A 70,843-nucleotide genomic window follows, 5' to 3' on the forward strand; every position below is an offset into this window, starting at 1 on the left:
TGGCCAATCACAGCCTGAAGTTCCCTAGGCCATTAGTCCTTGACTACCCCTTAGGCTTTACCAGTTCTTTCCTTCTACTTCCATCCAGACCAGGATGCCTACACTGGCTTTTTCCAGCACTTAACTGGTCTCTTGCAATAGGGAGCTGGAGCCCAGGGAGCCCTATTAGAGTAGTTTCCACCATTCTGTGAGGCCCTCACCCCCAGCTTTAAAATAAGCCCCAGACATTCTATTTCCTCATCTACAGAACTAACAAGGAAAGCCTGTTTCTACTATATTTTTAAAAAACCCATGCTTTTCCTCTGATGCTTTTGTTCTATAGCAATAGAAATGGTAATTTTCAGTAAGCACAAAGTCTAGAGAAAGGTAAATTTTAAAATAATCTTATTTTCCAGTTGACACCTATAAATACAAAACAGTACAAGAGTTCTGATAATGTACGTATTATATACTATTATATATATACACATACTTATTTAAAATGTCTTTAAATGAATACATTGGATTGAGAAGGAAAAAATTTAGCTTTCATGCAACCCCTTTAATTAGGTCAAGAAGGTTTCATGTTATTTGAGGATAAGTGAATGGTAGGACTTTTTTAAATTCCCCAGTTTGTTAGAGGTCAAGAATACTGAAACTGAAACCCAATTAAACATTTAAGTAAGTGCAGAAAAATAATCCTGGAAGCACATTGTCAAACTATTTTCAAAGCCAAGAATGTGTAAAGACGGAACAAAAGATTTAGAAACATCCCAACAAAAGCCAGGAGGACATACACAGAGACAGAAAGTCTGGCAATACACAATGAAGAAGCATGTGTTGCTTTCCATTTTAAGTATGTAGCCTGGTTTTAATCATTTTCCAGAAATATTTCCAAATTAGGAAGGGAAAAAATATACTAACAAGATTAAACTCTTAACTTTATTCTGTTTGAGATCAGCCCTGACTTAACAGCTCAGATACTCATGGACTATCAGACCCAAGACTGTGCCATAAATCCTACATATACAGACTTAGTCATGTGTCTCTACCTCCAACCCCCAACATTTGCTTTTATATAATGGGGGACTTTCTGCCTTTTGTATTGATGCCAACTTGAAAAACAGCCCAAACACACCTATGATAACCTTTAAACCTTCCTTTTCTGATGAAAAATAAGAAGCATACAGATCTTGTAGTGTACTAAAACTTTCCAAGGATTTACAGGGCTCGTGTCAATTAAAGTCATGGTAGAGATGTCATTAAGAATTGAAACTCTGGTCAAGTTTTCGGTTAGGCACCAAGAAGACTGCTTCATTTGACAACTTCAAGGTGTGAAAAAAAAAAAAAGAAGACTGCTTCAAAGACAGTCCCCCGATAAGAGGGGCTATACCCTTGCATAGCCCAAGATCCACATATATTAACTACATGTGAAGAGAGACCACCAGTACCCGGGTGACAAATAACTTGAGAATTCAGACATGAAGATGAAATTTGAAAGTCAAAACAGACATTATATGGGACTTAAATCAAAGAATAACTCTATAGTATCTCTGCTAGAATGTTTTAGAAAAGGATAGGTTATAAAACAGATTTGACTCCTAAATGCTACCAGCAGGGGCTATGAATATCATGGGCTAACCCATGAAAGGCTGGAGAAAAGGGAAACAGGAGGAGGAAGACAATGAATGAGTGAACAAGAATCAAAGGAAGACACAGGCATGCACTGGGGGGCAGGGACAAACCGCTAAGAATCGCAAGTGACTTCAGCTGCTGGTTTTCAGCTCTACTCACTAAAGTCCATCTGGGAAGGGCTTGTTTAATGCAGATGAAAAACCATTATTCTAAAAAAGAAAAATGCATAGTAAATTTTATTTCTGTATCTATCAAAAGCCTTATACATCAATAAGGGCCTTAACATGTAAAAAGGAAATCTCCATTTGCAAAGTTAAATATATGAAAATATAAAAAGCCAGACTGAATTATCAAAAAGAATTTTTTTATTTTTAGCTCTAAGTACAATTAGTTTCCCTGATTATAACCCATAATCAGTGTCACCTAAAATACAGGATGGTCTGTACAGAAGTGAACAACCCCAGTATCTCTCTATATTCATTAGGACCACTCAGAAAAAGCAGAGCTGAGCTTGTTAAATTATCGTCTGTTTTAGAAACTCTTATCATTTGAAGGAAATAAGAGGAAGATTTAGGTAGCAGAATACTTATATAATAACTTAAAAAGTTAAAAGCTTGTAGTGATAAAATAATCTTGTGCACCCTTCTCAGGAATTTTACACAAATGGCCTTTTTTGCAGATCCCAAGTCTAGGAAAAGACGACTGATCATCGCAACACTCAGACTCAGTTCATTTGCCATATGGTTGGTCATGGTGCATTTCTGGTGTATAAGTTAACAGAACAATCATGACCCAGAGGTGAAGCAAAGCCTAAAGAAAGAAAAAACAATTTATGGATTAGCCAATAAATCAATCTTTACCAAAGGCCCACTGTGTAATGAACTAAGGGCAGGAACTTCGTCTTATTTGTCTCCGTGTCCCTTATGGCACTGGTCCCCAACCTTTTTGGCACTAGTTTCATGGAAGACAACTTTTCCATGGGAGTTGGGGGGCTGCGGGGAGCTCAGGCAGTGATGCAAGTGATGGGATGCTGCTGTAAATACAGATGAAGCTTTGCTGATTCGCCTGCAGTTCACCTCTGGCTATGCAGCCCAGTTCCTAAGTTTCATGGAAGACAATTTTTTCCGTGGGGGTGAGGGCAGTGGCAGGGAGGGGGATGGCAGAGCTCTGCGGCCCAGCCCCTAACAAGCCACAGACCAGTACAGGTCCATGGCCCAAGGTTTGGGGACCATAGCCCTAAGGGATACACTGTGTCTGAAACATGAATTCAATTGAGAGGATTAAAGTCAAGAACTCATAACACACACATGTACACACAAATAACCGTTCAGGTGATCATAATGCAGAGTGGATAGCACAATTGAACCTGCTAGATATACACAAAGTTGGCTGGAAAGCCTTAGAACAGAGTCATGGTTGGTGTTTTGAAAGAGTTTAGCCAAGGTTTGGAGAAGAAGAGAAGGGATAATGTTCCTGACAGGAATAATGTGTCAGGGTTCAGAGTTTGATTTTAGGGTCCAGTACATGATCCACAGTGATAAATTTCCACTAATTCCCTTATGGTATACTGAAATGATATAAGATTCCATCACTAAATGCCTAACCACTTTGTAGGGTGCAAAAAATCACATATCGTGTGACAGATGGTGCCTGCATTACTCATAATCACAAACACCTGGGAAATCATGCCTCTGTTGATATTCCTTTATGTTCTCCCCATCTTTCCCTTCTTAAAAACTTTTTATTTAAAGGAGTAACTCTTCCCTCTAGTGGATCACAGAGAAATTTCTTTTTCAGTAGGCTTCTATTTCTTTTTAAGAAAACAGCCCATCTGAAGTCAACCCAACTACTTTTAGACATACCCACTCAGAATAGCTAATGAGCTTTTCAGGCACACAGGACACATGGAATGGCATCCCAAACTATTGCAACCATTTTATTAGAGCTAAGAAATCTGGAACAAAGTAAATCAACCTAGAGATCCTTTTAGCAAATAAAGCAAAACACATAAAAATAATTAAAGCAACTTTATATTATCAAGATAAAAATAAAATCAATTGTATGTTTATCATTAGAGAGACTTAAAAATGGAGGTAACTATTAAACTACACTAAAGTTAATTTTATTTGTAGTTAAAGCCTTTGAGTAATTTATATTCTACACATAATGAATTGTCAAAAGTTATAACTTACTTTAAGAAAAAAAATCTTAATTACTGAAAGAGTTCTACTCTTTCAAAATTAATTGCTAAAAATATCAGTAGGATCAGCAGTGGAAAAAAACTTAGTTAAAATCAAGTGTAGCATTTATTTTTTCAAACATGTTTACTTACCATATATATAATTACAAAAACTCGTGCTACAGGGTATCTTCGAAGAAAAATTCCCAGACGAATACTGTGCAATGAGGGTAGAGGAGAGAAGAGAGTTACACTTAAAATGAATCTTCCTGGGGTAATATCTAGTAGTATTTTTTAAAATTTCACTCACTTAAATTATTTATGTGGCTACCATAGAAGAATGATTTTTATAGTAGACTGTTAAATGATTACTTGAGAAATAACTATATAGAAATGTCATAAAAGTAAACAAATACTTTTATCTTTATTTGGGGCTTGGTTTGGCACAAGGTATTTCTCTTAATTCTATGGCCACAATTGTAGGAGGCAAACTCTAAATCATTTTTCTTTTAGGAACCAAAGAAGTTACAAAAGATGAGGTAGGTGTCAACCATGTGAATGAGGGAAAAAAGAGTCTGGTTGGCACTAACTGCAAATAGCTAATCTGGGAGCTTTTGCATAGATACGGTACATGCTTCTAAAAGGTACAAAGCTATAGAACCTCAAGTAAACACCTGAGAAAGTATGGAAGCAATATGATGTCTAGACCTTATTTCTTACACCTCCTTGCAACATTTTTTACCTATCAAGATGGATACATGTACAGGCAAATACACCTTTTTGGTTCTTTCATTGCCACTAGTACAATGACTTGCATATAGCTTCTCTAAAAATTATGTAGTTGAATATATGAATAATTGAAACAGAGGTGCTTAATTTGGAGATAATGACTACGGCACTATAGTCCCATGGCTTCAGGAATCTTACTATATCATTCTCCTTATTTTTAACACCATTGCTCAATTCTGATACAAAAAGGCAAGAAAAGATTATTATGCAAACAATTCATTAAAATTGTTTAATTATAAACACGAAAAGGAAAAAGGGTGTAGTAGATTATTTAGACATGAACTTTATCGAGGCTATATGTAAACTGTTAAAACATTTGGTAAGGTGGATGTCTGCTAGTACAAAAAGTTTATATATAACTCTGCATAACAAATTGTGTTATATAACATATATTTATTAAAATGAGTTTTGTCAGTTATATATAGCAGCATCTTTTATTTAATCACATAATAAAGTACTAGGATAAAACATTCAGATGGATACTTTTACATGAGATAGAGGCTTTCTCAATGAAATGTAATGACAGTTTTTTTTTTGTTTTTTTTTTAATAGAGTTTATTATAGAAAGAAGAGAAACGGTTAGGGTTAATCATTTTCAATAAAACGTAGGCACTGGTAGAACTCATGAGGCAATTCCATGGCACTGAAATATCACAAAAGGAATAGAAGTAAATGTCACTTTAAATACCAGCTCTGCCTAACGGGACTCACAATGACCTAAGCTACTGGAAAATGTTATAAAAACAGCTGATGGGGCCAGGCTCAGTGGCTCATGCCTGTAATTCTAGCACTCTGGGAGACCAAGGTGGGAGGATCACTCAAGGTCAGGAGTTCAAGACCAGCCCGAGCAAGAGTGAGACGTCCATCTCTACTAAAAATAGAAAGAAATTAGCCGGACAAAAAATATATATTTAAAAAATTAGGGCCGGGCGCTGTGGCTCACGCCTGTAATCCTAGCTCTTGGGAGGCCGAGGCGGGCGGATTGCTCAAGGTCAGGAGTTCGAAACCAGCCTGAGCAAGAGCGAGACCCCGTCTCTACTATAAATAGAAAGAAATTAATTGGCCAACTGATATATATATAAAAAATTAGCCGGGCATGGTGGCGCATGCCTGTAGTCCCAGCTACCCGGGAGGCTGAGGCAGAAGGATCACTCGAGCCCAGGAGTTTGAGGTTGCTGTGAGCTAGGCTGACACCACGGCACTCTAACTCCGGCAACACAGTGAAACTCTGTCTCAAAAAAAAAAAAAAAAAAAATTAGCTGGGCATGGTGGTACATGCCTGTAGTCCCAGCTACTCGGGAGGCTGAGGCAGGAGGATTGCTTGAGACCAGGAGTTTGAGGTTGCTGTGAGCTAGGCTGACACCACGGCACTCTAACTCCGGCAACACAGTGAAACTCTGTCTCAAAAAAAAAAAAAAAATAGCTGATGGTCCATCCTTCAACCTCACTGGCACTACTTACCTAAATTGGTCAATTGAACTAGCAGCTTTGCGAACTTTTCCATACATTCCTGCCAGATTAGTTTCTGTGTCATTAAAAAGAACAGGAACATTTCGCAGACGTGTACCTGTTTAAGTAAGAACGTAAATTAATGTACTGACACCAAAAATTAACTTTCTAAGAAAATTATAGCTGGAAATACATTACACTTGGAAGAAATTCTCAAGGCCAACTTTCTACACATCACACCAAAGTAGATGAAACCATAAAGAAATGATGGATAAATATGATTATATAAAATGTTTAAGCTTCCATATCTATAAAAAGAAAAATTTTTATACTAAGAATATGAATTTAGCAAAAATTAAAGAGTTTACAAATACCAAGTGTTGGTTAGAGTCAGTATTATTTGGCCCTTTGCTCCTGTGCTAGCTAGCAGGATAGAGGCCCAGCAGCCTCTCTGCAAGGCTGAAGACTCCCAAATTTGTACTCCAGCCCAGATCCCCCCACCCCCACCAGACTCATCCAATTCCTATTCACTTTTACCTGGATGGCTAACGGGCACCTCAAACAGCACGCCCAACATGATTTTCATTTCCTGCTCTTGTTGCCAACCTGCCTCTCCTGCCATTTTTCCCCGTCTCAGGACATAACATCTCCATATCCTTCCATCTGCTCAGGCCAAAAACCTTTACTCTTTTGTCTCAAACTCCATATCTAATCTGCCAGCAAAGTCTGTCAGCTCACCTTTAAAATAAATCCTCAATCCACCCCCACAATCCCACTGATGTGGACAACCACCTTTCATGGATTAATGCAAGGGCTCCCCCTTCTCCCTGCCTGGTCTCCCTGCCTCAGCTCCCAGCCCTTTGTGGTCTGTTCTCCACACAGTAGCCACAGGCATCCTTATTAAAATGCAAATCAGATCAGTTACCCCTCTCAAGACCCTTCATGGCTTCCTACCTCATTCAGAGTACAAGTCCTCACACAGGCCCAAACAGCCTCCTCCAAGCTCTCTGGATTCCTCTCACACTAGTCTCTCCTCCACTCAGTCCACTCCAGCTGCACTGGCCTCCTTTCTGTTCCTGAAACAGCCAGAACACGCCTGCCTCAGGGCCTTTGTGCAGGCTCTGCTCTGTCTGGAACAATTTTCCTCTGGGCCTCCTCACTGTTCACTGCCTTACCTCCTCAGGACTTTAATAATGAGATCTTCCTTGACCACCCTATTTAAATTATAATCTCATCACCAAACCTGACACCTAGTAATTCTTTAAAAATGTATATTTTTTAAATTTTTAAAAAGAATTTAAAGCCAAAGCACTGAGAGATTTGCTGAATGACTTCTTATAGACTTTATGAAGTTCTAAGATTAAAAATTTGATCTGTTGATGCTTATACTATAACATTATTTTTGATTATGTATTTTAGGAATCTATAGATCTACCAAAATCATAGAATATGAATATACTTATATGAACTATATATTAGCTTTAATACTCATACTTATTTATTGGAAGATTATTCTAGCAAATCTTGCTTAAAGTTTCCTGAGAGTTTCTTGCTACAGAATTACTTGCCTTGTCAGCATCATCTTGTTAAGTATCGTACACATTTTAAGGTGATTATTAATCCTCAGGCCTCCTTTCTCCAAGCTTAATACCAGGGAGGGATATTAATTAGTCCACTACCGAGGTCACCAGTGATAATATTAAACGGCCCAAGTCTCACATTAGAAAAAATTGGGTCCTTCATTGGATAAAGTTTCTTTCTTTTCAAATAAAAACAGTCTTTCTGTAATTTTTCAAAATTAGGTGTGAATGAAATGTTCTTTTCAGATTCTCTTTTTTCTGGTTTACCTTCACCATTGTCAATTCCAGCCATGTTAATAGAAGATCCATTACTACTACTTCCAGAGGCAGAGTTCATCTGCTGTTCAAGACGCTCCAGCTGAAAGACGAGGGAGTTCTTTTCTGTGCTGAGACTCTCCAGCATGGTTTGCTTCTGGATGAGAGTCTCCGTCAGCTGATGGAGTCGATTTTCTAACTCAGACTGACTGCTATTGCTTATCGTTTTATTGGTAAGCTGAAAGGCAAAGAGTTCATAAAATTATCACATAAAATGAAAGTCAAACTATAGAAATCATACTACTGTATTTTTATAGCAAACTGTGGCATTAATTGATTTATCAAAACTTGAGAATGACTCTTTCACTGTCCACAGAAGTGATTTTCAAAAATATTAGTGGGATCACAAAATCAATTTGGTGGGTCAAAATCAATATTTAAAAACAGTAACAGAATAGAATGGGTCATATTCTGATATTCATATAACACACAGTATGTGACAGTACTATCTTGGTTTGGTTTTGTACATGTAAGAGCCTGTGAGTATTGAGACATGACATAAACTGTTTTTTACTGGAACATCAGGGTCAAAAATATTTCAAAGCACAGGTTTACAGGACCCCGTTCAAACTTCTCAATCAGGATTCAAAAACCTCCATAATTTAACAGTTGTGCTACAATGCTGAGACCACAGTCTTAAGTTTTCACCTCTGCTCTACAATTTTCTAGCTATCTGACTTTGGACAAATTGCTACACTCTTCTAAATCTGTTTCCTCCTCTATAATCGTGGATAACAGCACCTGTTGTCCAAGGTATTTAGGGTGTTAAATGAGAGCACTATTTTACCACCACTATTTTTCTAGTGGAATCTAGCTGACAGCTGGTACTTAACAAACTTCTTTTGTTTCATCTTCTATTAATACTTGGTCTTGGCCGGGCACGGTGGCTCACACCTGTAATCCTAGCACTCTGGGAGGCTGAGGCGGGCGGATCACTCAAGGTCAGGAGTTCGAAAGGAGCCTGAGCAAGAGTGAGAACCGTCTCTACTAAAAATAGAAAGAAATTAATTGGCCAACTAAGAATATATGGAAAAAATTAGCCGGGCATGGTGGTGCATGCCTGTAGTCCCAGCTATTTGGGAGGCTGAGGCAGAAGGATCGCTTGAGCCCAGGAGTTTGAGGTTGCTGTGAGCTAGGCTGACGCCACGGCACTCACTCTAACCTGGGCAACAAAGGGAGACTCTGTCGCAAAAAAAAAAAAAAAAACTTGGTCTGTGTCTTGTCTGTCACCACCTTCCTCCACTCCCATCCATCCTCTGCTTTTCTGGTCACATTTTCCATGTTCAGAAACTCAGTCCTCTTTTCTCATCTAGGCTCCACCTGCCTTCAACACCTTTTTGTTGGAATCCTCTCCCACCCATCCAGACCATGATGATTTCAGCCTTATTTTGGCCATTTTGGTATTTATCAGTCACTCTGATAACACCATTTTATGGGGGTCAATTCTGCCTCCTCAACAAACAGTAAGTGAATCTATTTACGTCAATACAGTTTTGAAAAAAGGCTAATAGTCTAAGTTTAAAACCCCAGCTCTGTCATTTTCTAGCTACAATCTTGAGAAAGCTACCAAATCTAAACCTCAGTTTCCTTGCTCTTAGGATGTTATGTTTTCTTGAATGAAGTAACTTATAAAACATTTAACATGGTACGTGCCACATGGTAAGCTCTTAAAAAATTAGCTTCCTCTCTTCTGAATCCCTTATGGCACTCGCCATGAATTAAGCACAGGATTAGGTCCACAATAAATAACTACCAAATGGAATTATATTGAGTATAAACTAAAACTAAGGTCTATTATTAAAAAAAGAATGCTCAATTTTAAGATTGTACTGTGATCTCCCATCAACCTACTTCAGTATTTTTAGTCAAGGTGAAATTTACAGGCCAAAAGTGGTGGCTCACACCTGTAGTCTCAGCTACTCAGGAGACTGAGATAGGAAGATCACTTGACCCAAGGAGCTTAAGGCTACAGTGACTTGTGAGTGCGCCACTGCACTCCATCCTAGGTGACATGGCAAGATTCTGTCTCTTTTTTTTTTTTTTTTTTTTTTGAGACAGAGTCTCCCTTTGTTGCCCAGGCTAGAGTGAGTGCCGTGGCGTCAGCCTAGCTCACAGCAACCTCAAACTCCTGGGCTCAAGTGATCCTTCTACCTCAGCCTCCCGGGTAGCTGGGACTACAGGCATGCGCCACCATGCCCGGCTAATTTTTTTATATATATATATATCAGTTGGCCAATTAATTTCTTTCTATTTATAGTAGAGACGGGGTCTCGCTCTTACTCAGGCTGGTTTTGAACTCCTGACCTTGAGCAATCCGCCCGCCTCGGCCTCCCAAGAGCTAGGATTACAGGCGTGAGCCACCGCGCCCGGCGAAAACAGCGAGTTTTGATAAATGTCTAACTATATAACTATCACCAGATCAAAACAAAAAATATTTCCATCACCTCAACCACTGTTCTGATTTTTATCAGCAGAATTCATAATATTTTTGCCTCAAATTTCCTATAAACGGAAGGACACAGTATGAATACTTTTGTGTATGACGTTTTAACAAAAGATTCATCCATGATGTGTGGTTTTTTTTTAATGACAAGTGGTTGATAATTTGTCCATTTACCATTGATGGACATTTGGGTTATTTCCAGTTTGAGCTACTTATAAACAAACATGTTAGAAATATTAATGTATAAATCTTTTTGTGGATATATGTTTTCATTTATATGGAGTTAATATCCAGGGTCATGAGTTACATGTTAACCTTATCAGAAACAGCCAGTTTTCCAAAGTGGGTGTGCTGCTGTACACTTCTACCAGCAGGGTCGGAGAGTTCCAGTTATGCCACATCCTCACCAATACTTGGCATTGCCAATCTTTTTAATTCTGGCCATTTTAGTGTGTAGTGGTGTGTATCATACTGATGATTTTGAGTACCTATTCATGTGCTTATTTGACCATTCATATGCCTCAGAGATACCTTGGAGACACTATGGGTTCAGTTCCAGACCACTGCAATAAAGTCAATATCTCAATAAAGTGAGGCACACAAAATTTTTGTTTTCTTAGTGTATATGAAAGTTATGTTTACACTATACTGTAGTCTATTAAATATGCATTAGCATTATATCTAAAAAACCAGTGTACATATTTTAAATAAAAAATACTTTCATGCTAAAAATTGCTAGCAATTATCTGAGCCTTCAGTGAGTTGTAATCTTTTTACATGAGTAGGTTCTTGTGTTGATGTTGATAGCTGGTGACTGATTAGGGTGGTGGCTGTTGAAGGTGGGGGTGACTGTGGCAATTTCTTACAATAAGACAACGATGAGGTTTGCCACGTCGACTTAGTCTTTCTTTCATGAAAGATTTCCCTGTAGCATGCCATGCTGTTTGATAGCATTTTAACCACAGAACTTTCAAAATTGGAATTAATCCTCTCAAACCCTTCTGATGCTTTATCAACTAAGTTTAAGTAATACTCGAAATCCTCTGCTGTCATTTCAACAATGTTCACAGCATCTTCACAGGAGTAGGTTCCACCTCAAACAAACAAAAAAACCCCCGCCACTTTCTTTGCTCATCTATAAGAAGCAATTCCTTATCTGTATAAGTTTTATCATGAGGTTGCAGCAATGCAATCACATCTTCAGGCTTCACTTCTAATTCCAGTTCTTTTGCTATTTCTACCACATCTGCAGTTACTTCCTCCACTGAAGACTTGAATCACTCAAAGTGATCCATGAGGGCTGGAATCAACTTCTAAACTCCTGCCAAGATTAATATTTTACCCTCCCATAAATCACAAATGTCCTTAATGGCATCTAGAATGGTGAATCCTTTTCAGAAGGTTTTCAATTTAGTTTGCCCAGATCCATTAGAGGAATCACTATCTATGGCAGCTAAGCCTTACAAAATGTATTTCTTAAACTATAAGACTTGAAAGTCAAAATTATGTCTTGCTTTTTGGGTTGCAGAATGATGCTGTGTTAGCAGTCAGCAGTCATGAAAACAACACTCATCTACTTGCACAGCTCCATCAGAGCTCCTGGGTGACCAGGTGCATTGTCTGTGAGCAGTAATTTTGGACAGAATCTTTTTTCTAGGCAGTAGGTCTCAACAGTTGGCTTAAAATATTCAGTAAACTATACTGTAAACAGATGTTCTGTCACCCAGGCTTTGTTCTCCCCTTTATAGAGCATAGGCAGAGTAGACTTAGCATCATTTTTAAGGCCCTAGGATTTTCAGAATAGTAAATAAACATTGGCTTCAACTTAAAGTCACCAGCTGTGTTAATCCCTAATCACAGTCAGCCTGTCCTTTGAAGCTTTGAAGTCAGGCTTTGACCTCTCCTCTCTAGCCAGGAAAGTCCTAGATGGCCTCTTCTTTTAATAGAAGGCTGTCTTGTCTACATGGACAATCTGTTGTTTAGTGTAGCCACCTTCATCAATGATCTTAGCTAGATCTTCTGGATAACATGCTGCAACTTCTCCATCAGCACTTGCTGTTCCACCTTGCACATTTATGTTATAGAGATGGCATCTTTCCTTAAACCTCATAAACCAACCTCTGTTGGCTTCCAACTTTTCTTGTGCAACTTCTTCACTTCTCTCAGCCTTCAGAGAATTGAAGAGAGTTAGGGCCTTGCTCTGGATTAGGCTTTGGCTTGAGGGAATGTTATAGCTGGTTTGATCCTCTATCCAGATCACTCAAACTGTCTCTTAAGCAGAAATAAGGCTGTTTTGCTTTCTTATTTATGTGTTCACTGGAGTAGCACTTTTAATTTTCTTCAAGAACTTTTCATTTGCACTCACTTGGTTAACTGTTTGGCAGGAGAGGCCTAGCTTTTGGCCTATCTTGGCTTTCAATACTGCCTTCCTCCTTAAACTTACTCATTTCTAGCTTTTGATTTAAAGTGAGAGGCATGCCACTCTTCCTTTCCTTTGAACACTTAGAGACCATTATAGGGTTATTAAGTGGCCTAATTTCAATATTGTTGTGTCTCAAAGAATAGAGAGGCCTGAGCAAAGGAAGCAAGATGTGGGAAAGGCCAGTTGCTAGAGCATTCAGAACATATGACATTTATCCATTAAGTTCGCTGTCTTATGTGGGCACAGTTCACGGCACCCTAAAACAATTACAATAGTTACATAAAAGACCACTGATCACAGACCACCATAACAGATATAATAATAATGAAACAGTGTGAAATATTGCAAGAATTACCAAAATGTGACACAGAGACATGAGGTGAGCACGTGCTGTTGGAAAAATGGTATCGATAGACTTGCTTGATGTAGGGTTGACATAAAACTTCAATTTGTAAAAAATGTAGTATCTGCAAAGTGCAATAAAGCAAAGCACAATATACAATGAGGTATGGCAGTATCTTTTTTTGGAAAGTCTTTTGCCCATTTAAAATAGTGTACATCTTTTTATTATTAATAAGTGCTCCTATCCTGATTATAAATCCTTTGTCAGACACATGTTTGTAAGTATCATCTCTCAGTCTGTGGCTTACTTCATTTCTGCAATGTCTTTTGATGAGCAGAAAATTTTAATTTTGATGAATTCTAATTTATCATTTTCTTCTTCTATGGTTAGAAGTGCTTTTTGTGTCATCTGTAAGAAATCTTTCTTCCTCTAAACTGCAAAAAGATTCTCCTAGAAGCTCTATAGCTTACGCCTAGCTCCATCCCCAATTATTTTTTTTAACTTTACAAGTCTAATTAGGGTAAGGATAAAGGTTCATTTTTTTCCATATGTTTTTATCTACTCCCATGCAATAGTTTTTAAAGAATGAAAGAATATTCAAACTGGTAACCAAATTTTTTTTAACATGTTGTTCTTCTAGGAGGCCTAAAAGTAGTAAGATAAGCAGAAGCAGAATTCTTTACTGTTCATTCAGATAAATCTTAACTCACTGGGTGATTTTTAAAAATATGTGTTAAGATGCTTATCTCTTTTTAAATTGTACAAGTCAACTTCACTCCATCAGACAAAGGTTTTTCTGTTCTAGTTAGATGAAAAATCTTTAAGAGAAATCTTCTTATGGTTAATTCTTGAATAATAAAAGTAGCACAATATTTAAAACCTAGTCGGTATTCAGTAAGTATTTAGTAAATATAGAAATGTTTAAGGATTAAACCAATTGGTGGTTTTTGCTCCTCCTTTTCTTTGACTTTCTGCTACCAAGTCATGTTAACATTTATAAGTATTTCATAATGTAAACAAAGGAAAGAGAGGGAGCACTCCAATCAGCAGTTCCCAACTCATAAAAAATTAAGACAAAATACTCCAAAACATTTGAAATTATGGACTACTTTTTAGTCTGAGAACTGAAAAGACCAAAATTATTTGACTTTTCATGGTTCAAACTTTAGCTAACTAAAAAATTAATAAATCTTTATGTAAATTATTTGTAAATCTGGGTAGTGGGCACATAGGAACCATCATTTTCTGTATGTTTTACATTTTCAGGATTAAAAAAAGGTTTTAGAGACTTTATGGAAGACCTGTCAATTGTTAATAGGATGATTTATCATTGGATTTTTCTTAGGAAAAAGAAACCACAATTATGAAACTGGCAATCAGCACAACCACATTGAAATCAGAAGATATGAAATTTGAGGGTGATTCTCATCTCCTTAGTGACTTTGGTTACCAAAATACTTCTATAAAAAGCAAGTCATAGAATAGAGCAAGTATAGACTCAAACGGCATTAGATGAAAATTCTATACCAGGTTGAAAATAACTTATCTCATCACTGAAACACCAGAACTCAAGTGAAAACATGGGAAAAGGTCTTCCTATATCCTTTTATAAACATATAGCTTTACAATGGTATCTTTTCCCAAGTTGTGCATGCTGATTCATACCTGATTCCTGAGTTTTTGAATTTCTTCTTCTCGATCTTTAATTCTGCTTTGTAATGTGTTCTTTGTTCGATACAGATCTTCTTCTATATAGTGGAATTCCTACAAAGTGAGGCATAAATAAACAAAAGCTAAATCAATGTCCCCTCTTCCTCCTCAGTACCTAAAACAGTGGCTGGCACACAGCAGGCACTAAATCAGTATGTGCTGAGTATATACTGAATGAATAAATGAACAAACATGAATGAGTCTGATGAAAAGTTAACACTTCAGTATGATGTTGTAAACACAATTATTTGTAAACACAAATAATTGTTAATAGGATCACCAGAAAACAAATTTTTTTATGCAGCAATGAGGAAGAATAGGTCATCCCTTCAAGAATCTCAGGTATATAACATTAATAACAATAACAATGACAACAAAATGAGAAATATTCACAACATATATGATAAAGATTAATATTAATAGCAATATAAATGTTCATAAAATAAATTTTAAAAAAATTAAGCCAGAAGTCACATTAAAAAATATGCAAAGTTTTAAAGCAAGGTTAGTGAAAAAAAAAAAAAGAAAATATGCAAAGTACATGAGAAAAAATAAAGGAAAACAATGAGAATTCAGTAAAGTGGTAGAGTACAAAATAATCTATAAAAATCAACAGCTTTATCTAAAGCAGGTAGGAGATATAATGAGAGAAAGACCCCAATAAACACTAACAAAAAAAAAAAAAAAAGAAAGAAATTTAACAATAGGTGTACAAAACATATGTAAAGAATACTTTAAAACATTTCCAAAGAGTACAAGGAAATACTGGAACTAATAAAAAGTCATACCATGTTTTAGATAAGAAGACATCAAGATGTCAATTCTCCCCAAATTAATTCATAAATCTGATATGATCTTATAAAAACAAGAGTTTTTTTTTTTAAAGCTACATAAAGTTATTCTAGAGCTCACAAGGAAAATTGCAAGAAAGAACAGCCAGGAAAATGCTGAAAAGGGGAACTATTTATAAAGATATGAAAACATAAAATCTCAGAAATTAAAAGCAATGTGGTACTAATGCATAAACCGACAAACTGATGAAAAGAAGAGAATAAAATCCAGAAACAGATCTAGATACCTTCAGAATTTTAGGGCATGATAAAAATGACATCTCAAATCAATAAAGAAAAGATAAACTATTTAAAAAAAATGGTACTGGGACAGTTAGGTAGCCATATGGAAGAAAATAAAGTTGATCCACACCTAACTTCACACACCAGAATAAATTCCTAACAGATCAAAGATTTACATGCAAAAATGAAGCCATAAAAGTACTAGATGGAAACCACACAGGCAAATTTCTTTATAATGTCAGAATGTGGGACATCATGACTGAAAAACCAGAAGCCTTGGTAGAAAAGAGTGATAAAGCTGACTACATCAAAATTAAACTTCTGCATGGCAACAGAGCAAAAGCCCTATGTAAACTAAAAGACAAATAACAAACTGGGAAAAATTATTTACAGTTCATAGAATACACAAAAGGCTAATCTCACCAACATATAAAGAGGTCCTCAAACTGATTTTTAAAAAAGATCAATAACACCACGACAAAACAGTTCTCAGCAAAGAATTCCAAATGGCTCCTAAACACTGTGAAAAGATGCTCAGCCTTAATCAAAGTCAGAGAAATGTAAGTTTAAATTACCCTGATATACCATTTTTCATGTAGCAGATTGGCAAAAATCCGAAATTTTGATAATACACTGAATTTCCCCATCACTGTGGGGGAATAATGCTCATAGACAATTGGTAAGATTACAAATTGGTACAAACCTTATGGAGGGAAATTTAGCAAAATCTGCCAAAATCACAAATGTAATGTATCCTTTTCCTGTCCTAGAAAGCTAATGTAAGGAAAGAGTCAAAGATGTTCATTCCATGGCAATCGTAGTAAAAAATTTAGAAAACAACAATAAAAATAGACTTTGGCTCTAGACCCCAGCAGCCTATCTAAACAAATTATAGTTAATATCTATTGTGGAATATTATAGAGCCATTAAGATCTTGCTTTTGAAAAATATTTAATGATCTTAAAAAATAAAAATGGAAGATTCATTTTATCTTTTAAGATTTACATGTAAGTATTAAAAAGACAGACAAATTTTATCAAATTTTGATATCACACTAAGTGGTGGGAGACGTTTCTGAGTGCTAGGAAAAAAAATCAATAAATTATTTTGTAGAAGAAAGAAAAGAACCATAGACATTCAACTGGGAATGAATTCAGTTCAGGCCTCTTCATTTTTCCTTTTTATACTATCAGACAATACCATTACATAAAAATCAACTTCACTGAGGTCTAAGTTACACACAATAAAATTCACCGGTTTTTAAGTATAAAATTAGATGAGTTTTGACAAGTGTATAACTAGTATCACAATCATGACACAGAACATTCCCATAACCTCAAGAAGTTCTCTTGTGACTTCTGCATTCAATCCCCTTTCCTCATCTCCTAACAACCAGTTATCTGCTTTCTACCATGACAGTTTTACCTCTTTCAGAACCATATAGTATGTCATATTTTGTGTCTGGCTTCTTTCACTTAGCATAATTTGTCTGAAATTCCTCCATGTTGTAGCATGTATCAATAGTTGTTCCTTTTTATTGTTGAATAATATTTCATTGCATGGATATACCGTGACTTGCTTATCCATTCATCCCTGATGGATATTTAGGCTCTTTTTAGTTTTCAGCTTTTGGTTTTTTTGGGTTTTTTTTTTTTTTTGAGACCGAGTCTCACTTTGTTGTCTAGGCTAGAGTGAGTGCCGTGGTGTCAGCCTAGCTCACAGCAACCTCAAACTACTGGGCTCAAGCAATCCTCCTGCCTCAACCTCCCAAGCAGCTGGGACTACAGGCATGTGCCGCCATGCCCGACTAATTTTTTCTATATATATTTTTAGTTAGTCAATTAATTATTTCTATTTTTGGTAGAGATGGGATCTCACTCAGGCTGGTTTTAAACTCCTGACCTTGAGCGATTCGCCCGCCTCAGCCTCCCAGAGTCAGCTTTTCTGAATAAAGCTGCTATGAATATCCAAACAAAGTCTTTATGTGGCCCTGTATTTTCATTTTTCTTTGGTAAATATGTAAGAATAGAATTGCTGGATCATATTCTAAGTGTTTGTTCAACTTACAGGAAAAAATTTGCCAAACTGTTTTCGCATTGTTTTCTAAATAGCTGTATCATTCATTTTGTATTCCCACCCTCGATAAGAGAGAGTTCCAGTTATTCCATATCCTTGCTAACAACTCGGTATTGCCCATCTTTATAAGTGTAGCTATTCTAGTGGGTGTGCAGTAGTATCTCATTGTGATTTCAATTTGCATTTCCCTAACAATGATGTTGAACAGCTTTTCCTGTGCTTATTTGTATCAGGCCATATCTTGTACCCGTTTTGCTCTGGCACTGATAGAAGACAGTGAGAGACAAAAAAAAATACTTGCAGATTTACTAACAACTGCACGAATGCATTGGTAGTTTGTACAACAGATACACTGAGTCAGAGTCGGGTCAGAATCTAAGACAAAGCACATGCCAATACAAAAATATGCCCAAATCACTGAAATACAATGTAGAACAGGGTAGAAAGAATAATTAGACTTATTAAGTACTTTCAAAAGCTTTATGCTTAATTTTGCAGACAGTAAAGGAGTAAAGCAGCAGCACACAGGAGCTGTCTGAAGCAGTAAAGGTGATACAGAAGTAAACTGCTAGAGACTTCCTTAGACACTTAGCTCTACCTGCTCATTTCACAATTTGAAAAAATCGAGATAAGTGAAAAGAGAGACCATTAACCAAGTAACTAGGGTAAGAGAATCACACTTTACAAGAAGGTATGCCTGATTTCTTTCAAGTTCTAGGCTAGTAAAAATTTAAGGTTGAAATTACTTAAGTTAATAAGGAGCACTAAAGGACTATTCAATCCCAAGATTAAATACTTTACATCTAAAATATTTGATTACTAAATAAATAGCCCACATGTACATTTGGCATCATTTTCCTTTATTTAACGCCCTCATTTTAAAAAGGGCACTGGGAAGAGGTGCAGCAAAACCATCTGTCACAATAAAATGAAAATTATCTCACTAACCATCAAGAACATCAAATTGTTGTCTTTTAATATATAAGAGTTCTTTGAATAAATGAAAATGCAATTTCTGAAAGGAAAGCTACTCTTGTAACTTAATTATCTAAAATAGCCTATGATGTACCCTGCGAGTTGCTACTTGGTGAGTTTTTCTCTTCCTATTTAAGAAACGTATTTTAAGTACTAGTTTCATAACAAAAACAAACATTTTTATGACAATAGAACCAGTTTCAGAAATGATGAATGCTAATGAAAAAAATCGTCAAAGAATTTAAACACACAAAGCTGGAAATGTTATAATTGATACACTAAGAATTATAACAGTTTTCCCTTCTATAAAATGAAGAGAATAGCAGTGATTTCATTGTGAGTATAAAATAAGGTAATATATAGTAAATGTATGTACTATATCTACCATAATATTGTAGGTACTCAGTAAATATTAATATTAGATATAGAATATTAATATTAGTGGTATTAATATTAGATATAGAATTTTATTCTGAAAATGTGGCTATAAATATGTTTAACTGTGTTATTAAAACTATTACATAAGTACATTAAAGTAAAATAATTTGGCTGGGGGAGCAGACAACTAACTGAACAAAGAAATATAATTTTAAACATGATTTGTAAGAATAGTCTTTTTTCTCAAGCAGAAAAGAGCAGTTAATATGGGACTAATATTTATTTGTGTTTCCACTACAAACTACATTTGTAATAAACTATAAAAATCAACTGACTAATATTTAGCATGTTTTTAAGTTGTTTTATTTAGCCAGTCAAATTTAGCAGTGGGGAGTTTTTAAGTTTTTTATACAAGGAGAAATAGTAAAATACAGACAGGCTAGAAGAAAGGATTCCAGGCTCTGAAACAGGAATCCTAGGTTCTATTCTCTAATTAGCTGTACAATATTAGGCAAGTGTAACCTCCACTTCATCCCTCTATTTTTCATCTGTTAAAAAACAAAAAACAGGGCTGGGAGCGATGGCTCACACCTGTAATCCCAGCATTTTTGGAGGCCAAGGTGGGAGGATTGCTTGAGCCTACCAGGCTGGTCTCAAATCTGATGATGAGATCCCATCTCTACAAAATATAAAATTAACTGGGTAGGTAGCATGTGCCTGAAGTCCCAGCTACTTAGGAGGCTGAGGCGGGAGGATCACTTGAGCCCAAGGATTCAGGGTAGCAGTGAGCTGTGATTGTGCCACTACACCCCCAACCTGGGCAACAGAGTGAGACCCTGTCTCTTAAAAACAAAAACAAAAAAAAACAAGAAGAGTGACAGGGACCTATAAAGTCTGAGTTCATGCTCTAAGAATTTCAGTACGCTTCTTTACTAGGTCTCCTTATATGACTCCTAGAGGACAGAGTCTCCCTCAGTAATCATCAATCTAAAATCCTTACCTGCTTTAGTCGGTCCAATTCTGACTCTAGTTCTTGTTTAGATGCTTTTTGTACAGCTATTTGGTCTTGCAGATCTTGTAACTGTTCTCTTGCTGATTCTGCTTCATTAACCTGTTGAGTCTCCACATCCTAAAAAGAAGAATCTTACATGTAAAAACAATAATTAACCATTCATAACTGGAAGCCATATTTGAGCAAAAGAAAAAAAAAATAAATAAAAAAAAATAAAAAATAAAAAAATAATTAACCATTCAGTTCAACATCTACTGAGCAACCATTATGTGCCATGAACTGAGCTCAGCAGGCATGGAGCAATGAAGATGACTGAGTCACGGTCTCAGCCTAAAAGGAATATATAACTTCATCGTTATATACTACAGCTAACAGTGAGCAGAATGAGTAGGATGCTACAACTCCCACAGCACATAAGCCATCTGGTTTCATGACTACGAGTATACCGCGGCTCATTAGAAGACTTATGTTCTATTCAAAAGCTAACAATTTCAAAAAGAACAGAAATATAACACTAAAAAGGACTTCACTGCATTAGTCCCCTGAAATTGCAGGTATAATTAAGTTTTTGTGTGTATGTGTGTCCCAGTAATCAATATATGGTAAGACTATAACTTTTCTCCCATATCAATTGAGGTTAGCATAAAATTTTCTTCTTTTAGTTTTATTATTGTTACCAATTTTTACATTTTCCCATATTTCTTATTCTCACTTCTTCAAACTCAAAAGTCATCTGCTGCATTTCCTGTCAAATCTCCTAGTGGCAAAGAACATAGCTCTAGGTTTCTGTATTTTCCCTATATGAGTTGATTCATATGGTACTATAGGAGATTAAAACTGACATCTTAATTTTGCTTTTTATCTTGTGGTACATTCTGTTTTATACTCATCTCCACAAACTCTGGAACTTCATACATTGTTTGAGTGAATTGAGATTAACAACACTCCCAGATAGTCACAATGCAATTGTCTAAACTTACACATCTTTGTGGATTCAGAGGAAAAAAACAGTAATTACAATTATTTTTCCCTACCTTTGAGGTTTCAGGGTTAGTAGAAGGTAGATTAATCTGTGTCACTAATTTTACTAAATCAGTATGGACTGTGGTTAAAAACACATATTCTGGAGTTAGACTAGGGTTCTAATCTTGGCTCTGCCACTTTACCAGACTTACAGCAAGTTACTTTCCTTCTCTATGCCTAAATTTCTTCAACTATAAAAGAGAATACCATCATCTCCCTTACAGGGTTATGGTAAAAAATAAACATAAGGATGTGTGTTAAGTGCTTGGTGTAGAACTTAAGTGCTTAGTAAATGATAGCTATTGTAACTATTAACAATTTGTCCATTTTGCTAGACCTAATAAATACTTTTTATTATAGTTTTCATAAACTTTTGAGAAGGGGTAAGAAAATGGCTCAATGTCATTAATGATGCTGGGATGAGATCTTAAATAAACAAATCATAGTTTTTATAATCTCACTCAAAAGCCATGGAATAGATAAGAGTAAGTTTAGCATATGCTCTAATTTCATAGGACCAAATTCGTTGGAATTCAAAATTACAGATAAAAAATATTCTGCTTAATGAATAAGAATAAATCCAGAAATAGCAGCAGCTATTATTTACTGAGGGATCTATTACATGTCACAAACAATGCTAGGCCCTTTACATTCTTATCCCTTATGGTCAAGAGAACCTTTGTTTATTTGTACTTTACAGATGAGAAAACTAAGGCTCAGCAAGATGAAGTACCTCATGCAAAGTAACATCTATTGAATACCAAATATGGAATCTATCTGTCTGATATTTGAGTCTATGTTCTAGACAAGATATCCCATTCTCACAACTTCCACTTTTTTTGTAGTTCACATAAGTCTTACAAATCAACAACTTGCATAGGGAATGCATGGATGAAATTCCTTACAAAAAGGTTTTTTTTCTTAAGAAAAGAAGGCTCATTATCTTGTACTTTACCTTTTCTCATCTTCAGACACTCCCTCCCATGATATTTATGTCAGACCCCAAAATTAAGCAAAATGAATGAATCGATTTTATTTTAGATTAAATATAATTATATATAAATGATAAATTGTAAGATTATGGATAAAACTACAATTAAAAGATGATCCCTGAGCCCATTCTAATATCAGAAAACATCCCAGTTTCACGCATAAGCCCCCATCTAATTTGTTTCTAACCACCAGAATGTAAGATTCATAAATATGAAGATTCTGTCTGGCTCCCTGTTATAACTTCAAGCCTAGGCAGGAACTTGGTAGGTATTTGTTGATTGAATGAATTTGATTACTTATGTTTCTTATTACTATAATTTTAGAGTCAATCAATGGACAAGAAACTAATTGTTTTAGATTCACTTCTATATGGTAACTAATATTCCAGCAGAACTTTCAAACATTATTTCACTAATGCCTTTACCCTAAAATATATCATCTATCACCTCTCAAAGTGTTAACAGCTGGAGGCAAATGGTGTTTATGAATGACTCTTACCTGTAATTCAGATCTGAGCTGATGTATCTGGCCCATCAGCTTCTGTATTTCCTCCCTCTGCATTTCCTTCTCATGCCGAAGTTCTTCTAGCTCCACGCTATTAGCAGTACTGCTATCTAGGCCTTCAAAACCAGAGCCTTCCTTTAAGCTGTTAATCAATTTTTCCTTAGACTATTATTTAAAAAAAGAGATATGTTTAAGTAAAGCAGAGATTAGTTTGTATGTTAAATATCATCTACCATACAGAAACTAACCCACCATGGAAACATTCCAATTATTATCTCCAAAGAAAGTCCACAGATTATTAAATCCATAGGACAAAAATGCAATACAGCCTGCTGTATCATGTCCTTAGATTTTAGTCTCCATGATCATGCTATAAGTATGATAAAAGTTTATTACTAGTAAGATTTTTCTCATATACTTTCTTCCCATGCTTTTTTCTATCACATTGAACCAGAAGTATTTATGGAACACCTATAATGGGCTGGCACTGTGTTAAGTGTTTAGTGTAATAAGGACAATGTCTCTCACTCTAGATAGTACCCTTTGCCTTATAAGCTAAAAGGAAGTTACAAGCATCCAGTAGAAGGGAAGAAAAACAAGATGAGAGAGGGATATGGTCAGATTACTTGCAGAATTCTGAAGAGGAGAAACTGCTTTTGGGGAAGAAGAGGCTTTACTTGAAAGACAGCATTTATGCTGGCCTTGAAATATGGCCAGAATTTTTTAAAGAATTTTTAAAAGTATAGAGAGAACAGAGGGCAGAACATAAAAATGCAAAAGCACAAAAAGTCTACAAGAAAGTATTGTAAGATACAGCTTAGATAGTATGTCAGGACCAATCTGTAGAGGCTCCAGATTCCAGGCCAAAATACTTCAATTTTATTTAGTAGGCTAAAAACAAACTACCAAACAGTAGATATGAGGATGATATGACTAGAGATGCATTTTAAGAGTTTAATCTGGCAGTGCTATAAAAAAGGTGCTCACAAACTATGGTCCAAGGACTTGTTTTTGTACAGCCCACAAGCTAACAATGGTTTTTACATTTTTAAAGGATTATAAAAAATAGAAAAAAGAATATGTGAAGGAGACCACATGTAGCCCACAAAGCCTATAATATTTACTATTTGACTACTTACAGAAAATGTTTGCTGACCCCTAGTATAAAGGATGAGTTGGAAGAAGAGATTTGATGTGCCAAGACCACTTTATAAAGTGCTAATTCCAGACCAGTAACAATAAAACAATTCTTTCACCTTAAATATAAATATTTTAAATTCACTTTCTTCCATCCAAAATATTTTTTCCTTTTCTACATGGTAGAATCATGGGTGATTTCCATTTCCTTTAAATTTTTTTGTATTTTTCAAATTTTCTATAATGAATATGACTATGTAATTTTAAGTTGTTTTTAAAAAAATCAAAATACAGAAACCTCCCAACTCATACCCCCCATGTAGCAACTGTCCTGTCCTCACAACCATAGTCAAGTAGTCCCTGTCTTCTTGTCTCCAGCTCCCACTGCACCCTGGACCTCTCCTTTGGGAGAGGTCCCCAGGGACCTCCTAGTTGCCAAATCCAATGACTCTGCTCAGTCCTCATCACATGGAAGCCTCGTGCAATCATTCCCCACTTGAAACTCTCCCTTTGCTTGGCCTCCCTGGAGGGCACCAGTCTCTTCCCGGTTCTCATCAACCTCTGACCATACTAGCTTCTGAGTATTTTTCTTTTGCAGGTTCTCTCCCTTTGCCCAATTTGTAAATGCTGATGTGTAACACTGTGTTTTTAGACCTCAGCCTTTCTTCCCTCTCAGGCTACATATTGTTCTTCGTTAATTTCATCTACTCTCCTAACTTACAGCTATCTCAACACAGCTAATGCCCACACCTCTCTGCTGAGCTTCAGGCCTGTATTTCTAATTACTCTCCTGACACTTTCACTTCAATGTCACATCGATTTTGCAAACTCACCATAATTTGTCATACTCTCCTTCAATCCTAACCTGCTATCTTTCTTGGTTTCCCTTTTATAATACAGGCGGACACCATTCATATACTCTAACCAGAAACCTGGAGTCATCTTAGATTCCATTGTCCTTTGTCCCCTCCCTCCAATTAGATCTCCAAGTCTCACATGTTTATCTCTTACCTGTCTCCTGTCTGCCATCCTCAGTCCCACAAATTTAGACCAGGTTTGATTACAATCACCTCTTCACCATCTACATACCTCTGATCTCACCATCCCAACCCTCATCCTTCAATGCATTCAATAATTTATCAAGTAACAGGCACTGTGCCAGGGATACAACAACAAACAAGATAGAGATCTGCCTCACCCCTAACCTCTTCATTGCTGACACAGTCCTTACACTTAAATCTGATCATGCTACTCAAATTCTTTAATATCCTCTGCCCCTATCACCATGGTGTACAAGGCCCTCTATGATCTGACTTCTGCCCATCACTGAATTTTATCTCCCATCTTTTAATCTCTAATACGTTACACTCTAGCAATAGGGAACTAGCCACAGTGCCCCAAATATGGCATATTCTCTCAGGCCCCCTTGCTCTGGTACAGGCTGTTCTATCTGAAATCTCTTACCTATCATGAGTCTCCCTATTCATCCTTCGAGTTTCTCTTCATTCAGCATCTCCTCAGTGCAGTGATCTCTGACATTCCCAGGCAAATTTTAAGGGCTTCGCCTCTAAGCTCCCACTGTACTGCATCAATAACTTTATTATATCAATTACCTCAATTTCTTTCCACTAAAATGAACACTCTCTTAAAGGAAGAGGACATGTCTTTTGAGCTCTGTATTCTTAACACCTATCATAGGGCCTAGTGAATAGTTAGATGCTAAGGACACGTTTTCCCTCCAATAGGAGAGGCAAAGGAAAGAGAAGTTGAAAACATTAGATGACTTAGATTAGATGCATTAGATGACCGTAATCTTTTTTAGTAGAGGGTAAGGTCACCCTAGCTCTAAGGGAAGGAGAAAAACGCTAGGTGAGGAGATTCTGAGAGCTGAATGAGGTTTTGCTGCAAAAAATTCAATGGGGGATCAACAAGAAAGAATAAAACAGCTGCTTAACAACAAACGTTACTATCATCACAGTGATCAAGGTAATAGGTTGAAAACCTGAACTAGACAGTGGCCGAATGAATTAAAAAAAAAAAAAAAAGCAGTAGGAACAAGAGACATTTGATCCTTTTTACAAAATTTCTAAGTAGATCAAGGCACCTGAAGGGAGCCAATCCAGACAAACACAAATCCATCATTTCACAGTATCTACACAGTCTCAAGTTGTCTCTCAGTTAAGTGGTACATCTTAACATCCAAAAGTGTACGATTCATGCTTACTTGGAGTATTCTAGTAGCTTTTTGCTTGTAGTCAATCAATTCCTGCTTAGAGGACTCCAAGTTCGACTTATATAGCTTGACTTGCTGTTGTAGTTCATCAACTCTCCTCTTTTCATCTGAGTATTTTCTTTCTGCAACAGTAACTGCTTCTGCCAAATTCTGACGTTCTGCTTCTACTTTATTAAGGCGTGCAGCAAACTCACTCTGTGATAAATGTTTACATCACACTTATTATATCATTTAGCTTTGAAACATCTTTCACAATCATCCATTCAGGTATTTTATTAGCTGAACCCATCAACGTAATAGGGAAGGGAAAAAAACTCTTCTTTTGTTAGAAGCTAATAGGAAGTCTAAGGTTGTAGCTCCCAAACAAGGTAATGCATCAAAATTAACTAAGAAGTTTATTAAAAATACAGCCACCCAAGGATTTCCCAGGATTCCTAAATTGTAATTTCCAAGACAGGACTTGGGAATCTGTTTTTAAAGAAATTTCCCAGGTCACTTGGATACTAGGTCTGGTCTGATACTAGCTGATCAAAGGCTAATAAATCTACAGGAAACTAGGAAGTCTATTAGAAAACAAATGTAAGTCTCAACACAGTATTCCCAGAGGGAAAAAAGAAAACAAATGGAAGATTTAAGTTAACAGCTATATCTCTTCTAATATCATGGCTAATATTTTCTCCTTATTTCAAATTTTCTAATAAACTATTTAATGTCATTTTTTAGCTTAAGAAACTTTTAAAGCACACTCTAAAAAACACACTGCCGGCCAGGCGCGGTGGCTCACGCCTGTAATCCTAACACTCTGGGAGGCCAAGGTGGGCGGATTGCTCAAGGTCAGGAGTCCGAAACCAGCCTGAGCAAGAACTGAGACCCATCTCTACTATAATTAGAAAGAAATTAATTGGCCGGCTAATATATATATAGAAAAAATGAGCTGGGCATGGTGGCGCATGCCTATAGTCCCAGCTACTTGGGAAGCTGAGGCAGGAAGATTGCTAGAACCCAGGAGTTTGAGGTTGCTGTGAGCTAGGCTGACACCACGGCACTCTAACCTGGGCAACAGAGTGAGACTCTGTCTCAAAAAAAATAAAAAAAATAAAAAAAACCTTGCCTATCAATTATTAGTCTATTAAAAATAAATACCCCAGAATTGTTACCTTTATTTTCAACTCTCATATCAGAAGCCAGAAAACTTTTATAGTTATACTCCAATAATGAAATCCTAAAAACTTCCTCTTTTTCTTCTTCTTTTTTTTTTTTTTTCCTTAAGAGATAGGATCTCACTATGTTGCCCAGGTTGCCTTGAACAATACTCCTTCCCCAGCTTCCTGAGTAGCTGGGACTACAGGCATCCATCATTATGTCTAGCCTGCCCACAAACTTCTGATCTGAGATCAACTTCTATTTTGGAGAAAAGGGGCAAGAGGACTACTGCTGAAGTCTACTCAGAATGGGAAATATGTTTAATGCAACCAAGGAACTAAAATTTTAAGTTTATTCAATGTAATTAATTTAAATGGAAACATAACACGCAATTCTGTTATTGAAAACTTTTAAATAACAGATTTATTGAGATATGTGACACATCATAAACTTCCCCTTTTTAAGGTGTACAATTCACTCGCTCGCAGTATATTTACCAATTTGCATGACCCTTACCACTATCTAATTCCAGAATATTTTAATTAATTCCTCTCACAAAATCCTTACTCATTCCTCCCTCCCCTTAGCCTCTGGCAACCATTAATTTACTTTCTTTCTCTATGGATTTACATATTCTGCATATTTCATATAAATGGAATTATAGAATATGTGGCCTTTCATGTCTGTCTTCTTTAACTTACCAGGTTTTCAAGGTTCATCCATGTTGTACCATGTATCAATCCTTCATTCCTTTTTATGGCTGAATAATATTTTCTTGTATAGATATACCACAGTTTGTTTATCTATTCACCACTGACAGACATTTGTATTACTCTTAGTATGGGGCTATTATGAATAATGCTGCTATAAACATTAGTGTACAAGTTTTTATGTGGACATATAATTTTAATTTTGGGGGGTATATACCTAGGAGTAGATCTGCTGGGTCATGTGGTAACTCTATGTTTAACTGCCTGTTCTGGGAAAACTTCTGAGTATGTTTAGAAAAGCTTGGGTATGGGAATCTACTTGTTAACCTATAAATTTTGTGAAATCTAAATAGAGATCAAATATTCCCAAAGAAAACTTAATGACCGAATTGAGACATGCTTTAAGTGTAAATTACACCATATTTTAAAGAATTAGTACACAAAAAAGAATGTATCCTATCTCATTAATAATTTTTAATATTAACTACATGTTGAGATAATACTTTGGATAAACTGTGTTAAGCAAAACATTAAAATTTAAATTAAGCATATTACATGATATTTACTATTGAACTATTTTCACCTGTTGAAAAGATAGCCTAGACGAGTAGTTTGCAACCCTGAATGCCATCAGATACACCTACGAATCTTGTAAAACCAAAACAATGCTTAGGCCCTACCTCATGCAATGGAATCAGACTCCAAGAGTGGAGACAGCAGAAAATATTACACAGGTGATTCTAATGTGTAGACAAAGCTGAGACTCAACTAGACATAAAAATTAACTTAGAGTAAAACCTGATATAATATTATATACAGTTTTCCCTTGAAATAAATGAATTAGATTAAACTGGAATCAGAAAAAGTTTAAATTAATAAAAAAAAAAACAAGATGCCTCAAATTAGCCTTTAATGAAATAATGGTAATGGCTGTTGCACAACCAAATTAAGTAAAAGAGGTGTATGTCTAATGCATATTAATGATTCTAATTATATCTTAACACATAAAAATAGCAAGAAACAAGCTAAATTTTCAAATATCTGGTTTTTGTCATAGAAACAGAATTTTCCGAAATGCGGAATTTTACTAGAGAGTAAATATGTTATGAAACAGCATAAAGTCATTTTTCCATGTCCAAATAACAATAGAAATCTGTTGTCTCCCATTCTAACCTGCATTTGTTTGTAGTTCTCTTGCTCTCTCTTCAGAGAGGCATCTGCTTCATGTAGTCTCTCCTGAAGTGTTTGCAGAGCTTGATTCTGTAGGCTATTACCTTCACTTTGATCCTGTATTATTCTAAAAGAAAATGCATCATGTGAAATAACTCATTTCCACAGTGTACAAGTAGTAAGGTAGAATAACTTAGAGCATCAGCTTGTTAGTCAAGTATAAAAAAGGTGAGTTAACATTCTTAGAGAAATCTTTTCCCTTTCTAATGGAATATAATTTATATTTTTAGATATGCAAATTTAAGCACACACTATATACTGAAGATCAATGGCACTATTCAAATACTTTTAAATTCAGAATTCACTAACAACGCATCTCAAGGTTCAAACAATGGATCCATTTTAATCATACACATTTCCAACACTACCAAAACTAATTTTCCCTCTCGTAAATTTCCAAAAAGCTAAATTTTCATAAGATAGGATATACCACAATGTTTACCATTACTTGTACTGGGAAGAGAGAACAATTCTACCTTGCTTTTTTCGTTATTAATTGAATTACCTACCGTGATTTTTCACTCTGTAAGGCTTCTAATGCTTCTGTGCGAGTATTCAGCAGCTGGTCAGCTTCCTGGAGTCTCACTTTCAGTACTGCCAGCTGAGAATCCTTTGCAGCCACCGCTTCAGTCAGGTCATCTACTTGGGCTCGGAGTTCTCGAGTTATTCGATCATTCTTCGAATGGTCAACATTCCACTTTTCAACCCTTGCTCTTGCTTTGTTTAACTCTACAAAAAAATGAAATTTCTCTATACAAGCAAAACCAAACACATCTTTTTCAGAGCAGTTTCTTCTTTGAGTCTTTTTAGTGCCTTACTTATTGTCAAAATCAGGAGCTTACAAATATCTTCAATATTTTTTTGCACCCAAATGGGACATCCATTTTCCAAGCCAATATTCACACCTACATTACAGTTATTAGATCAGAAAGGGGCATGAAGCTAGCTGCTCTTCTACAATGTTTTTTCCTGGAGATATATCATAAAGCATTTGGGAGTCAAAATCCAAACCCAGCTGACAGCACAGTATTAATAACACTATCAGCTGGGTTTGGGTTTTGGTTCCCAAATGCTTTATATCTCCAGAAAAAAAATCATAGATATTATTCTTTTAACTTAGGAAATCAGTGCAAAAAAAGGAATGTAGTGTTCTATTTCAGAATACAATGGCATTTCCACATCCTCATATACCATCTGTAATTGCAGTTTGCCACAAAAAAAAAAAAAAAGTTTTTTCAACACCAAAGCAAACTTTACAGGGTCTCAGGAAAAGTTCAATTTGTATTGTCTAAATTTAGTCTTAGTAATGTAAAGTTTTTTCTAAGTCAGCCTTACTAGTTAGTCTTAAACCATCTTCCTATTCTGCTCTTCTGGACTTCCATCCACGCCTTGGCAAAGCTTTTCCCACTGTTCCCCAACTCCTTTCTAATTAGTCCCAAGGACCAGGGCAGCAAATGTGTCTTGTTTTTTTTTTTCCTCAGCCACATTTAAAACAGCATTCTTATCTTCCCGTCACCACCTCAGTTACGACATTATTTCCTTTTTAATTACTCCTTTCAAAGGAATCTGAGGTTTTCCACTCTGGGGCCACCTCACTGCACAATTCCCGAGGGCACTATTCAAAGTGAATTCCATATACATTTTCTGTCTTCTGGAACAGCAGTTCTATACCCCTATCTATTAGTGTCCACTATTTTGTTTAATCCCACCTTTAATTAATGGAACAGTCTCCATTGAAAGTTCAGAATAAATCAAACAAACTAGACAATTACTAATGTTTAGTTATTCTCAGTTCTTAAATTTCATGGTTCCTAAAGAATGACCCTAACAAGCTAATATTCTTTCTATGTTTCAGGTTGGTTGGAGGATGAGTGGTACTGTTTCCAAATCTAAGCTCCACATTTCCATGAAAATACCATTTTTTAAGTCTTATCTAAACTATTCCTAATAGTGTAAATGTAAAGGTTTTAGTTTTGAAAGTCCTTATCTTGAACAATTTAAATAAGGCTCTACCCTCTTGAGTTTCTTTAGATCTTTGAAGTAATGAGGCCATTTCTTGATTTAAAGACTGAACTTCATTCCTCAGTAATTGATTCTCCAGTCTAAGATTAGATAGTTCATGTGATTTGCTGTCATCATTAGGTGTTGGGTTATGATCAGTGGAGGCAGCATTTGATGATGCAATTTCCTTTGAAGAATCCTCTTGGCCTTCAGGGCCAGAATCTGAATTATTAGCAGCTTCTGTAAAAAGAGATAACATTTTCATTAGATTAGCATGCTCACCACATACACATTAGTAGTTTACTTTGGTAGGCTGGCTGCCTTTTGGCTCAAGTTGACTGCTGTAGCTAAAATACCATAAAAAGTAAACTTAAATTCTCAATAGGTAAACTTAAATTCTCAATTTCCCTCTGATGAAAATCCATTCTCATAAGTGGAGGCTATGGGCCTCTAAGATTTCTCAAAGTCCAGATACACTGAATGAATGGCAATAGAGAATATAAGAATATTGCTATGGGAAGGAGAAAGCAGAGATAATTTGAGTGGTTATGTTCAGACAAAAAGGGTTTCAGACTCCCTTTGTCTCCAATATGTTTTTGGGGAAAAAAGGGAGAAGTTCCAACATTGAAAATATTGGGAAGGAACTGAAAGAACAGCTGTGGGCAAGGAGAGTGAATAACAGGTAACAGCATTTGTTATATATCAAACTGGAATCTAAAATGCCTTACCCAAAGAGACAAGAGATTCATGAATTCAGATTAATCTTGTTTTTGTTACTAAATGTAATGCAAGTATACTTTTTAATTACTCTAAAAATTATGTGATTAAAAACTATATCCGGCCGGGCGCGGTGGCTCACGCCTGTAATCCTAGCTCTCTGGGAGGCCGAGGCGGGCGGATTGCTCGAGGTCGGGAGTTCAAAACCAGCCTGAGCAAGAGCGAGACCCCGTCTCTACTATAAATAGAAAGAAACTAATTGGCCAACTAATATATATAGAAAAAATTAGCCGGGCATGGTGGCGCATGCCTGTAGTCCCAGCTACTTGGGAGGCTGAGACAGAAGGATCGCTTGAGCCCAGGAGTCTGAGGTTGCTGTGAGCTAGGCTGACGCCATGGCACTCACTCTAGCCTAGGCAACAAAGTGAGACTCTGTCTCAAAAAAAAAAAAAAAAAACTATATCCAAATGATAAAACTAACTAAAACAATAACTATATAGGCAAAGGGCTTTACACACTTTACCAGGTTAAATAAACAAATGGTAAATAATCAAACAAAAAAGTTCTCAGTATCTTTAGTGATCAAGGAAATGCAAATTAAAATCAAAGTGAGAACCAAAACACACCTGCTATGATAGGTAAAATTAAAAACACCACATGCTGGTGAGAATATAGAGCAACTGTAACTCTCATACATTGCTAACGGGACTACAAAATGGTACATCTGTGGAAAAAGGTTTCACAATTTCTTATGAAATTAAACATGCACCTACAGTTTGATCCAGCAATTCCACACCTCAGTATTTATCCAAGAGAAATGAAAACATCTGCCTACAAAAAGGCAAGTACAAAACTGTTTATAGCAGCTTTATTCACAATAAACAAAAACTGGAGACAATTTCAATGTCCATATGGAGAATGGCTAAACTGTGGTATATCCAAATAATAGAATACTACACAACAATAAAAAAGAATAAAAATACATGAGCCAGGAGCCACGTAAAAATATGTGGCTCAAGCCTGTAATCCCAGCACTTTGGGAGGCCCAGGTGAGAGGATCAGTTGAGGCCAGGAGTTCAAGACCAGTCTAAACATACAGTGAGACCCCCATCTCTTAAACATAACAAAAAAAAAGATAAAAGGGCTGAGAAGAAACAAACTGTCATGATGCACAGATGCATGATTGTATGGTTAAAAATCTAAATGTATGTCCAGAAAAATATAAAGATTAACAGCTATCTAGGTTGCCATGTATGTATATACAAAAAGCAATACACTAGCAATAAGAAGAAAAAAATTTTTAAGGAATACCATTTATAATAGCTTCAAAAAAATATAAACTACCTATGAATAAATCTAACATAAAGTATGTAAGATATTCATGAAGAAAACAATAAAATCTTAATAAAAGACATTATAAAATAAGTTGGAATTATACCACATTCATGGATTAGAAAACTCCATATAGTAAAAGTCCTGATTCTCACCAAACTATTAAGATCTATACAGAAGCAATGAACTCCCAATAAGAACACCAAAAGAATTTTTGTGAAACTTGACTAGTAAATTCTAAAATGCATATGGAAGTGCAAAAGTCCAAGAACACCCAAAACATTTTTGAAGAACTACCATGAGGTAGAAGTAGTTGCCCTATCAGATATCAAAACATACTATAAAACTACATTAATTAAAACAATGTGGCACAGGCACAAGAATATACCAATAAGACCAATGAAACGGAATTCAGTGCCCCAAAACAGACTAATGAAAAGATGAATACTGAATATAGGACAGAGGTGGTACTGCAAATTGGTAGGGAAAAGACAGTCTTTTCAATAAATGATGCTGGGATAGCTGATTTCCATTTAGGAAAAAAATGGAACTGGATGCCTACCTCACATTATAGAAATATATATATATATATATAATAGAAAATATCTTTTTGACCTTAGGGTAGAGACTTTCTAAGACACAAACAACACAAACCATAAGGAAAAGACTGACAAATTCATTTACATTAAAAACTTCTATTCATTGAGACACTGTAAGTGGAGGAAGAACCAAGGTAAAACTGGAATAGGATGAGAAAGAATTACAGTTAGAATGTATAAAGAATGTCTATGAAGGAAAAAGACAAATGATCCAACAGAAAAAATTGATAAGAAGATTGAATAGGTACTTTTCAGAAAATGAAACTTGAATAGTCAAATATGTGAAAAGATGCTCAACCACACTAGTAACAAAGGAAATAAAAACAATGACAAACTTGATTAGCAAGCCATAAAAAGTCACACTGAAGAAATTAAATGTTGGTAAGAATGGAATTCTTAACTACAGCTGGTTAGAGTATAAAGTGGTACAAACTTTGCAGAAAATCACTTTGGTTTTACTAATGTAGCCACACCCTAAAACTCAGCAATCCCATTTCTATGCATTTCTAGACATCCTAGGGCACTGGTTCTCAACCTGAGGTGATTTTGCCCTGTAAGGGACATTTGGCAATGTGTAGAGACATTTTTGGTTGTCATAACTGGTGGTGCTATTGACATTTAATGGACTAAGAGTCCAGGGATGCTGCTAAACATCCTAAAAAGGACAGGAAAGCTTCCCACAACAATGAATTATTCAGTCCAAAATGTCAACAGTCCCAAGGCTGAGAGACCCTACCCAAGAAAAACAATTTTTATAACTGAACCTACATATTATAACTGGTTCTAGTTCATTTCCTGGCCAACCAGGACCCCTTTGGTCCATTCTTTACAATTAAGTCCAAGTTGTTTTTCTTAAAAGTAGCAAAATAATTCATGTCAATTACTGGCTTGAAGAGCTCTACTAGCATCACACTGCCTATGGTGGTCACACTCAACTTTTATTGGCCTAAAAACCACTTAAGGAACAAAAAAATTCACATGCCTTGGCTACATCCCCAGAAAACCTGACTCAGGAAGTCAGAGAAGGCAACTAATACTTTATTTTCTATTTATCACACAAGTGATCGTATCCAAGTTGTTCAGGGACCATTCTTTAACAGTGATCTATTAATGGGTTTAAACAAGTAACAGTGTTAAACAAGAAACAGGTCCCAACTTTCTTTGCTAGCTTCATTTTATTGCTGTCCATGTCACACTCAAGAGTTTCTGAAACTTTCTTATAACCTTTTTCTACTCTACCAACCCTTTAAGAATTTGTTCTTTCTGCACGGAATGCTGTCTCTAATCCCTTTCCTTTTACACCTGGCAAACTCCTATTCATCCTTTAAGATCCAGCTCAAAATACAGAACCTTTATGAATCCTTTCCTGAATACCTGAGTCAGTTACTTACTTTCTCTTCTGATTCCACAACACTCTGACCATACTTCAATCACTGCATTTACTACAGGTAAATTATCTGTTTACATGTGTATCTCACCCACTGGACACTTCTGAATCCTTACACCTAGTAGGTTCTTTGTATAATTAATCAAAAGAGAGTTAAGAAATTTAGGAGTGTGTGAACATATTAATTTACTGCTACTACACGCTCTTATCTTGAAAGCCCCAAACCCCTAATTCAACTTTTTTATCTTGAAGATACAAGACATACTTTATTCACTAACCACCAAGACAGTGAGGAAAGGTATAACATTTAAGCTTCCGTTAATCATAAACTCTACAAAAAATCTCTGCAAAAGCCTATCATATTTATCACTATTTTACAACACTTAACCTCATGTTGCAGATGAGAAGATGTACTTGTAGAGGTAATTTCACAGTGAAGTAAACAACTGAAAACCAGAATTGTAAGTTCTTACTTCACTACTAGGTAAATGCCTTCAACAATTTAACTGGGATCAAAGTTCAATCTCTTAGCTTTATTTCTGGAGAGTGTGGGGAAGACTCCACAAAACCCAGAAAATACGTAAAGTATTTTCATAATCCCAGTAATAAAAAGAAATAAATTGAGATAGTCCCAAATCCAAAATTATACATTTTCTTTCAAAATTTTCTTTTTTTAAAATTTTAGTGTCTTAGAGAATCAAATTTGACATGATTTTTTAGATGCTGGATTGAGTAAAGTTACCCTACAGACAACATTCAAAAGTCTGTGCTGTAATTGTATACTGACTAATAGTATTCAGTGCTATCTCCCTTGTTTACACCAGACATTTGCAGACAGCCTGGTCTCACACCAGTGGGGACACATCCTATACCAATGGATAAGAAAAACTATCAGAACATTTTAGGCTATGATGACACATCCAATTTGCTTAAGTCTAAAAGAAATAGAGGACCGATTAACTACCATGGGTTTGGCTCCCCAAAGAATTTTCTTCAGTGGTTTTGATGGTGGTTACATTGGTGTTCATAGAACTGACATTTGATGTCCGAGAACTCTGAAGGACAGGTGTCTTGCCCTTTTCTTTTTTGATTTCTACCCTTGCAGTAGGCTCCTTCTGTGAACTATTAAGAAAATCAAATAGCAGCTCATCATCAGGTTCTGATTTTTTTCTTCGCACAAACTGAGACGAAGGCTTAGGAACAGATGCATTTTCAACAGGATGGGAGGCCTCCACTGGTGTCCTAGATCCTACTTTTACATTTGCAGTGCCCGCTAAGATGGTGGCTTTTTGATTTCGAATGTTATCAGCTGCTGAGGAAATGTAAGTAGCTTTAGGTCCAGTCTGGTAAGTCAAATCTGTATTTTGCTGGTGAAGTTCAGGATAGTCAGCATTTTTGCTATATTTGATGTTGCTGGTGTTCTCTTTTCTATTGAGAGCTGTTGCAGCCCCTTGATCAACTCGGTTTAAAAGATCTTCTGCCTTTCCAGCAAGATCAGCAAACCAAGACATGATGGCAGCAAAATAATCCTATTGATGAACCTGTAAAAAAGACATAAAATGATCAGTGTGGCATAACAGAAGAGTACAGCGGTTAAGACAAGATTCTGAAGTCAGATACTCCTGGGTTGAAATCCTAACCCTACCTCTTACTAGCTAGATAAACTTGAGCAAACTACTTTTAAGTGAAGCTGAAAAACCTTATAGAATGGTTTTAAGATGAAATAGTATGTTTTTAAAACTTTGCAAAATGCTTGACACATAATAAGCACTAATTTTAATTGCTGCTACTATGATCATTACAACTACTGCTACTATTTTTATTATTACTATTTTAATGAAAGGCAAATCTTAATGTAGCAAAAGCAGCTGGTATGGGCTGAAATGTATCCCCTCAAAATTCCTATGTTAAAGTCCTAACCTCCAAACCTTACAATGTGACTAATTTTGGAGATAGGGTCTCTAAAGAGTTAATTAAGATGAATCATTAGGGTGGGCCCTAATCCAACATGACTGGTATCCTCATAAGAGGAGGAAATTTCGACACAGACGTACACAGAGAAGACCATGTAACAACACAGAGAGAAGGCAGCCATCTGAGAGCTGAAGGAGGCCTCAGGAGAAAATCACCTCTGCCAACGATAACTGACCTCAGACTTCTAGCCATTAGAATTGTGAAAAAATAAATTTTTGTGGTCCAAGCCAACCAGTCTGTGGTACTTTGTTATGGGAGTCCTAGCAAATTAATATAGCATCCAAATAGCAAATAATTAATATGGCAAATTCCAGTAAAACCAAATAAAAACAATTCACTCAAGTTTGTTTTAATGTGCTAAAACTTGAAAACAACTTTTCCTTCTGATAAACACAAAAGTTACTGTAAACTACAGCACTATTATGGATAATTTAGGTGTACACACACACAATTTGTCTAAAGTACATTTTCAATAGTTCAAATACTCAGTATAGGCCAGGCACGGTGGCTCACAACTGTAATCCTAGCACTCTGGGAGGCCAAGGAGGGTGGATTGCTCGTAGGTCAGGAATTCGAAACCAGCCTGAGCAAGAGCAAGACCCCATCTCTACTATAAATAGAAAGAAATTAATTGGCCAACTAATATATGTAGAAAAAATTAGCTGGGTATGGTGCTGCATGCCTGTAGTCCCAGCTACTCGGGAGGCTGAGGCAGTAGGATTGCTTGAGCCCAGAAGTTTGAGGTTGCTGTGAGCTAGGCTGACGTCACGGCACTTACTGTAGCTTGGGCAACAAAGCGAGACTCTGTCTCAAAAAAATAAAAAAATAAAATACTCAGTATATACCATGTGTACATTAAGCTAAGTTCAGAATAAAAAATGATTGCATTACCATTGTTCCATACATATATTTGAGTACTGTGTGCCACAATAAATCAAAGTAATGAAGTTATTAATACTCATGATATTAAAGAGCATGCTAATAAAGTCAACAACCATTTATCGAATGTGCACATCATTCCTTTTGCCAAGAACTCTTTCATGGTTAACCTTCTTGTTCTTTGTTTTTACTTGAATGTCATCTGCTTCAGAGTTCTCCTTTCCATCTAAGGTTAATCATTCTCTGTACATACCCTATTCTTTTGCCTCAGAGCCCTTCATGTTTTATAATTAAAAAAATATCTATCCCTCCTTTTTGGGGAAAGAGGGGGAATGGTTGGATAAAGGCCATGTCTTTTGCTCTCCAATGAATTCCCAGTGTCTAGCAAACCGTAGGCACTTATAAATACTGAATGGAACTGATTTTTATGTGCCAGATGCTGTGCATAGGTATACATGTATCCCTATCGCATGTAAGTTTCACAACCACATTATGTGGTAAGTAGCAATACCCTTTTTTTTTTTTTTAACAAATGTGGAAAAGGTTTGGAAAGATCTCAGAGTTTAGACAGCCGCTCAGATACTCAAATCTAAGTGAGCCTAGTGCCAAACCCACCTTTTAACCCTAGCCTCCCCACATCTAGCCTCTCGAAATAGAAATAACTTCAAGAAACTCACCCTTTAAATCTGTTCTACAAAATGTGGCTATTATGCACCTGTGTGTCTCAGAGTCTATGCAAAAATCAAATTAAAATGGAGGCGAAATGCTTTGTAACATATAAAACTCCATATAGACCTAAAGTATTGTTCTCAAGTAAACACTGATGGTGACTGAGGGCAAATTATGTCACCTAATAAAACAATCAAAACACAGTTCTTAATTTCTCCCACTTTAAAGTTAATAGGGCATTAAAAACAATAGCACGTACTTTAACATGTTGATTACCTAGCTAAACAAATACTAAGATGAGCCCTGGGCACTTGCCCCATTTACAAACAGCTCCATCAGACTTCAGAGGTACAAAGCCCTCAAGTAATTCCTCTGGCATTGCCCGGAGGCAGACAGAGTGCGTAGGATGGGGACAGGAAGGGTCTAGAGACCGCAGTTGCAGGGCCTGCTTGGAAGGCCAGGTGTGAGCAGAGGAAAGAGGCTGGAGATTAGTCCGTCAGGCTGAGGCCGTGGCCCCCAGGTAGGCAAGTACAGACGCCCACTGCGCTCCCCACCCACCTCGTTCGAGCCTCTGGGGCGGGATGAACGCCCAGCCCAAGCGGGGGTCTGGGACAGGGAAGGAAGGGGAGGGCAGTAAACAACGTCGAATGAAGCCCAAGGGGTCTCTCTCGCTCCCTTCCCCAGCCCCGACCAGGACGAAGATGAGCGCGACCCCAAGGATGGCGGGGTGACCAGCGTCTCCGCTGAGGGGACGTCCCCGCTCCAAGGACCGTTATCACCCCCAAACGGACCCGTCTCGTCCAGTGGACCTTGGCCTCCGCCTCACCTGAGGACTCCAGAGCGGCTGCACCGCGCCCCCTCAGCAGCTGGCCCGGAGCAGGGCCAGGCTGAGTAAACCTCCTCCCGGACTGGCCTAGGCCTTGCGACCGCTTCCGGGAGACGTGGAAGGGAGGCGAGGCCCCCAAAACAGAGTGTCTTTCGAGCTGCCTGAGCGGCGGAGAGCGAAGAGCAGCACCTGCAGGCGACTCAGGCGGCGGCGCCGGCGGCTGCTGGGGCCTTGCGCCTGGCCACACCCCTCTTGCTCCGGCGGCAATACCGGGCGTGAGGCAGGGCCTGCGTGCGTGTGACGTAGCTCGCCTCCCGCGGAGGACGGACTGCGTGCGGCCGGCGCAACATCGGAGGCCACGCCCACAAGGGGGTGTGGCTTCGCTTCAGGCCACGTGGGTGACAGAGGCCGTGCCCCGCCTGGAAGGAATTTGAAGCCTGAGTTGTGAGACCCAGGTAGACCCGCTAGACTTCACCTTGCTCCCTTTCCCCACCACCTGCCCCGTACTATTACGGATGAAAATGCAGAAGCCCACAGCAGAAGGTGGGAATACAGAAAACATGATCCCTAATTTCATGGAGCTTACTTTCTAGTGGCAGACAGATGTTACAACAAGCAGTGAATGAATAAGATAATGTCAGAGCGTTACTAGAGCTGTAAAGACAACAGGGAGAAGTGCCAGGAGGCACGGGAAATACTTTAAATCAGGTGGCCAGGGAAGGTCTCTCTGAGGAGGTGATATTTGAGCTGAGACCCAAAGGATGGAAAAGGCCAATAAAACGCTTACCAGACAGCAATATTGTGGTTATGTTATGCACACAGCTCACTGAATATTTGAAATGAGTCTAAAATCCACACTCAATAATCAGGATTGGGCTAGTTTTGCTATAATGACAAGCGTACAACATAGTCCCAAGTATCTTCATTTTCCAGTTGAGAAAACTAAGATCAAAGAAGTAACTTATCTAATGTGCACTCTGCCCTAATAAAGAGTGCACATCACTCCAAAGGCTGTGCCCCTTAGACTCAGTGTTTTATTGTCTCCAAATTAAATATTGGGAATCATTACAATGCCTGCTTTTCTTCCTCTCAAGTTAGGTTTAGCCCAGTCCAGTGAAGAGAAAAATTTCAGCCACACCAGGAAGTAATAATAATAATAATCATAAGGGCATCAACCTTTATTGCACTCTTATTAAGTGCAGAATACTGTGTTAAGTACTGGAGTGCTTAACTTCATTTACTTCTCACAAAAACCTTAAGAAAGATACAGTTATTATCCTGTGGTAGGTGATATTGTTGTTCCCAGCCATTACGTTTCTCTTCCAGGTAAGAATTATACATCATCACCTGTTGCCATATGACTGCAACTCATCCTATAGGAGGAATAGTTTTTCTGGCCTCACTCATGTCAGATTTGATCATATGACCTTCTGGCCAATGAAATAGGAGCAGAAGTGTTAGGAGCCATTATGTATTTCCACCCACTCTCTTGGTCTTTTTCCTCTCTCATGAGAATGGCCCCTCCCGGATGGGGCTGCCTCAGCCTAGAAGGAAAAAGATAATGAAGCAACCCACATCTAAGATGTCACATGAGTGAAAAATAAACCTTTGCACTCAGAAGCCACAGAGATTGAGGATTGTTTCTTACACAGCCTTACCTAATGAGATCTGACTAATACATTCCCCCATTTTACAGATGAAGATACTGAGATTCAGTAAGGTTCACTTACTTCCCCATGGTCACACAGGGAGTAAATAGAACATCGGGGATTCAAATTTAGATAAGTGTAACTCCAGAAACAATTTTTTTAAATATATTTTTGTAGAGATGGGGGTCTGGATGTGTTGCCCAGGCTGGTCTTGAATTCCTGGCCTCGAGCGATCCTCCCCTCCTGCCTCAGCTTCCCAAAGTGCTGGGATTATGGGCATGAGACGCCAAGCCTGACCAAGAAAAACTATTAAGCCTTAATAAGAAGAGTGAGAGTCTGTGACATCTTAGCCTGGAGAAATTCCCAAGTCCTCTCCTCCAGCACCAGGGGGGAGTTGTGTCTGGGTTGAGTAAACCGTGAAAACCAGCAGGTTTGGTGCTGAAAGGACTAACTTGGCTAGGAGCGGAGCCAGAAAAGCACCATGGCCTAGGGGAAAGCTCAGTTGGGAATGCCATCATCACAGTTGCCTGGACTACAATATTGGTTGAGCAAACAACTGAGTAGAAGGCCTGCTGGAAGTTTAGCAAGGAGATCCAGGTAATGAGATAGACATACTGGGCTCCCACATACACTGGTGGTCTGGAAGGCTGTGTAAGCCCAGGAGAATCTGGCAAATGTCCTCATCATTTACTTATTCCTGGCTGAACATGAAGCCTTGCATAGATGCAGAGGAGGCAAAGGAAAATAGAGCCAGGAAAGTCTTGCACATGTGGGGAGGAAATACAAAAAAACCCAGGAAAGCAAAAGGCAGCAAAGTCTTGTAAACTGCCTAAATTTTGAATGTGTTCTCCAACCCATCTAAATGGCACAGATCTATCAAGAGAGGGTAGAAGTCTTACTGGCTCAAGACATTTATTACCGCCTCTGACCAGTCATTGGCTGAATTCTAAGCTATGTTGACTCTGGTGCAAACCTTAGGAAACCAGCCTTAGAAATAAATATAAAAGGTGAAAATAAACTGAGTGGAAATATCAGGGTCAATATACTGTAGTAGAGAAACTCTGTAGAATTAGTCCAGGCAAGTCACTACACAAACAAATATACAAATAGAAACAGCAAAAAACACCCTTGAGTGGCACATCAGAACACAGAGCTACCACAAATTTCTTACCTAAAATGTCCAATTTTTGACAGAAAATAAGGAGACATGCAAATGAAGAGGAAAATGTGCCCATACATGGAAAAGGAGGGAATCTATACAAATGCTCTGAGATGTTGGACTTAGCATATAAGGACTTTAAAGCAGCTATCATAAATATGAATGTCCAAAGAACTAAATAAAAATGTGACATTGATAGTTCTTAAAAATAGAGAATATCAGCAAATAAATAGCAATTATAAAAATCAATGGACTTCTAGAGTTGAAAAGTACAATAAGTAATAAATGAAAATTTCACTAGATGGTCTCAGTTGTAAATTTGAGATGGCAGAAAAATCAGGAAACTTGAAGATTGGTCAATAGAATTTTTCCAATCAATAGAAAGAAAAGAGAGTAAGAAATGAAGAGATTCTTAGAGACCTGTGTGACATCATCAAGCATGCCAACATGTGTGTAATGGGAATCCCAGAAAGAGAGAGGGATGAGGGAGGGGGGAATTTTTGAAGAAAAAATGTCCAAAAACTTCTTGAATTCAATGAAAGCAGTCTATACATCTTAAAACTCAATGATCTCCAAATAGAATAAATACAGAGATTTAAACCGGCACGTAACAGTCAAGGTGTTGAAAGACAAAAGTAAAGAAAATCTTAAAAGCTGCAAGAGAAAAAATGACTCATCACAGACAGGGGAAAAAAGAATAACAGCTGACTTCAGGTTAGGAACAGTGAAGACAGAAGCCAGTGGGATGACATATTTAAAGTGCTGAAAGGGGGAAAAGTCAACCAAGAATTCTATTTCCAGCAAAACTATCCTTAAAAAAAGAAGGCAAGAGAGATGCATTCCCAGAAAACAGAGACTGAGAGAAGTCGTGACCAGCAAACCTGCCTTAGAAGAAATAATAAAGCAAATCATTCAACCTGAAAGGAATGACACCAAGTGGTAACTCAATTCTACGTAAAGGAATTAAAGCTGAGTATTAAAAAACTAGAACAAGTCTGTTTTCATTACTAAAGTGGCTGAAAATTACAGAATCTGGCAAGATGTCACCAAGGAAACTATGACTCAGAGGAAAAAGTGGGAATTAGTACAAGTATAGTTAAGGAGAATTATAGGAAGAAATTAAACTGTTTCCTGTCAGTGCCCCCAGGGAGCTGAAGCTTTCTAATAAGCTATTATAGTTACACTAATATCTCAGCATGTTTGCCTCCTCCAGCAGTGGAAACATATGCTCCTTTTGGGGGGTGACTTCCTTTCTGTATCTCTCACTTGGCTGGCACCACAACTGTTGCACCCTTTCTTCCACCCTGTACTTCTCCTTCATAACACTTGCACAGTTGTATTTGTGAGGGAGGGCAGGAGAGAGTCTGTTTTGACTATGGTGCATCAGCAGAACTCGGGGGAAATACATGGCACAAGAAGATGCTCTCACGTATTGAATAATGAATGAGTAGTAATGTTCAGTGAATTGAGAAAGCGTGGTAAAGAGGCAGAAAGCAGACAGCCTGGTTCTTATTTGGTTTTTAATTGGCCTCAACTGACTTAGTCTCTCTGACCCTCAATTTTATTGTCAGAAATAAAGATTATAATCAGCTAGAATATGTCTAGGCTGAAAGTAGGAAAATCTTGATTATAGTCATGGTTCTTCAGTTCCCAGCTGTGTAAACATGAGCAAACCACTCCACTTCCCAGGCTTCAGCTATGAAATGAAAGTGCTGAACCAGAATTAGAGATCACACATTTTCAACCTCAATTAATTGCTTTTGTTTGTTCTGTTTTGGCCACAGCAAAATGTCTAATTTAAACAACAAAAAATAAAAATCACACTCACAGTGTGTTGACGAGAATGTGGGGAAATAGGCATTATTACACATTATTGGAAAAAATATAAATGGACTTGACCAGTATGGAGGGCAATGTAGAAAAGTATATCAACATTTAAAAGGCATAAACCTCTGCTGAGTTGGATAACTATGTGGGAAAATGAATCTTAACTCTTATTTTATACCATACAAAAATCAATTCCAAAAGGATTGAAGATCAAAAAGCAAAAGGTAAAAAATCATAAACTGTCTACAACAAAACAGAAGAGAACATCTTCATGACTTATTATAGGAAAAAAATGCCTATTACAGGACATAGACAAAAAATGCTAAAAATGAAAGAAGAGATTGATAATTGGACTTTGTAACATTAAGAATTTATGTTCATCCAAAAAAAATTAAAAGAGTGAAAGAAAAGTCAAGGATTGAGAGAAGGTATTTATAACACACGCACACACACATGCACACACATGTGCACAAATATATATATGACAAGGACTTGTATCTGGAATATATAAAGCACTCCTACAAATTAATTTTTTTTAACAAAAAGACAATCCACCTAACAAGAATGGACAATATTTTAAATAAGCACAAGAGAAAATATCTAATTGGCCAAAAGCACATGAAGATGTGTTCAACATTATTAATTATCAGAGAAATATGAATTAAAATCACAATGAAACACATTTGCACACCACCAGAATGGCAAAGACGTAAAAAGATGGAAAAGACCAAGTGCTGATGAAGATGCGGAGCCACTGGGACAGTCACACACTTTTGAGAGGAGCATATGCAAGTGATAGAACTTCTTTGGAAAACTTAGGCTACACCTAAAGTTAAACATAGGCCTATGCTATGACCCAGCAGAGGGCCACCTTATGGATTAGCAGTTCCACTCAGGAGAAATGAATGCAAATATCCAGCAAAACACATGTACAGGGGTGTTCAAAGCAGCTTTATTCATAATTGCCACAAACTAGAAACGACTCCATGGCAAGAAACTGGCAAATGGATACACAAATTGTGGAATAATGTACAATACTTCAGTATTGTACACTACTTCAGTATTATAATACTTCAGTATTATACACAGTGCAATACTTCACACCAACGAAAAATGAGAAAATACAGCACCATAGGTGAATCTCACAGATATATTATTGAGTTAAAAGAAGCCAGTCTGAAAAAAAGTACTTTCCATTTCTATGCAGGTCAAGAACAAGCAAAGCTAATCTATGACTATGGAAATTATGATATTAGTTACCTTTCTGAGGGGGGCAGATAGTGACTAGGAGTGGTCAAGATGGGGGTTTCTAGGGTGCTGATTCTGTTCCATATCTTGACTTTGGTGTTGATTTTAAGTGTGGATAGATATGATGAAGTTTATCAAACTATGTATTTAACATTTGTTTACTGCATGCACATTATACTTCAATTAAAACAATAAAAAAACCCAAAACCAAAGAATCAAAAAATAAAAAATACACCTACCTGTTAAGAAGGAAGTTCCACTTTTGTGAAATTGTCCTAAAATATACTCACACATATGCAAAACTGGACAAATACAAAATTATTAATGACAGTGTTGCTTATAATAGCAATTATTGCAAACAAGTTAAACTTGTACTCCGTATTAATACATTCATCCAATGGGATATTATGTAGCTGTTTTTAAAAAACCAGAAGCTCTTATGCAGGGATATGAAAAGAGCTCTAAGATCTTAACAATGTATGTTAAGTTGGGGGGGGGAGAAAAAAATGGTATATAGAGTATGCTATCATTTGCGTAAAAATATCTTTTATGGGTAGAGTCGACCTCTTGAGGGATGCCCTGTTTCTATCTGTGGAGGAGAACCTGGCTGGGCAACAGAGGTGAGAGGGAGGTTTATTCTTCAATGTGTCCTCTTTTGTATGTACCCTTTGAACTCTGTACCATGAAAATCTTATTTTTTTAAGTAAATAACATTAAAATTGTTTTTAAAACTTTGCATACAGAGAGACTGAATGCACTCTCTGTCTTCACAGCCTCTCTGAATCCCCTACATCTCCTATTTAGGGTACCTGCCTAGACCCTGCAGGCTTCCTGTAGGGAGTCTGAGTCCCTCACTGGAAGATTCCTGAGTTCTTTCAGCTCCTTGGTGCTGAGTCGCCTACTCGTGTTGCACAGATCTGCAGAATGAAATCGTGAGCCTCTTCGTGCATTTTTCTCTTCCAGCAGCAGAGGGCGCTTCGTACTAACAGCTATGTCCTGCGTGTACGTTACATCTGGGCTGAGGAGTAAAGTGAGTATTGATTGCTGTATCCTTCCGTTTACAGAGCACAGAATGTAACGTTTCCATGACGACCTTGGACGATTCAAGGGGATTTCATATTCCCACAGCTTTTCAGAAGTTCCTCCAGAGGTGACAGGCCGGTTCAGGTGTTTTCCATATTATCTGGGCTGCCCCCAGAGATGAACCCCTCCAGCACTGAGGACCTGATGGAACCCCCAGACGCCCCCCAACCCCGCATCCGCAGGTGTCTTTGTCCTGCTGAGAGGCCTCCAAGCCCCCTGTGACCCCCTGTGGGTAGCGGGCTGGGTAGAGAAGGGGCTTTGTGTTGTTCTAGAAACAGCACACGTCTAGGAACCAACAAACGGTATGTGGTGCCTCACTGTGGCATCGTGGACAACTCTTTTCCTCCCTCAGGAGGTTTTTAGCGTGGTTTTTGGCATATATGTGAGTAACTGGTACTTATACCATAAATTTCTTTCTTTAAAGTGTTGACCTAAATTTGGCCTGAGGATGCCTCCATACTGGAGTCCTCACATAATGAGCTGCGATCTAACTTAGTGCATAAACTAACCACCGAAAGCCTAACTTTGGAGTATACTTTTGTAGCAGATAGCTGGGTCTCAGCCAACCACAGCAGCTGAGCTTCAGGCACCCCCGGCCAACTGATCAGACCATGTCCAAATAAGGCCTCTCTTAAGCTCCATCTTGTTTTTATTATTATTATTTCAAGAAAATATGAAAGTACGAACATTTTGGTTGCATTTTATATCTTTGCCTCTCCCTAGCAAGGGTTAGAGGTATGCCCTTCCCCTCCACAATGCTCACCGCATCCCTCAGATGTGGGTCTACACCCCCTAACCCCCGAATCCCTGATGAACACCACCACATTTGAGCACTATAGTGTTAATCAGTCAGTACCAATTTGATGGCGAGTACATGTAGAGCCCATTTTTCTGATCGTGTGTCACCTCACTTTGGATAATGGGCTTAAGCTCAATCCTGAATAATATAAGTGGTGCTAGCTCACTGTCGTTTCCTAGAATTGAGTAATATTCCATTGTAAATATATACCAAATTTTAATAATCCACTCATGATTGACGGGCACTTGGGTTGTTAAACACCATGGAGATGTAATCAGCAAAATCGAGAGTGAGGAAAACTCTTGTGGACAAATGACCTGATTTCCTCAACAAACATATTTCAAGGAGAAAAACGAATAAAAATAATAACAGAAACAGGGAGAGAGAAAGAGGACAGGGAAACCTATAGATTCCAATGTATGAGTCTTACTTGGATATTGGTTCAAGCAAGGAAAAACAAAAGAGCAAAAAATAATTCGAAACTATTGGGGAAATGGACTGAGATGATCTCAATACTATTTTTAAAAGAGTCCCTTTGTGGCGATAGAGTAGTTTTGTGCCTTGACTGTGGTGGTGGTTACATGAATCTATACACGTGATGAAATTGCATAGAACTACTCTGTAGGCTAGTTAATAGCATTGCACCAATGCCAGTTACTTGGTTTGGATATTGCACTATTGTTACTGAAGATATTACCATGGGGAGGAGCTGGTGAAGGATACACTGGATCTCTTTGTACTACTTTTTTTGTTTTGTTTTAAGAGACAGGCAGGTATGCAGTGGTGTGATCACAGCTCACAGTAACCTCTAACTTCTGGCCTCGAGCAATCCGCCTGCCTCAGCCTGCTGATTCTCTGGGATTACAGGCGTGAGCCACGGTGCCCGACTTTCCTTGTTTGACTTTAACAACTTCTTGTGAGTCTATAATTATTTCAAAATTAAAAATTAAAAAAATTAGCACCCTTGTATTTTATACATATATATAGAATTATTTATGGATTATGCATTAATTTTCTCTTGGTGCATAACAAGCTATCAAAACATAATGGCTTAACATGACAGTAAACAGGCCAGGAGTTTGAGACTAGTCTGAGCAACATAGTGAGACTCTGCCTTTTAAAAAAAATTAAAACTAAAAAAAAAAAAAAAAAATAGGCCGGGCGCGGTGGCTCACGCCTGTAATCCTAGCACTTTGGGAGGCCGAGGCGGGCGGATTGCTCAAGGTCAGGAGTTCGAAACCAGCCTGAGCGAGACCCCGTCTCTACCAAAAATAGAAATAAATTAATTGACCAACTAAAAATATATATACAAAAAATTAGCCGGGCATGGTGGCGCATGCCTGTAGTCCCAGCTACTCGGGAGGCTGAGGCAGTAGGATCGCTGAGCCCCGGAGATTGAGGTTGCTGTGAGCTAGGCTGACGCCACGGCACTCACTCTAGCCTGGGCAACAAAGTGAGACTCTGTCCAAAAAAAATAAATAAATAAAATAAAATAAAATTAATTGGGCATGGTGGTGTGTGCCTGTAGTCCAAGCTACTTGGGAGGCTGAGACAGGAGGATGCCTTGAGCCCAGGAGTTGGAGACTGCAGTGACTGATGATTGCAACACTGTACTTCATGGATAACAGAGTGAGAACCCCATCTCAAAAAATAAGTCCTATTAATATGAACTAAAAATAAAAGTTATCTGCCTTGCCACAACATACAATGGTGGAACAGGTATAAGATAACTGATAAAGATCATCCTATTCAAAAATGGGGAAATGGGACACCCAGGAATCCCTGGTGCATAGCATGGATTCTGAAATCCAGCAGGGTACATGTTTTTAGTTCCTTGATTAGGGAACAAGGGCTCGAGGCCTAAAAGGAGTCACTACAGTTCTTGGTTCCACCCTCTGAGTTATCTTTCTTGTTCCATGAAAAATAACCTGTTTTTTACTACTGGGAGTTTTCTTAGATTGCTTTCTGCCTATAGAATTTTTTTCCTTTTTTTTTTTTTGAGATAGGGTCTTGCTCTGTTACCCCAGCTAGAGTGCAGTGGTGACATCATAGCTCACAGCAACCTCAAACTCCTGGCTCAAGCTTTCCACCTACCTCAGCCTCCCAAATAGCTGGAACTACAGGTGCTCGACACAATGCCCAGCTAATTTTCCTATTTTTTGTAGAGATGGGATCTCACTCTTGCTCAGGCTGGTCTCGAATTCCTGAGCCCAAGCAAATCCTCCTGCGTCAGCCTCCCAAAGTGCTGGGATGACAGGCGTGAGCCACCACTCCTGGCCTGCCTATAGTATTTTGGGGGTCCAAAGATCTTTTAATTTTGTATTATTCTGTTTCACACAGTCCAAACTGGTGGTGTTTCTGCTAATACAATTCTTTTTAAAATTTTGTGGCTCTCCTATGAACTATATTGGAGTTTACTAGACAAATCAACCCTCACGAATCCCTATGAGACAAGCTCTTTTCTCTTTGGGTTTTACTGGAGACAGCTAAGGACAGGGTTCTTAAGATTCTTAGAATTCCTATTATTTGAACAGCATCTGAGGCACTGCCTTAGATCTTTTCAATGTGTTAACAAATGATTTTACAATTCATCCCCTTTTTCATTTTCAAACCATGTCTTCCTATTTGTGCTCTGATTTTTGCCTGAGAATATTTCTTAATTTTAGAATTCTTTGTTGTCTAGAGAGACTGGGAATTTCCAAATCTGGCAATTCCTGGCGATTTTGTGTTTTATAATTATTTCCTTAGCTTATCTCTTTTCTCTTGCCTTTTACTATAGGTAGCAAGAAGCCAGGTGTCCAGACAATACAATGGAAGTCCCAGACAATACAACATTCAACACTTTGCAGAATATGTCCTCAGTCAGATCACCCACTTAATTGGGTAGACTTTCTACTATTCCTATTACTATGGCTGATGGTGTTGATAATCTTTCTGTCATCATATACCAAAAATCTCCTTTCTTGCCATTTCTGATAAGATTTTCTTCATTTTTTCTTTAAACTTTCACTGTCAGCTTCCCTGGGAGCCATTAATCCCCTTCTAACTACCTTGCTGGGGCCCTTTTGGCTTTCACTAACACCGTCCTTGAAGTCCTCCCGGTTTCCACGCTTTGCCTGATCCCGAAGCCATTCCCACAGTTTTAGATATTTGTTAGGGCAGCACTCACTGCCAGATAACGGTCTCTGCATTAGTCATCTAATGCCGTGTAACAAATTATCTGCAAACTTAGTGGTGTGAACAGCATTATGCTCACACATTCTCTCCCACAGATTCTGCAGCCAGGGACTCGGGAGCAGTGGGGGTGGGCAGTTCGGGCTCAGACTCTCTCAGGGGCCCTCTCATGAGCTGCAGTCACCAGAGATCCTGACTGGGGCTGGAGGCTCTGCTGTGAAGGTGGCTCTCTTCGTTGGTGCCCTCTGTCAGTGGGTGGCACACGGGCCTCTCTGCAGAGATGTCTCAGTGTCCTCCTGGAGCGGCAGCTGGCTTCCTCCACCAGGGCCAGGACCCATGAGGTAGGCAAGGCTCCCGCTCTGGGAACCACACGAATGCAGGGGCAGCACCTGAGAGCAAACGCCTCCATGGGTTTTGCGCCCAGGTGCCTTGCTTACCCCGTCATAATCCCGCCTTATCTCTGATGACAGACGGGCAGCCCAAGGGATCAATGAGGAAACCACCAAGTCTTTATGACACAGCCTTGGAAGTGGGGAACCAGCACTTCCGCCATGTTCTCCTGGTTACACAGATTATCCGGATTCAATGTGGGATGGGGGGGGAAGAACACACATGGGCACAAGTACTAGAGGGGGAGGGTCCTGAGGGGCCATCTCGGGGGCAACTACCACAGATAAGAAAAAGTAACATTTGCGATTTGATTTGCTGGACAATAACCTGGACTGGAGGGACTTGATGGGGTACAAACAAAACAAGACTGACCTTCACCGACCAACGCCGAGTCTGGTCGATCAGTTCATAGAGTCCACTAGACTGTGTGGTAGTAAATGTTTGAGACTTTTTTAATAATCAAAAGTTAAAACAAGCCGGGCGCGGTGGCTCACGCCTGTAATCCTAGCACTCTGGGAGGCTGAGGCGGGCGGATTGCTCGAGGTCAGGAGTTCGAAACCAGCCTGAGCAAGAGCGAGACCCCATCTCTACTATAAATAGAAACAAATTAATTGGCCAACTAATATGTATAGAAAATTAACCGGGCATGGTGGTGCATGCCTGTAGTCCCACCTACTCGGGAGGCTGAGGCAGAAGGATTACTTGAAACCAGGAGTTTGAGGTTGCTGTGAGCCAGGCTGACGCCATGGCACTCACTCTAGCCTGGTCAACAAGCGAGACTCTGTCTCAAAAAAAAAAATAAAAAAGTTAAAACAAACAAGACAATGCAATATAAAGTGGGAGTTCTCCTGGCCAGCCAGAGTGGAGCAGCTGCTGCTCCCAAACCCAAGTTCACCTTTTCTCTTGGCCTTAACAGCATGTTGGACGCATGCCTGCCTAGTTGGTCAGAGTTGGCTGGAAGCTAACATAATTATTTTTTTATGTTTTTTGTTTTTGAAACAGAGTCTCACTCTATTGCCTGGGCTAGAGTGCCGTGGCATCAGCCTAGCTCACGGCAACCTCAAACTCCTGGGCTCAAGCAATCCTTCTGCCTCAGCCTCCCAAGTAGCTGGGACTACAGGCATGTGCCACCATGCCCGGCTAATTTTTTCTCTCTCTCTATATATATATATTTATTTTTCAGTTGGCCAATTAATTTCTTTCTATTTTTAGTAGATACGAGGTCTTGCTCTTGCTCAGGCTGGTTTTGAACTACTGACCTCAAGCAATCCGCCTGCCTCAGCCTCCCAGAGTGCTAGGATTACAGGCGTGAGCCACCACGCCTGGCCTTAACATAATTATTTTTATAAAAAAATAATCTGAATGGAAAAAAAGTTTGCAGAAGGATATGATATGGTATAACATTTATTTAAAAATATTGAATCTGCAAAGCAATACTATGTAATTTTTACATATTAAGAGCATAAAAATGTGCCAGAATAATAAACATTAATTTATGACAGTGGTTACTTCTGCTTGGAGGAATCAGGGACAGAGAGGCCTTTAGATATAAGTTTATAATTTTTTAAGTGTCAGAAACGGCTATGTTGTAATGTTATAATTTGATAAAGCTGGTGGTGAGTAAATGGATGTCTGTTACTCTATAGTCTTGCCTCAGGTTTGAAATATTTCACAGTAACAAAGTAAACAATTTCTAAAAAAGCCAGGACACTCACTGCTGTGCAATGTGGTACTAGAAGTCCCAGATAATATAATAAAACAAGAAAAGGAAGCCCAGGCACAGTGGCTTGCAGCTGTAGTGCCAGCTACTTGGGAGGCTGAGGCAGGAGGATCACTTGAGCCCCAGGAGTTCAAGGCTGCAGTGAGCTGCGATTGTGCTGGTGCGCTCCAGCCTGGGTGGCACAGTGAGGCCCAGCCTCCAAAAAGAAAGAAGGAAGGAAGGAAGGAAGGAAGGAAGGAAGGGAGGGAGGGAGGGAGGGAGGGAGGGAGGGAGGGAGGGAGGGAGGGAGGGAGGGAAGGAGAGAGAGAGAGAGAGAGAGAAAGAAAGAGAGAAAGAGAGAAAAAAAAGAAAGAGAGAAAGGAAAGAAAAAGAAAGGAAGGAAGGAAGGAAGGAAGGAAGGAAGGAAGGAAGGAAGGAAGGAAGGAAGGAAGGAAGGAAGGAAGGAAGGAAGAAGGGAAAGAAAGAAAGAAAGAAGAAAGAAAGAAAAAGAAAATATTTTCAATTGGGAGCAAGTGATCCACTCCACAGACTGCTATAGTACTTGAAATAAGAGATCTTTTAGGAGACTTGGGCAAAGGATATATATTTTTTTATTGACTACAATGCTGTGCTAGCCATTTACTCTTCCTGTTTTGATTCTTCTGATTTCTTCAGTCAGCAATCTCACTTTTAACCAAATGCTTTGCTGTAGAGAAATAAGAAAAAAAGAGGAACTGTGTTCTCGTGTTCACTATTTTTATTTCTGAGCTAATGTTCATTGTCGTGTGTGAATTTTGCTGAACGTGGCAAACTGGTCTCACTATTTATGCAATTCAGCTCTGGTGTGGGAAGTCAGGGGTTCCAGGACACCAGCTGCAAATAATCGTGGCTTTTGTCCACATGTTTTCATGTTCATTAGGCACTCAAGATAGAATATGGGACCAGAGGGAATGGTGATAGTATTTCTTGATTTACTGAACCCCAAATTTGGAAGAGGAAGTATGAGAAAATGAGACAAGGAACTTGGTTCAACAAGTAACTTTCAGGGTGTGTCCTGAAAGTTAGCAGCCCAGATTCACACCAGAGACTTAGACTTTTTCACCTACAGCAACATCTAGAGACATATCTGGGCTGGACACCAGCACAGCCGCTTTGTGGCTAATTTGCTGCATGGTCTTGGGTGTTGTGTTTCCTTTGGTGTCTCAGTTTCTTCATTTGCAAACCCAGGGTGTGGGCTATATCATCTCCAAAGTGATTTCAGTTCCAAAATTCTCTAGCCAAAAGTCAGAAAGGGACTTTATTCATTCTAGAAAGTCACCAGAAGTTGGAGCAAGGGGGCTCTTCTGGTCAACTCTCATTTATTCATTTGATATTCAGCCAACATTTGCTAAGTGCTTACAATGTTTTGAGGAACTGGACGAAAACACGTGCCAGATTCTTGTCCATGGGCTAAGCAGTGATTTCTGAGCAAGATGTGGTGAAGGGAATCAGAAAATCTGTCAAGATTGTGGCAGAACTCCCGAGTCTGCCCCAGCCAGCAGCCTGGGCAAGGTGTTTTCACAGAGGATTCTCCAGAGAGGGGACTTTCCCTAGTCCTTTTGCCTGAGCTCTAGGGGAAATCTGGTCTTAAGAACTTTGAGATTTGAGTGGATTTGATGGAAGGAAGAAAACATCTTTCGAAAGGTTTAAGCAGATTTTTGGTTTCACCTGTGGGGCAGGCTGTCGCTACTCCTTTGTTCTCGGAAGACCCTGTGCATGATGACAAGAGCAAACGATTGTGGATAGTGCTGCACAGGTGCCAAGTATTGCTCTAAGACCCACTCAACATAGAGCAGCCCATTTAATCCTCACGACCGAGTGTGAGGGAGGTGTTGTTATTTTACAGACGGGGAAGCTGAGGCTCAGAGAAGCTAAATAACTTATTAAAGTACCAATGTATGCAGGTACTAGAGCTGGAATTTGAACCCATCCACCTGGCAGACTGTGCTCTTAACCCCAACCAATGATGCCTCCCTAAATGGGTCTGTTTGTGATGTCAAAGTGCAGTTGGAGTGACCATGTGACCAGTGTGATATTAGTTTCCTGTGGCTGCTGCAGCAAATTACCACGAATTTGGTAGCTTAAAACAACACAAATTCTCTTTCAGTCTGGAAGTCAGAAGTCCAAAATGGGTCTCACTCAGGGTCTAAAATCAAAGTATTGGCAGGGCTGGAGGCTCTACGGGGAGCCTTTTGCAGCTTCTAGAGGCTGCCCACCGTCCTGGGCTTATGTCCTCCTGCCATGTTTAGATCCAGCAATGGCCAGATGGGTCTTTCTCCAGCTGCATCACTCTGACACTTTCCCCTCATCACCCCCTTTCGCCTATAGTGATCCTGTGATTACACTGTGCCCACCCTGATAATCCAAAATAATGTCCCCGCATTAAGATCCTTAATGATATCTGCAAAATCCCTTCTGCAAGTAAGATAACATATTCGTGCATTCAAGGATAAGGATGTGGACATCTTTGGGGAGCCATTACTCTGCCTCCCACACCCAGCAATTCCACTGCTAGGTATATACCCAAGAGGACTGAAAACCTATGGGCCACACAAAAGCTTGTATGTAAATATTCATGGCGGTATCATTTATAATTGCCTACAAGTGGAAACAACGAAAATGTCCATTGATGAATAAATAACCAAATGTCTGTCAACAAATTGTGGTCTGTGCTTACTATGAAATATTATTGAGCCATAAAAAGAAGGGAAGCATTGATACATGGAAGAACCTTGAAAACATTATGCTAACTGAAAGAAGGCAGATACAAAGGGCCATGTCATGCATGATTCCATTATACAAAGTGTCCAAAAAAAGCAAATCTATAGAGGCAGAAAGTAGATTAGTGGCTGCCAGGATCTGGTGGGTGGGAACGAAAAGTCCTGCAAATGGGCATAAGGAATCTTTTGGGGGTGATGAAAATGTTTTACAATTAGATTGTAGGAGTAGTTGTACAACTCCACAAATTTTCTATAAATTATTGAATTATATACTTAAAATGAGTGATTTGTATGGTACATAGATCATGCCTTAATAAAGTACTTTTTAAAAATGAGGATGAAAAAGCCAGTGAACAGCACATATGGAGAAGTAAAGTTGCCAACCCTCTTTTCCTCGGAGGAAAATGGTGAAGTTCTTTCCACCTACTTCTTTTTTTAAGTTAATATATCCTTTCTTTCTGTAAATGGTATGACAGAAAAATGGCAATAGTAATAGTTGTGGTTTTTTATTATCCTTCCTTGGAAAGTAAAAAGTAAACACCTTATGATAGCTCTTGAGAGTTTATGAAAACTGTACTGATCTGTGAAATCCAAGAGTTTGGGAAGCCCTAGACCAGCTGATCTGATATTGGAAGAGATCTTGCGGAACACGGAGTTCAACCCTTTCATCTTCACGATGAAGAAGAGTCAGAGGCCCACAGCAGTGGAGCCACCACCCAAAGTAACCCAACCATTCTCTCAGTAGTTCATGTTGTTCCCAGTGTCACAGCCTCCTAAGGTGCCTTCCGATTCCAGGACTCTAAGAACTCTTTATTAACCTATCAGCACACTGTAGAGAATGTCACTCTGGGAAGGTTAAGGTGTTAAAAGGCTCTTCACCAAGACACAGCTCTAGGAAAAATGGTTGCCTCAACTGAGTTGACCCAGACCAGCCTACACCATCACATGACTGCCAAAGTCTGTGAATGACTAAGAAGTGCTTACTGGCCTGGAGGAGAAAATGCTGCCTATTTATCTCTGTATCTAAGGGTACTTCCCCAAGACTCAGCCGAGTGGGACATGTGATTGCAACCCCAGGGGTTGGACCCCACCGCCACAATCTCAGTTTCACTCTTGCTGCTGGAAATAGACTGCAAAAGCACTAAAATACACTAAAAGTACGCAGACTCTCAAAGCTCAAGGCACTTGGGGACTGCATAGATGAATCAGGTGTCCGCCGTCTTTATCTATCTTTATCTATCTATATTATATTATCTATAATATTTGTTTGCACCAAGTCTTACTCCAGAAACATCTGGAGGCTGTTTTCAAGGGTGCATAAAATAAAGAGCATAAATTAAAAGGGAGAGTGATACTAAATTTATGTAAAAGTGGAAGACATGTTCCTGACCTTTAGTCCAAGTTTTTATTAAAAATGTCTATAGAAAATATTCAACTAAAATTGTATACCTCTTAGCTCTGTAGTTCAAAGTTTAAAAAAAATCTGATTGAGATATAATTCACGTGTTATAAAACTCACTTTTTTTTTTTTTTTGAGACAGAGTCTCACTCTGTTGCCCAGGCTAGATGAGTGCCGTGGCGTCAGCCTAGCTCACAGCAACCTCAATCTCCTGGGCTCAAGCAATCCTCCTGCCTCAGCCTCTCGAGTAGCTGGGACTACAGGCATGCGCCACCATGCCAGGCTAATTTTTTGTATATATATTAGTTGGCCAATTAATTTCTTTCTATTTATAGTAGAGATGGGCTCTCACTCTTGCTCAGGCTGGTTTCGAACTCCTGACCTCGAGCAATCTGCCCGCCTAGGCCTCCCAGAGTGCTAGGATTACAGGCGTGAGCCACCGCGCCCGGCCTTAAAACTCACTCTTTTAAAATGTACAATTCAGTAGTGTTTTGTATATTCACAGTTGTGTACCACTGTCTCATTTGGGAGCATTTTCAGCACCCCACAAACAAACTCTGTACCCATTAGCAGTCACTCCTCATTCTCTCCCAGCCTCCAGCAACAGCTAATCTACTTTATAAATCTATGCATTTGCCTAGTGGACGTTTGATAAACATGAAATGATACACTATATGGCCTTTTGTGACTGCCTTATTTCACTTATAATGCTTTCAATGTTCATCCACATTGAGTAGAACACTTTTTTTAAAATAAGAATAGCTGGGCGAGGTGGCTCCTGGCTGTAACCCCAGCATCTTGGGAGACCAAGGCAGGAGGATCAATTGAGCCCAGGAGTTCCAGGTTGCAGTGAGCTATGATCACTGCATTGCACCCAAAGCTGGGTGACAGAGCTGAGACCTTATCTCAAAAATAAAACAAAATTAAACTAAGTTAAAATATGAACAAATCAAGTGAATGAGAAGACAAGCCACAGATTAGGAGAAAATATTTGCAAATGACATATCTGATAAAGGACTGTTACCCAAAATATACAGAGAGCTCTTAAAACTCAACAATAAGAAAACAGACAACCCAATTGAAAAATGAGCAAAAGGCCTGAATAGACACCACACCAAAGACGATATACAGATGGCAAATATGCGTATGAAAGATGCTCCACATCACATTTCATCAGAGAAAGGCAAATTAAAACAATGAGATAATGCCATACAGCTCTTGGAATGGCCAAAATCCAGACCCCTGACAACACAAAATGCTGACAAGGATGTGGAGCGACAGGAACTCTCACTCATCGCTGGCGGGAATGCAAAATGGAGCAGCCACTTTGGAAGACAGCTTGGTGGTTTCTTACTAAACAGAGCACACTCTTACTGTGCAATTCAGCAGTTGCGCTCCTTTGTATCTATCCAAAGGAGTTGACAATTTCTGTCCACACAAAAACCTATACATGAATGGTTATAGCAGCTTTATTCATAATTGTCAAAACTTGGGCTCAACCGTGATGTCCTTCAGTAGGTGAATGGGTTAATACACTGTGTACCTCCAGACCATCGAATATTATTCAGGACTGAAGAGAAATGAGCTATCAAGCCCTAAAAAAACCACAGAGGAACCTTAAATGCATAGTACTAAATGAAAAAAGTGAATCTGAAAAGGCTCCATCCTGTATGTATGAAAAAGGCAAAAACTATGGAGATAGTTTTAAAAAATTAGTGGTTTCCAGGGTTTGGGAGGGATGAGTAGGTGGAGCACAGAGAATTTTTAGGGCAGTGAAACTATTCTGTGTGACACTGTAATGGTGGAGACGTGTCACTATGTATTTGTCAGAACCCGTGGAACGTACACCACCAACAGTGAAGCCTAATGCAAACCGGGGACTTTGGGTGACCATGACGTGTCAGCATAGGGGCACTGACTGTAGTAATCGTACCACTCAGGTGTGGAACGTTGATAGGAGAGCTGGGGGCCAGGGAGAGGGTATATGGGAACTCTGTGTTGAATACAGAGTTTAAGAAAGGTTGAACTTCCCGTCAATTCTGCTGTGATTCTAAAACTGCTCCTCTAAAAAATAAAGTCCATTAGAAAATAAAAATGAATAAGGAGAAAAGTTAGCACGAGTGAGACCTATCGCGTATACCTGACTTTAGTGCAATGCGTAAGGTGTGATGCTCCGTGTCCTCACTACACTCTGCCGGATGCTCTTGGCACCCTGGCCGGGTCCCCTTTACCGGGCCGTGCATTGCCTCTTGCCTGCGGCTACCGGCTTACTCTGCACCCTCCTCGGTTGGTCCCCTTCTGTGCTTGGATGTGGGAAGCTGTCCACCCACGCCCACCCTGCAGGAGAAAGCTGGGCGGTCACATTCCCCTTATTGGCCAATGACTGGCAGACGCGTGTGTGTAACCGCTCAGCCTTCTTGCCGCTGGGTGGAGCGACTCCTGCGGGACAAGTCAGGTTCCGGAGCTCTTCGTGGGAGCAGGCTGAGGCCCACCTCCCCCTGGACCTACCTCTTGCAGAGCTTCTTCCTCGGCTGTATCCCCTCGCTCCCCTCCAGGCTTCTCCTGAGCGCCCACCCTCGATCACTCGCTCACAAGACAGTCCCCTCTCGGGCTCTGCTCCCAGGGAACTGGCCTACCACGGCTCCCATGGTACGTTCTGATTTGCAAACTATTACATGGAAATTCACCTTAGCGGGGACATCTCCACAATTCATTCATTCCACAGTGTGGCTTGACATAAACAAACGAAAGACCTTTAGGATTTTCCCTCCATTTGTGCTAAAAGCCTGAGACACACCACATTGCACTGGAGCCTGCCGCCACAGAACCAAGTCATTTCTTCCCAAGAATGAGTTTTTGCATTAAAAGTGTGACTTTGGGGAGAAAAGTGGAAGTAAAAGAAAAAAGAACAATGGTGGTGACATACAATGTGGCCAGAAATCAGTCTGAAAACTGTGGGTTTCCTTTGGGTGGGTCGCAGATTTTGCAATAAGCCTTGTATTTATCAATGCACACACACACACACACACACACACACACACACACACAGACGCACCCTTGGTAATTTAGACAATTCAGTGTCTCCCCTTTAGGAAACACCTGTATGAAGACCAGTCAGGAATTTCTACCTTGGTCCTTCCGACAGGCACCAGGCAATAAAAGGTCCTTGACGGCATCCCTGGGGGAGGAAAGCCCAGCCCAGCTAGATTGCTGACCTCTGCTCCCAGGCACCTTTCCTTATAGACCTGGGGCACTTATTTCATTTCTCTGAGACTTCTGTAAAAGTAGGAATAGTAATAGTCCCTGCTTCACAGATTTGTTGTAAGGATTAAATGATAAAATAATATTCTGCCAGTAGGTCCTGAGTGAGTATTAAAAACTACAACAAGAGGATTTAATATTCCTGTAACACTCAAGGGGGAAAAACATTTTAAAAGGCTTATGGGGTCCTTGACTTCAGGCCTGTCTCCTATCAACCTACAACCTCTTCCTATTCTGCCATCATCTGGTATTTGCTGAACGCTTGGGACCTCAACAGAGAGCTGATGTGCTTCTCCTAGGACCTGCTTTGGGTGCCACGCATGCTGGTGACAGAAGCCATCTCCCGCTCCCAAGAGTGAGCTGTGGCCTGTCTGGGTGCTCTAGAACCCAGGAGCTGGAATTCAAACGTTACCTAGTTCTCTGTTTTTTCTCTCCACAGGGTTAAATATGCATGCAGTAACCCTCAGCTGTGCAAAAAATAGTGTGCCCCTCTTATTTTATTTTATTTTTGAGACAGAGTCTTGCTCTGTTGCCTGAGTAGAGTGCCCTGGCATCAGCCTAGCTCACAGCAACCTCAAACTCCTGGGCTCAAGTGATCCTCCTGCCTCAGCCTCCTGAGGAGCTGGAACTACAGGGATGTGCCACCGTGCCCTGCTAATATATATATATTAGTTGTCCAGCTAATTTTTTTCTATTTTTGTAGTGGAGACCTGGTCTCGCTTTTGCTCAGGCTGGTCTTGAACTCCTTAGCTCAAATGATCCACCTGCCTCGGCCTCCCAGAGTGCTAGGATTACAGGCGTGAGTCACCACGCCTGGCCTGTGCCCCTCTTTTTCTTTTAACTGCCACCTGGATCTTGAGCTCCCATGTTGTAGGGGGAAAGGTTGGGGGTGGCGAGGGGATGACTTGAAGTTGGCATTTAATGGTACCGTGTTTCCCTAAAATAAGACAGGGTCTTATATTTATTTTTCCTCAAGAAACACCCTAGGGCTTATTTTCAGGGGATGTGTTGTTTTCCCCTCAAAGCCTCAGCTTGCAGCACGCACGGGATGGCCTGGACCTGACAGGGGGAGCCGACCTTGTTGGTTGGGCTGCCCGCACATTTTCGGTCACCTCTGGGATAGTAGCTGTCACGATGGAGCAGATGAGAAGGTCTGCTCGTCTTCTTTACCACCGCTCCACAACAAAATGCATGGGTTGTGCAGTTACGATGAGCATCACTAGGGCTTATTTTCGGGGTAGGGCTTCTATTGTGCAAATGCTTAGAAATCCTGCTAGGGTTTATTTTATGGGTAGGTCTTATTTTCGGGGAAACATGGTATCTCAGATTCTTCAGGTGTAAGTCACTTTCCTTCAGATTCTTTTGGGAAAGTGGCTTAGTCTTTCAGGCTGTCTTCCTGGTATCTGTCTGACTTCCTTTAGTAATAGAGCCCCTGAGCTTTAGCCAGGCCCATGGCTGCCCAACTAAAGACTCTTTCCAGTCTCTCTTGGAGCCAGGTACAGCCATGTACCTGTATCTCGCTGGTAGGATAATATCCACACTGTCCCCAAGTTGCTGCCTGAAATGTGACACGGTGTGGGGTCACCTTGGACTGGGTGAAGCCAACAGCCTAAGAATGAAAGAGCTCAAGACAGAAGGAGCTTCCCCATCAGCTCTGTGTAAGGCTGGTGGCGGGACCCCTCCCCTCCCTAGATCATAAAAGAAAAGGCTCATGAGGCCAGACCCGCGAAGGACAAAACTGCCAGGCCCCGCTGAGAGGATCCACACCCAGATGTCCACCTGGATAAGAAAGTTTTGGCTCTTGGGTTCCACAAATACCTCCAGCCCCTCCTAGAATCCCCAGCTCTTCCCGCCAAAAGTCCCTAGCCAGGCCCAAAGGGTATAAAAGACCTCAGCCCCTTCAAAGGGCGGCGATTTCTGGGCCCCCCCTCTCTTGGGGCCCCAGAACCTCGTCCACTAGTCTATAATAAAGCCACGTGGTCTGGCTCCCACTCTTTCTCTCTCTGTGTCTGTCTTTTCTTTTCGCCGCCGAAAATCCTTACACTCTGGACTGCTAATACTGCTAATACTTGAAGTGCTTCACAAGAGAGTAATTGTCTATCTTGATCCTGTCACTGTCACTGCAGTCTTTGTCACGGCAGCTGACTTCTGCATTCTAACTAATACACTTCCTGTTCCCTCTTCTCCATTCTGAGATGACGACTAGAGACAGGGTGGGTTTCCAAAACCTCGTGGCCTTGGGAGGAGGGCCCTTTCCTACATGTTGTCCTCCAGGGTTTACTGGCCTCTCATGCACTGAGACTCGCCTGGTCTAGTTCTTAGGCGTATGTCCCTGCCGCTTGCTTAGCTAGTCCCACTTGGGTTTTCAGCTGGGACTTGGGACTGGTGCCGTGTTGCTGTGCCACAGATTGGTTCTGTACTTTTGTGCTTTGCAAGGGTCCAGAAACCCTCAGCTGCCTTCTCCAAACTACTCTGGGGTATGCAGATCTCTCTGGGCTGCCCTCCAGCACACCTGCCCTCTAGCGCACCTGCACACCTGCCTAGACACGTTCCCCAGCCGGTTCTGAACTATCCCCTGAATGTGGGCCTTTGCAGCGCGCTTGCAAATTCCTGGCCTGTGGCTGACGAATGGAGAGAGAATTTTATGTACGAGGATTTCCCTCTGGACCTATCTGAAGCCTGGGAGCCCCTCCTTCTACAGCTGAACCCTGGGGTGGAGAGAAGGGAAGGTGGGGCTTGCAGTCTGACCTCTAACCCGTTTCTTTTGTGTTGATGGCAGCATCTCCAGATGGTATGCCCCTCTTCCCCCCTCTGTGGCATTTCAGGACCTCCCCACACTCCACCTCCAGGCTAAACTTCAAGGCTTAGCTCAGGGGCTCTCAACTGGGGCTATTTTGCCCCCCAGGGGTCATTTAGCAATGTCTAGAGGCATTTTTGATTGCCACAACTGAGTAAAGGGGGTTTGTTTGCCCACTAAAGGCATCTAGTGGGTAGAGGTTGAGGACTGAACTCTTAATTTTTTGCTAAAAACTCCTTCCTAAGGAGGCCAGCTGGGTTAGGCTGGCAAATGGTAAGGAGGCCAGTAGGGTTAGGCTGACAAACAATAAATTCCCACTAAGCGGCTTTTGTTAACCAAACGAAGCAGTGGTTTGCTTCCTGACCTGATTCTGGTATGGCATTAACATCACCTAAAAGATAAGAAGCCCCTGTCTTAACTCAAACATCCTAGCAGGCGCCTATTGTAAATTTAAAGTGTCCTCCTGTCTGGACCTCCCAGAGTGCTCATACCCTTATCTTAAAGTAAGCATATCCTTTCTGGTCTTCTAGATAAAGACTAACTCTCTCAGCCAATTGCCAGCCAAAGAATCTTTAAACCCACCTATAACCTGTAAGCCCCCCGCTTAGAGATGTCCCACCTTTTTGGGTCAAACCAATGTATGCCTCTCATGTATTGATTTGTGACTTTGCCTGTAACCCCTGTCTCTCTGAAAATGTATAAAACTGAACTGTAACTCAGCCACGGCGAGTCCACTTGCCCAAGGCCTCTTGGCAGTGGCTCCGGGTCATGGTCCTCAAATTTGGCTCAGAATAAATCTCTTTAAAAATTATTTTACAGAGTTTGGCTTTTTCCGTTAACAAGGTCAGGGATGCTGATAAACAACAAAGAGGACAGTGATGCACAACAAAGAATTATCCAGCCAAAAATGTTAACAGTGCTGAGGTTGGGTGCCCCTGACTTAGCCTTCATTGAAGAAGCACCCCAAGGCAATATGATTTGCAAGGGAACGACACACAGCTGGGTTTAATAATCTCCCCATTACAATCCTGCAGATCAATGTCAAATACAGCAGCAGTCCCCAACCCTTTTGGCACCAGGGACCAGGTTCATGGAAGACAATTTTTCCACTGATGGTGGGTGGGGCAGGGCGGAGCTCAGGTGGTGATGTGAGGTCCAGTTCCCAACAGGCCACTGACCGGTACTGCGCTGCAGAAATACAGCATTCAGCTCTGATAAAGAACTAGGATCGGGGTTTTTCCAAGGCTATTCAAGTATTGAGCACCTCCTGCTCTGGGTGCAAGAGGTACTGAGGTAAACAAAACAAAGCCTTCCTCCTTCTGGAGCTCATATTCTGGCGGATAATAAATGAATAATGGACTCTCTGCTACTGCCTGGCTCTGCCGTTTATCAGCCCTGAGCATGCTACTCAGCCTCTCCGGCTTCAGTCTCTTCATCTATAATATCAGGCTAATACGGCTGGCAGTCTTGTTCCCATGGGAAATGCTGTGGCAAGTATAAAAGACTCATTATTGACTTCAAGATTGTTCCTAAAAAAACCACCTGCCACATAGGACTGTTCCTCATAGGCCTGCCTCATAGGGTTGTCATGAGGCTGAAAAGAATCAATGTGCACAAAGCAATTAAACCACAGCTGGTATCTGTTAAGAAAACAAACTCAACCAAATAAATATAAAATATCATGTCATTAGAGAAATAAATATATAATGTCAGAAGTTAACAAAAATAAACCCAGGTGAGGGAATAGAGAGTGATCAAGGTGGGTCCAGGGGGGGGTTATTTTATAGAATATTCAGGGAAGCTTCTCTGAGAAAATGACATTTGAGCAGAGACTGAATGAAGTGAGGAAATACTTCATTCAATAGACAAAAATGAATTTCAGGCAGATTAAAGACCCCAAATGGGATACCATTATAACCCTATCTGATTGGCAAAAAGTAGAAAGTCTGACAATGCCAAGCGTTGGTGAGGTTGTGGAGCAACTAAAACTTACATACATGCTCGTGGACATTACAAAGAAAAGTTGAAAATGCACTTTTCCTAAGATGCAGCGACTGTATTCCTAGGCACTTACCCAAGAGAAACTCAGGCATATGTGCCCCAGGATACATGAATAACAACATTACTGTCAGTATCTCTCCAAACTTAGAAACAATCCAAGTGTCGATCAATAATAGAAAGACAAACCGTGATATAATCAGCAGCATAAGATGATGCAATGAAAATGTGCTACTTCTGTGAGCAGCCACATGGAACCACACTTTGAGAACCACTGGGGTAGGCTAACTCCTATAACAAGTAGTCCCACAATATGTATCAGCTTAAATGCAATATTATTTTGTTTCTTGTTCACCTAGCAGTCTCAGATGGGTGAACATGTCCTCCAAATACTTCGGGGACTCAACCTGAAGGAAGTGCTGCCAACTTCAACACCTGGCTTCTAGGGCTTTCTTAGGAGAAACAGCAAGGAGGAGGAACAGAGTGAGAAGTTTCCATGGGCTGGGCCTAAAAGTGCTTCACCTTGGTTGTGCTTAGGTTTCACCAGCTAGAACTCAGTCACGTGGCCGCAGCGAACGCCAAGGGGGTCTGGGAAATGTAGTCTAGCGAAGAGGAAAACAAACTGGTGAGCCGCTGGCAGTCTTGTTCCCTGGGCAAATGCTGTGGAGATGAAAGACTCATTATCGGCTTCAAGACTGTTCCTGAAAAATGCACAATGGCAATTCGAGTCTGGGTTTTGCTTTTCAAGTGGTTGGGGCACTCGCCTCAAAGTGGGAGGAAAGGTCTGGGGGTGGGGGGATCTGGTGGGGCTGGGGCCGAGATGGGTCAGGGTAGCCTGGAGCTGCCTGGGGCCTGCAGAGGTGGGACATATGACACAGGGACATATGGCAGTCCCTGAAAGGTTCTTCTTCCAGTGACAACAGCGTTTGTTAACGCCACTCTAAGCCTCTCTGGCATCCCTCATTGCATGCTGTCAACGGAAAAAAAGTCAAAGTCTGCAAAATAGTTTTAAAGAGATTTATTCTGAGCCAAATTTGAGGACCATGACCTGGAGCCACTGCCAAGAGGCCTTGGGCAAGTGGACTCGCTGTGGCTGGGTTACAGTTTGGTTTTTATGCATTTTAGAGACAAGGGTTACTGGTAAAGCCATCAATCAATATATGGGATGCATACATTGGTTTGGCCCAAAAAGGAGGGCCATCTCGAAGCGGGGGGGGGGGGGCTTACAGGTTATAGGTGGGTTTAAAGATTCTTTAGATTGTAATTGGCTAAAGACATGAAGCTTTGTCTAAAGACCTGGATTTTTTTTTTTTTTTTTTTTGAGACAGAGTCTCACTTTGTTGCCCAGGCTAGAGTGAGTGACATGGCGTCAGACTAGCTCACAGCAACCTCAATCTCCTGGGCTCAAGCAATCCTACTGCCTCAGCCTCCCAAGTAGCTGGGACTATAGGCATGCGCCACCATGCCCGGCTACTTTTTTCTATATATATTAGTTAATCAATTAATTTCTTTCTATTTATAGTAGAGATGGGGTCTCACTCTTGCTCAGGCTGGTTTCGAACTCCTGACCTCGAGAGATCCACCCACCTCGGCCTCCCAGAGTGCTAGGATTACAGGCGTGAGCCACCACCCCCTCCAATGTTGTTTTAACATAAACTGTTTACCAGAGATAAGCCACCATTTGTTGCATAAATTGAGGACCTGGAGGTTTGTCTTGCATACCCTTAGGCCTGTTAATGGGTTACGAAGGAAGTCTCCAAGAAGGGAGGGGGGCATGATGAGGCCATGAGGGGGGTGGGGGGCGGTGAGCATTTTAGTTCATAGTGCGCATGTGGTGAGTGCACAGTTGGAGTCTGCATTGGCTTCCTATTGCTGCATATTTCCCTAAATTCACCAGCTTAAATCACCTTTTTTATAAAAAAATTTTTTTAATCTCAGTTCTATAGGGGAGAAGTTCAGGTGGCTTTAACTGGGTTTTATGGTTAGGATCTCCCAAGCTGAAATCAACATGATTCTTTGCTTGACCAAACTTTAATGAGGTTCCTGAACCTTCTCCTAGGCCCAACTGTGCATTTCTTTGTAAAATCCAGTTTTAGCAAAAACCCTACTAAGCCAGCAAGGGCTCCTCATCCACCATATTTGATCACCCTTGATATCTGATCTATCTGATCTGGTTCCCCATCCTCCCCCATCTCTCAGGTGATGTCTAATCACCTGGCCTTGGCCTGGCATGGTGGCTCACACCTGTTATCCCAGCACTTTGGGAGGCTGAGGTGGGAGGATCACTTGAGGCCAGGAGTTCGAGACCAGCCTGGGGAATATAGAGAGACCCTGTCTCTCTCTAATGAAAAATAAAAAATAATCACCTGGCCTGTCTTCAGCAAAAAATCCTGTTAGGTAGGTTTCATGAGAATCCTCCTTATTACTGATGTTTCCTCTTAGTAATTTTTCATCCACTGAACCCCACCCTGCTCCTTGGCTATTGGTGTGGTTTGAATGTCTTCTCTAACACTCAGGTTGGCATTTAATTGTTGTGACGGTATTAAGAGGTGGGACCTTTGAGAGAGGATTTGGCCATAAGGGCTTTGCCCTTATGAATGAATTAATGCTGTTATTGCAGGGGTAGGTTCATTATTGCTCCTGATAAAAGGATGGAGTCGACCCACTTCCCTCTCTGTCTCTGCTCTTGCTCACCATGTGAGGCCCTCTGCCATGTCATGACTCAGCAAGGGCACACTCATGGGTACAGCTCCTCAGTCTTGGACTTCCCAGCCTCCAGTGTCACTAGCCAATTAATCTCTTTTTCTTATAAATTACCCAATCCATGGTATTCTGGTACAGCAGCAGAAAATGGAATAAGATAGCTACTTTATAAGTTCTCACTTGCTGTATTCAGAATTGAGCTGTATTCAAAGTTGAACCCAATCTCTCTTTCCCACTGCAAAATCCTGCAGTGGTCTCTATACCTATCTTTTTTTTTTTGAGACAGGGTGGTCTCACTCTGTTGCCTGGGCTAGAGTGCAATAGTGTCATCATAGCTCACTGCAACCCCAAACTCCTGGCCTCAAGCCATTTGCCTGCTTCTGCCTTCCAAAGTGGCAGGCACTAGGTTATGAGCCACTGTGCCTGGCTCTATATCCCTATCTTGACAGTCCTGAATAAAGTCTTCCTTACCACGCTTTAACAAGCGTCATTGAATAATTTTTTCTTTGACACCAGTCTGGGCTCTTATCTGGAGGCTCTAGGTAAGAATGTCCTTCCAAGCTCCTTTGGGTTGTTGGCTTAATTGTAGGGCTGAGGTCCCCATTTCCTCGCTGATGTCAGCTGGGGCCTCTCTCAGCTTTTTAAGCCTGCCAGCAAGCTTGCGGCCCCTCCAACTTCAAACCAGCAATGAACCTCTCTAGCACCTGCTGGAGAAAACTCTCAGATTTTAAAGAGGCCATGTGATCAGAGTAGGATCGCCTGCCTGGATAATAACCCTTTTTCCAAAGCATAACATAATCGCCAGAGTGAAATCATATTCAGAGGTTTCACCCATTCTCAAAGAAGAAGAGATTATACGCAGATGAGGGTTTGTGCATGTGTGTGTGTGTGTGTGTGTGTCACTCTTAGAATACTGCCGGCCACAGAATTCAATAAATGCTTATTTTTAGTATATGTCCTGCTGAAGCAAGCACTAAATAAATGCTTATTGATTGACTGGCAATCTGTAAAAAGTAATAGGGAAGAGATCATCTGCTTCTCTGCAGAGGAGCACAGTAAATGGCACTTACCTTCATCACAGCATTGAACTGAACTGAGGTGTGTTTACTGAGCACCTGCTATAGGACAGCTAATGTTTTATGCATTGAGAATATAGAAATAAATAAGGTAGGCCAGGCCCCTGCCCTCAAATAATTTAAATTTTAGTGTTGAGTCAGGAAGTTAACAAACAAATGTATAAAGTCAGATAGTAAGGCAAGGTAGAAGGCTAGAAAGTGACAGAGGTTTGTACGATGTCTCGGCCCACTGGCTCAGGGCAGCCTCTGTGAGGAGGGGCAGCCATCTGGCTGGTAGAAGCCAGCTGTGTGGCTGGAAGGGGAAGGGCATTCCAGGAACTGGAAACTGCCGATGCAAAGGCAAGAAGGCCACGTGGCTGGAAGGGAGCAAGTGAGGTGGCAGGAAATGAGGTCACGGAGGTAGGCAGGGATCAGGTGGTGTTAGCTGGGTAGGGTTTTAGTCTAGGAAGGATGGAAGGGTTCTTGAGCTGGAGTTATGATGAAAAGGTTTGGAAATAATGGTGATGGCTATACAACAGTGTGGATGTAACTAATGCCACTGAATTGTACACCTAAAAGTGGTTAAAATGACAAATTTCATATATATATATATTTGTTTTTTTTACCACAATCCAAAAAGGTAAAAAGAAAAAAAAAATAAATGGTACTTGGTCAGAATAAACAAGGTAGTGGGGAGCCAGAGGAAACAGTCATTAAATGCCCAGGGGAAGGGAGGGTGTGTAACAATAAAAAACAAAATCCCGGAGGAGGCCCAAGGGAGGTGTCTGGGTGCCGTCATGGTCAATTCTTTATCTCAGTGCCGGTTATCTGGCTGTGTTCACTTTGTGAAAACTTACTGAGCCATGCATTTATAATTCGTGCATTTTCCCTACGTATCTTATACTTTGATTGGAATATTTACATTTAACTCCGTCCGTGGTGGTGAGGCTTGACTGCAGGGTCCCTGAGAGCCCAGGCGAGTGCCTGGCACTTATCTCGCACTCAGTGAACAGCTGACCTGTGGCTGGACTCTGCTCTGAGTTTTTCCTCTGCACATATCAATCCATTTAATCTTTATTACAACTTGTGAAATAGAGCACTGTAACTATCATTTCCTGTTTTGCAAATGAAGAACCTGAAGCACAGAGAGGTGGAGTGATTGTCCAAAGTAACACAGCCAGTAAGTGCCAGAGCTGGAATTTAAACCCAAGCAGTCTGGATCCAGAGTCATTGCTTTTCCTTTTTTTTGAGATAGAGTCTTGCTTTGTTGCCTGCGCTACAGTGCTGTGGAGTCAGCCTAGCTCACAGCAACCTCAAACTCCTGGGCTCAAACAATCCTCCTGCCTCAGCCTCTGGAGTAGCTGGGACTACAGGCATGCGCCACCATGCCTGGCTAATTTTTATACATATATATTTTTAGTTGTCCAGCTAATTTCTTTCTATTTTTTTTTTTTTTTTTTTAGTAGAGATGGGGTCTCACTCTTGCTCAGGCTGGTCAGGAACTCCTGACCTTGAGCAATCCTCCCGCTTTGGCTTCCCAGAGTGTTGGGAGTACAGACATGAGCCACCTTGCTGGGCCGAGAGTCAGTGCTTTTAACCATCACATCAAACAGAATGAATGAATGAATGAATAAATGAATATGTTCAGCTCTCTCTCTAAATTGATGATTCTCAACATGGGGTGTGTGGCACATATTTTGTTTCCCAGGGGACTTTTGGCAATGTCAGAAGACATCTTTGTTTGTTACAATTTGGGGGAGGGATACTAGTGGCATCGGGTGGGCAGAGGCCAGAGATGGTGCTGAATATCCTGCTACGCACAGGACAGCTGCCCCCAACAACAAAGAACCATCCACCCCAAATGTCAATAGTGCTGAGGTAGAGAAACTCTGCTCTAAACCTAACTGATATGTTTCACACTCTCTCAACACTTGTTGCTTTATAATCTTAAATCTCTCACTTAGTCTCCCACTATTAGATTAAAAATAAAAGATCCTTATTCTGAAATGGCTCCTTGGTGCCATTATCTCTGGCGACTCAGGTATCTGCCACATTCTTGCGGTACCACTTTTGTCTGCACTACGCTCACTAATCTCTGATTGCGTGGTGTGGTGGCAAGAGGCCTAGC

The 70,843-nt window shown here is 39.8% G+C and overlaps 1 protein-coding gene across 2 annotated transcripts; it reads right to left on the reverse strand.

Annotated features, from left to right (window-relative positions):
• Positions 1–1,961: 1,961 nt before the first annotated feature.
• Positions 1,962–39,920, reverse strand: GOLGA5 (golgin A5). 2 transcript variants are annotated; one of them, XM_012738578.3, is made up of 13 exons: positions 39,716–39,920; positions 36,332–36,908; positions 31,345–31,572; positions 29,841–30,060; positions 29,275–29,398; positions 26,240–26,443; positions 22,873–23,043; positions 20,347–20,475; positions 14,800–14,898; positions 7,879–8,104; positions 6,044–6,149; positions 3,947–4,010; positions 1,962–2,424 (listed from the first exon to the last, which is right to left on the reverse strand). In XM_012738578.3, exons 2-13 carry the CDS (start codon positions 36,876–36,878, stop codon positions 2,344–2,346), a joined length of 2,199 nt encoding a protein of 732 aa, XP_012594032.3. In that variant the 5' UTR covers positions 36,879–36,908; positions 39,716–39,920; the 3' UTR covers positions 1,962–2,343. The 2 variants fall into 2 exon arrangements, 1 of the variants encoding a protein (XP_012594032.3); XR_012919684.1 differs by lacking the exons at positions 1,962–2,424; positions 3,947–4,010 and adding an exon at positions 6,986–7,107.
• Positions 39,921–70,843: the final 30,923 nt, after the last annotated feature.

This window comes from Microcebus murinus, chromosome 6, assembly GCF_040939455.1.
Source record: "Microcebus murinus isolate Inina chromosome 6, M.murinus_Inina_mat1.0, whole genome shotgun sequence".
In the NCBI taxonomy this organism is placed as follows: domain Eukaryota; kingdom Metazoa; phylum Chordata; class Mammalia; order Primates; family Cheirogaleidae; genus Microcebus; species Microcebus murinus.

What these genes read in the sequence shown, in the direction of transcription:
- GOLGA5 (XM_012738578.3), bottom strand. Translation starts at nt 36,878, where the DNA reads ATGTCTTGGTTTGCTGATCTTGCTGGAAAGGCAGAAGATCTTTTAAAC. An exon ending in TTTGGGGAGCCAAACCCATG is followed by an intron (nt 31,573 to 36,331) that starts GTAGTTAATCGG and finishes CTCTTTTTACAG; the next exon opens with AAGCTGCTAATAATTCAGAT. An exon ending in TTCAAAAACTCAGGAATCAG is followed by an intron (nt 8,105 to 14,799) that starts GTATGAATCAGC and finishes TTTGCCTTTCAG; the next exon opens with CTTACCAATAAAACGATAAG.